General features: G+C 42.1%; 1 protein-coding gene and 1 pseudogene across 6 annotated transcripts in view; both read right to left on the reverse strand.

Annotated features, from left to right (window-relative positions):
* Positions 1–7,293: 7,293 nt before the first annotated feature.
* On the reverse strand, positions 7,294–35,696 carry LOC114447081 (bifunctional heparan sulfate N-deacetylase/N-sulfotransferase 2-like; annotated as a pseudogene).
* Positions 35,697–58,670: 22,974 nt separating this feature from the next.
* zswim8 (zinc finger, SWIM-type containing 8) overlaps positions 58,671–72,089 on the reverse strand; it is a 20,947-nt gene continuing 7,528 nt past the window's right edge. For 3 of the 6 annotated variants that reach the window (XM_028424205.1, XM_028424209.1, XM_028424210.1), the window contains 13 exons: positions 71,852–72,035; positions 71,263–71,370; positions 70,463–70,587; positions 68,926–69,247; positions 68,640–68,795; positions 68,338–68,560; positions 67,777–68,066; positions 67,479–67,702; positions 66,829–67,326; positions 66,212–66,638; positions 66,015–66,134; positions 61,898–62,076; positions 58,671–60,382 (listed from right to left, as the gene is read on the reverse strand). In XM_028424205.1, coding sequence (XP_028280006.1) covers positions 60,179–60,382; positions 61,898–62,076; positions 66,015–66,134; positions 66,212–66,638; positions 66,829–67,326; positions 67,479–67,702; positions 67,777–68,066; positions 68,338–68,560; positions 68,640–68,795; positions 68,926–69,247; positions 70,463–70,587; positions 71,263–71,370; positions 71,852–72,035 — 3,060 coding nt within the window. In that variant the 3' untranslated portion in view covers positions 58,671–60,178. The remainder of the gene's footprint in view (positions 60,383–61,897; positions 62,077–66,014; positions 66,135–66,211; positions 66,639–66,828; positions 67,327–67,478; positions 67,703–67,776; positions 68,067–68,337; positions 68,561–68,639; positions 68,796–68,925; positions 69,248–70,462; positions 70,588–71,262; positions 71,371–71,851; positions 72,036–72,089) is intronic. The other 3 variants (XM_028424208.1, XM_028424207.1, XM_028424206.1) reach the window with 3 other exon arrangements.

Here is a 72,089-nt window from a genome sequence, read left to right on the forward strand (position 1 = left end):
AAAAGCATGTGTTATTATTAAATGTCAGGCTGGATGTTATATTATATAAATACCAGAAACTTCTACACACTATAACTTTTCTGGTCTGCTTGTAGTCAGTGTCCTGCATGTCCTGCATGGACTACTACTACTTATGGACCGACGATATATATAGATATCTATTACAATATAATCACTGTTTCATCTTGCTGTCATGTTTGCTCTGTACTGTATCATGTTTGTATCATGTTTGCTCCTCTCTCTCTCCTCTCTCTCTCTCTCCTCCTCTCCTTCATCCTCTCTCTCTCTCATCCTCTCCTTCATCCTCTCTCTCTCTTTCTCCTCTCCTTCATCCTCTCTCTCTCTCTCTCCTCTCCTTCATCCTCTCTCTCTCTCTCTCTCTCTCTCTCTCTCCTTCATCCTCTCTCTCACTCTCCCTCTCCTTCATCCTCTCTCTCTCCTCTCTCTCTCTCTCCCTCTCCTTCATCTTTCTCCTCCTCTCTCCTCTCTCCTTCATCCTCCTCTCTCCTCCTCCTCTCTCCTTCATTCTCCCTCTCCTCTCATCCTCTCTCTCTCCTCTCTCCCTCATCCTTCATCTCTCTCTCTCTCTCTCTCTCCTTCATCCTCTCTCTCTCTCTCTCCTCTCCCTTCATCCTCTCTCTCTCTCGTCCTTCATCCTCTCAACCTCTCTCTCATCTCTCCTTCAATCCTCTCTCTCTCTTCATCTCCTCCTCCTTCATCCTCTCTCTCTCTCTCTCTCCTTCATCCTCTCTCCCTCTCTCCCTCTCCTCTCCTTCATCCCTCCTCCTCCTCTCTCCTCTCCTCTTCTCTCTCTCTCCCTCTCCTTCATCCTCTCTCTCTCCTCTCTCTCTCTCTCCTTCATCCTCTCCTCTCTCTCTCCTCTCCTCCCTTCATCCTCTCTCTCTCTCTCTCTCTCCCTCCTTCATCCTCTCTCTCTCTCTCTCCTTCATCCTCTCTCTCTCTCTCTCCTTCATCCTCTCCCTCTCCTTCATCCTCTCTCTCTCTCTCTCCTTCATCCTCTCTCTCTCTCTCTCTCTCTCTCTCATCCTCTCTCTCTTTCTCTTTCTCCTTCATCCTCTCTCTCTATCTCCTTCATCCTCTCTCTCTCTCTTTCTCTCTCTCTCCTTCATCCTCTCTGGCTAGCAGCAGGACTGGTTCCCCCTTAAGTTGACGGGTCCTGCTCAAGGTTTCTTCCTCTTAAAGGGAGTTTTTCCTTGCCACAGTGCTCTTAGGGGGGTTCCTGTGAAGTGCTTTGAGACAATGTCTGATTGTAATATGCGCTATATAAATAAAACTGAATTGAATTGAATTGAATTGATGAAATGTATCTGTAGTCTGTTATAGATCACTGCCACAGCTGATCCTAAATAGGCTATAATGATCCAGGCCCATGGTAACTGCCTGTTTGTGTTACCAGCTTGTGAGGATGAAGCCAGGTGCATTTGTTAGATTTACAGCAACCTCTGGTTGTTCTCATTGGTCATTTGATCTGAGTCTAATTACTTTGGAATTTGGCAAATCCATCACTTATGAGCCACATCATCTATTACCTTATCACTGAGTAGCACAAGGCAGAACCCGTAGTAAGGGAATGACACACAGACCCCCTGGGTCAGGAGCTGAGCTGAAGCATTCTTTACTGTTCAACCAAGTAAAACTTTGAACAATAATATTATTCAAACAGACGAGTTTCTGAGACAAGGCCGTGACATGTTTCTACTGTAAAGTATTAAGTAAGTATAAGTACTTGGATGGGTCTGCTTCTGCAAACAGCCTGGAATGCTGATGTTGTGGGTGATTTAAAGAGAAAAACAGAGAGAGCAGAAGCAAGGACACTACTCTGGGCCTTAAGATGTATATCTGATTCATAAAATAGCCCATAGAATGTTTAACAGGTCAAAGACTGACATCACGCCATAATGTACGTAGCAGTATGAAAGATCTGACACATGGACATTTTGATAAATGACCATTTCACTACAGACACACAGCCTACCACCCAGACACCAAAGAAGTCAGATCAACTCTTATATAATGATGTCTGACCAACACCATAAATACCATAAATGAGTAGATTATTGCATACATCCTCAGCAACCACATGTTGCCAAGATTATGTCGCACTAGATAAAATCACCCACTCTGAGCTCTAACATGTTCAGAGTGGGTGAGGTCATCTGCCCCACAGAGACCCACCGTAAAGTCAGTCAACATCAACATGAGACTGTTAAAATACAATGTTGCATACATGTTAAAAGTCCGTTTTTTTGTTAAAAGATTGCATTTTTTTGCTTCATAAGGAGACCGTATAAGGAGATTTCAAATACACAGTTTCTCTCTGTACGAGATGCTGATGTGATTCTAATTCATGGCTCTTTGAACAAAACAGCTATTTGTGAATTTACTGCAATGAAACACACATTCCCATCATTTGAACAGGTTATTTTTTCCTTTGGAGTTTTAAAGCTTTACGAAGCACATTCAATTTAATAAAGAAATTTAACATTTTAGCAGAGATTTTATAGCAATTTTCAGAGATTAACAAATTTGAACTTGCGGTTTCTCAAGGTGCATAACAGACCTCCCCCTGAACACCATTTCTAACATCACATCCTTTCACACACCATTTTCATAGAAGCATAAATGAAGCCTAAGCTCTTGAGAAAGAACACATGATCTGGAGAATCCCCCAGCTTACCTTTGACAATAATCCTTTCTGCTAAACCTTTCTCCCTGCCCTCTCCTTTTTGTAGATTTTGGGTGATGGGTGCAGCTCCTTAGAAAGCCTTCATCCTCCTCCTCATATCTACAGGTGACCGCTCCTGCTCTCGCTGTCTTTGACTCCACTCCATTCACTGAGCTGTCCCTGTCTCCACAGCCTCCTTTTGTCTCAGCAGCCAACTGTGCACAAGATGGAGGAGACCTTGTGATAATCCTCTCTCACATCTGATTATGTGAGGATGCAATCTTCAAATCCCTGCTGTGTAAGGGAGAGTCGAGCTGTTTAGTGGTTGGCTTATCCAGTTGTAGTGGGAGACAGATGAAGAGGAGGGAGAACAGGGAGATAATGAGATACTGTAGTCAGGCAGGCAGCATCATCCCCCTCCACCTGGGAAGAAGGAAGCAGAGCCGATGAGTGAATGAGTGTACACTCGAGAGAAAATCTATTTTTCCTTTCTCACATCTCCGTCCTCCCTTCGGCTTCTCTTCTTCACTCATGCACACTCCAGGGTTTTAATCCCACACATTTTTTTGCACCCTGCCGCTCTTCCACCCACACCACCATCACACTCTCTATCGCTATCCTTGTTGCTATGGAAACTGCAATACTCAGTGGTGTACATGCATGCATGTGTGTTTTTTTCCAGGCAGGACTGAAACAACAACTAGCCTAGACAAATATGCCAGGGGACTGGTCTTCTTAGTGACTCAGCTTCAGACAGTTCTCACAAATCCCTGATTTTCAATTTACTGTCATAGCATACATGTCATGATCACATGACTAATATATGAAGGGACTGTAATACCTGTAATGTCTTCTGTGTGATTGTGATGATGCAGTAAGGTGTTATTTGAATAGAATAGGTAATAAAAAGATCAAATATATTACATACTAAAACACTATATGGGACGTGCACGTATAAAGGCACCGAATGCTGTATGTCAATATATGTAACACAGACAAGATCTCAACCGAATGTGCTTAATAATTAGTATCAGACAGATTCAGTAGCAGCATAGGTCTGACTGATATATATTGCCTTTGGTAAGATGGACATGCGACCAAGTTAAGCTTGTGTTTGTAAAGGACATGTAGTCCATGCATCAAACATGAAATCATTGCATAGGAAAAGTACAATGGTGGAGGTGTGGTGCGCCGTATCATCGCCATCTGTTGGCCATCTATGTTTATGTTCTGGCTCGTTCTGGCTCTGCCTCTCTTTTCCTTTTCAGGTGCCTGGTGAGGTGGCAGTGCTGGCTGGGCAGAGCACCGGGGAACTGGGCACACCTGTTTCCACCCCCTGATCACCTGCTGCCTCACCACTCCACTCCTGCCTGGTCCCGTCCAGCTCAGCCTGTGCCTCTCAGAGCGCTGCTCCTCAGTTTTTCCCTTGTTCTCCTCTTTTACTTGGTTGTAATAAACTGTTACCTGCTGAGCCTGCGTTTGGATCTCCTCATTCTCAAAAGCTAACAGAGCTGTCTGCGATGTGTCACGGATCAAACTGTATTCATTTAACACTACTATGTATTAAACGTCTAAATGTTGATTTCACTACATCTTTGACAACATGTGGTAAATATGTGCACATATCAATAATGGACTTGGCCATCAGCCATTTACCAATAAACTGGCTGGCAGATAAAGACAAACCAAAGGTTTCTGTTGACTGCTGATCATTCGTCAACAATTGCTGAGAGGACTTTTAGCCCATTCTGAAATGATTCAACGATTTCCTCACACAAACTGCTTGTTTCATGTGCCTGCTCAAAATTGGAATAAAGTCAGAACTTTCAAGAACATGAAGCAAGTCAACCGGACTTGTAGAGTTTTCTCTAAGATGTTTTGCTGCTCCTCCAAGCAGCTTCATCCGTTCTGGTGGGGAAACATGGTTGCAGTCACCAATGACTTCCTCACGGCATCAGACTGGACTGGTCTCTGTACTTGTTCTACTTTCAGTGCTGCCTTTGACACAGTAGATCACAGCATTTTACTGCACAGATTAGAACATGAGATTAGGATTACAGGGACAGCAAGGCTAGTTTAAATCATACTTATGAGAAAGACTTGACTTTGTTCATGCTCCCTTTAGGGAATATCATTCAGAAGCACAGCATGAAGTGTCATTGTCATGCTGATAGTACCAGCTGTATATATTCCTGATCAGGATTGAGAGAGGACTCAAGTGCAGGCAGAGGATACAAGTGAGAAAACCCCCAAAATACAAAACTAAATCATAAAAAACCAACTAAGAAATGACCCAAAGAAACCCCAAACCCAGGACAAGGGCCGAGTCACAGCCGTTTGTCAAAGTGAATTTTATTTTATTTTATATCGTTATTGTGTGACAGTAAGCCTGTGTGGTCCAAAAGAACAGTAAATGGACCGATAATAATAACTTAGATCTACGTAGGTCGGTCACATGATCCACGACGTGCCCTGTAGCTGAGTGCTGCCAAGCTGGGAGACGGTCGGCCACTGCTGGTGGCGACACCGAGGGAGGAAACTGCTGGATGGTTTTCAGGATGACGAAGTGAAGTGAGCCAGTGTGACGTCAGACTGCACACACCTCTAACAAGTTAACCAGACAACCGACAGCACTGCTCACAGCTGTAGCAATCAGCGACCTGTCAGCCAATCAGAAAAAAGAACTTCTTGTTGCCAGGTGAGGTCTGAGGTTCAGCTGCAGCACACCGTGCAGCAGATGTTATGGCCTATAGGGCAGGCCAGGAGTGACAGGGAGCGGGTTTCCTTCTGTATCGATCCTCCCTTTGTGTGTCAGTCACTTCATTCAGCACAGATGTATGGCAGCTGATGCTCTAACTGGAATACAGTGAAACAGAAGTGTGCTTTTTGTGGTTAGGCAGACAGAGGTAGAAAGTAACAGTAAACCTGGTTTGTTAGAATAATCTTGATGACAGAACTGTTTCATTTTCGGTTTGTTTTGTATTTGTCATCATTGCCTAAAGTTATTATTGATTCTCTCAGTAATAGTTGTTGAGTTAACCCTTTACTTCTGTCGGTGAAATAGGTGTTGAAATCCACCAGAATGTAGGAAATGGCTTCTACTTTATTTTCTGGGGGAGGACCCCCCGACCCCGCCCCCTCAGGGGTACCCCCTCCCAATATTTTGACACCTTATAAATTCAATTTAACACATTACCTTCATACGTCCTAAATGTACAGCTTGAATTATGGCTTTGTGGATATGGGCTGTACCTCCACCCCTCCTTTATTAATAGGGGTTGGTTCCATTCAACCAGTTTTGTACGGTGTGTTTCTGTATGCTGTTTCAAACTCATGCTCCATGTGCCCTGTTTTCACTTTGAGCACCTGCCCGTCCAAAGGTCTCTGCACGTCCCTGCCAGTCATCCTCTGCACACTGTCATCAGCGCTCACAGGAGCCTGAACAGTCACAGGCTGCTCCTCCCCAAGAGCAGGACCAACAGACTCAGACTCCTTTGTCCCCTGATCCATCAACTTTACAACTAAAGAGGAGGAAGGAGGAGCCTGCCTGATACAACACATGTGTAATAATGTATATGTGCAATAATCCATCTGTACCATCTAAGCTGCTGTGCAATGTTTGTACAGAATCCCTCTGATCTTTTATTATATTCTATTTATACTGGGATCTCTTAGTGCTAATCCTGCTCTTACTTACTGTCGTATTGCTGTTGGTACCCGAATTTCCCTGAGGGATGCATTTTCTTGTGTGGCTGTGTCTGACGGCTTTATTTCCCTCTGTCAATCAGTTAATATTTAGAGGTTATAATCAATTGAACTAGATATCTATTCATTGTGAATGGGAGTAGCCATATTGTATAATGTTACTAGAAAGCAGCTGCTGCAACTGCTGTGGTCGCTGGACCAGTCTCTTGCTCATTAAACGGGGGTGGGTCAATTAGAAACGACTAGTTCCAAGGAAAATCAAACTAATGTTTACTACAAGTTGTATTAAAAAAATTCAGTTGCATCGATGCAGAAATATTACAGAGCCCATGTCTGGTGCTCATGGGCTCTGTAATATTTCTGCATCGATGCCGGTCAAATGATGGTGGAGGAAACTACTGGTACTTTGACACCTGATGATAATGTTCTGAAATGTACATACATTCTGTTTAGAGTTACCTATGTACCATTTCATTCATTCACTGCTCAAGTTTTCAATAAAAAAGGGAAAACTGGGGCGCTCCCGTTTTTGCAGCATAGAAAGGTCTTTAGCTTCAGGATTTTATCGTGACCTGATCCAAAGAGCCATCACAATGAATGACCCACCAAAATCCCTACCATTTGATGTATACATTGTACATGTGTTGGACACACTGTGGCCCTAAAGTAATGTACAGTGTTTTTATGACCATGTTTATTAACCACCAGCAACTTAAGGACAGGATCAGCAGTGTAAACTTGCTGATGTGTTCCTCCCTACAGGCAAGCATGTTTATCCTGTTTGGTGGATCAAGCTCATCACCTATACAGAAAAGAAAAACAATGCTCATACTTTATAACTGCTGTACGTTTAGACAGCACTGAAAGACCTGAAACACTGAGTCAAAACCAAACGGGAGGACTCCAACCTCTATGTGTTTATTACAGATAATACAGTGTTGGTCTTTCTGACATTTATACAAAACAAACTGAAACTAACAAGACAGCAGCTTCTGATTGGTCCACACTGGCTCTGATATCTGCATCCTGTAACAGCTTTGACTTCTGTAGAGGCAGGTGAGTCTGGAAATCTGTGGTGGTTTTGGGAAGATATTAACGCTCTCTATGGCCGATGTTCCAACCACCCTCTCACAGTCAAACACTAGGTTTTAAACAGCTGACACAGACGGCATCATGTCAGGTGTGCACCTCTGGCCTTTTTACACTGTGTATTCTCAGTGTTAAAAATGCGTCCCCACAGTAGGAGTTGGTTGTGTTCATGTTCGTAGCCCTGATGTCATCCCTGCTTCAAGTATAATTATAAACCAGGACACATCAACTCAATGTGTCCCAGATGTTTGAAGGGTTTGTCTCCATCCGTTCATTCAGCATCATAAAAGAGCTTCTGACTACAACACTCCTTAAGTTTCTCATTACAAAACTCAAAGGTCAAATACTGGTAGGCCAACAGTTAAGGGTTAAAAAATATTTGTACTTTCATCTTCTCAGCTTGGTACAATGCCTCCATACTAAAGTACCTATAAGTCTCAGCAGCTCAGAAATCACACTGATTCTTGTATCAAATAGCTTAAAAACCATTTGTAGAGCACACACTGTGTGACTAAAACCAGGGGGAGAAGATCATTCAAAGACCATCTTCACAAAGAAGAACTGCTCATGGTCGGGATGTCAGTGTGGGCACAGCCTGGAAAACCCAACCATGTGCCGGACATTAACGTGTGGTACTTACACTGACCTGTAACTCAACTGTAAAATGATCATCAGAAAGTGAAAATGAAGGACAGGATAAAAGGACAAAGTAGACATAACCATAAAACCTGTTCATGGACTCTGTGTTTACTGGATATTCTGTTTCTCACCTTAGCATACACACTGCTTTAAAATGGACTACTTTACAATCTTCTTCTTGAGATGTGTTTGTGCATGTTAGTCCTGTATACAACTATACAACCCACATCCCGTCTCACAATGTGAAGTTATCCATCACATTAAGGCTGGTTTCATGTTCTTCATGCACACAGCTGCTACTTACACAGTCCTTGTGTAAAGTGTGGGGCTGAAGGCTGCCCGAGGCCTGGAGAAACAACAGGTCACGAGGAGGGAGTCCAACATGTTAACCTCTCAAAGAGGCCTCTTGTTGTCCAGCACTCCAGGAGCCACTAAAAAGTCCGTCTGAAACAGTCCATTCTGATCCAGATCCATATGTTGGCCCCATCTTCTCTGTGGTTTGTCTGTGTGTGAGAGCTTGCCACCTCAGCTCCAGCTTGTGCTTTGGAGTTCTTGACGGAGCCAGGATGGCAGCGGTTGACCTAACCGATTTAGCAAATGCTGAAGCTCCACGTTATGCTCCCGGTAATACTCTGCCAGAAAGGCACGTGACTGCAAGCACACATAAATGCACACACCCACACACACACACACAGAAAGGTTGGAAACAGTCAGAGGAAGCACAATTATACTGTAGAAAAACATTTAACAACAGTGCTGGTCCATCAAGTGTTGCCTAGTCCCCCCAACAGCCTCGATATAAAAACGACTACTACTCTGAGAGCTGCTTAAGTTCAGATTTAAGTAGTGTGGTAATGTGGTCAAAATCAATTTGCGTGTGTCCAGGGTAATTAAATGATGTGTTCGATGAGTCAACATACATATTCCACAAGCCAGACAATAGCTGTCTCATTTCAGGTGCTGGGCACTGTCTAAAGAAGAGTGGCCTTCATGGTCCACAATGGAGTGTTATTAAACAAGACCATTGAGCCTGTAGATGAGATCCCATCTGCATCACCAGGATTCATGAAGTCCTACTCCTGTAGCTGAGCAACCTTGACAGCTACCGTGGATGTGTACATTTGGCTGTAGTCCTCAGTTCCATTTGGTTTTTTTGATTATTTATCCAGATCCTAAAGCCACAGCAATTAGCAGTCTTCTTGGGAAGTCTTGAATGGAATAACCAGAGGCACCACAATGATCAGAATGATTCACTTCACCTGTCAATGGTCATAATAATACGGCTGATCAGTGTAGTGAAAAATAATTTCAGTTACTGAAGGAATATGTTGTATGAACAGGAGCTGTACCTGTATAATAGCTCTATAATATAGAGCTGTATAACACTGCTTTCTCAACTTAAAGAAAGAAGTCTGTTCAGTCTGCTTTGCTTCTCAGTCATGCTGCTGACACAGATCCCGGCAGCTTTTTATTGAATCCAGTATGAAGCTAGTCTACCCTGGGCCTGGACAGATCATGTGATGCAGCATACAATGGAACATTTGTTTCTTTTAAGCTAACATATCCAATGTGCAATGAATGGTGTGATGGGCTGTGAAGGGCTGTGAAGACACCCTGTGCTACCTAGGGCAAGGTTAAGAAAAGCTATTAAGATCCAATATTCATTCATAAAATCTTTTTTAAATATAAGTCTGCATCCTCTGTGTTAGTCTCACCAGACCAGGCAGGTAAACCAAAACACTTAATTTAAATAATGTAAACTTTGTGTTGTATTAATGTGTGGAGCTTTCATTATGAAACTTTTGTGAAACTCTCTCATAAATAAACAGAACTGGTGTTGAATTAATGTTAAATTGACTAGAAACCTTGAAGCCCTAGCTACTAGGGAAACATAGCTGCATTACTCGGCCACAGTTGAAGGGGCCTTTGTAATGGGACGGCCTTGTTGAGACTCTATATCTATAAATGCGTTCTTCAAAGGATGCAGCACCTGAAGTGAGACACTGGTAGTGACTGCGTGAGGCAGGGAGTATGGTGCATACATACCTCAAAACTCATTTCCGGGTATTTTCTTCCTTTACTCTTCCCCAGACACTTGACTCGACCTCCTTCCACTCGCTGGCACCAGAAACCTTTGCTATCATCATACCTGCGACACAGCATGTTACTCAACAGGATACAGTGCAACTAAACACTATTTAACATTTAACTGCACTAATTATAAATAGAGCACATATAAACGGTGAGGTCGTTTGAATGTGATATGTTACAAACATTAGAGCCTGGGTGTAGTTGAAGGGAGTGACACCCAGGAATCTCTGGATTCCGTCCATCACCAGAGCTGGGTTGGAACGCAGCAAGGCCCCATCCACGATGTGCACCTGAACACACAGAGTGTATTATCAATCACTGGCAACAACACCAGAAAGAAAAACAGACCTACAGCTACATTCTAATAAATAACAAAATCTAACATTCCAACTTTTGTTAAATGTATCATGATACATTTTTGGTCCCCTCTTGCAGATACTAGTTTAGCAGTATAGGCTCAGCCTCGTCCAAACCTCACTACTTCAGGCAGCAGAGTTTTTTCCCACAAAAGAATATTTTTTGTTCTTAAAGACAGTCAAAGAGCAGACAATCATTAAGCTGGGACTTCTCTCCTCCCCTGCGGGAATTAAGATGAAGAATTACTTTATTAATCCCCGTAGGGAAATTAGGTTGTAGTACCAGCAACATACATCAAAGAACAATCAAGGACGAGGTTGCAGGTTGCTGAAACTGTTAGTTTGTCCACAGTGTTGTGGAGGGGACGGGAGGGATTTTCCATGCTGGAATCCGGCCGTGTAGGTGATGAAGAGGGAGACAGCACAGTTCCCTGAGGAGCTCCAGTGCTTGTCAGGGTGACAGACACACAGCTCTGCAGTCTCACAAACTGTGGTCAACCTGTCAGGTGAGACAAGGGGAGCATCCACCTGCATCTTCTCCAACTTAGCCCTCAATGTCTCAGCTGGATGGTGTTGGCCACTGCGCAGGCACTGAGGGAAAGGCCTTGAACACAGCCAGATGTCATGCCACCTGACCATAAGAGGAGTAGTGGCTCTGTTGTAGTCGTGCATGTAAAAACTGTGCCCTGGCAAGATGGGTGTGAACGTAGGCATTGGGTGGGATAATACACACACACACAGCAAGGTGTGGGTATTCTAAACACTGAGCTGAAAATGAAAAGATGCTTGATAACTATAAAAGAACGAGTTTTGACTTCTTCAGTTTTGCGACCAATCGCTAACTCAGGCCTTTTTGCTGTGTTATTTTTGATCTGCAATAAAGACTCTATACTTCGGCATTTGCCTGTCTACAGTCTTTTTGACTTTTTTATGAAGATTTTTAGAGAACAACCAAGTTCAAGGTCAGAGCCAAGCCTAAAGTTTTAACTCCAAAGGTCTCTCAGGCCACATCCACACAGAGACAAAGTGCGTTAAAACACCTGGAGGATATGCCCGCGCTCGTCCTCGGTGGACAGGGCCTCTGAGAAGAAGTAGGAGGACCGCTGGAATCAAACTTGTTGATAAGCTGGTTCAACTCATTAGCTCAGTCGACATTCACTTCAGCTCCACGTCTTTCTTTCCTCTGGAAGCCAGTGATCGCTCTCATCCCACACCACACGTCCCTGGTCTGGTTTCTCTCCAGTCTCTCCTCCAGCGGTTTATACAGAACTGACCAGTCGATGGTTTCCAGGGCATCACACAGTGAGAGACAGTCCATGGCACCATCAGACCACTTCTTAACAGTCTTCACAGTGACAGGTTGCTGCTGAAACACAGGTGTGTATGATGGGGAGACCAGGACAAGGTTTTGGTCAGACTTGCCCAGAGGACGAAGAGCAGTGGGAGTGTTTGCATTGGTGACATTTGTATACAATAAATCCAAATTCTCATTGTCGTTTGTTGTGCACTGGACATGCTGCTGAAATAAACAGGAAGTGGAGGAGAGACAGGCTTGACTAAAATCCCATGTGATGAAGATGAAGGCACTGGGATGTTTAGTCTGCAGGTCTGTGGTGACCGAGTAGATGACGTCACAGGCTACGTCTGCTTTACTGGTTAGAGGAACACAGACGGTGATGGCGATAACATTGGTAAACTCCTGTGGCAAGTAATATGGATGAAGTCTGATAGCAATAAGCTCCAGGTTAAGACTGCACACACGCTCCTTGATGTGTGCTTTGGTTTGCACCACCTGTTGTTTACGAGCACGGCGAGCCCTGACCACGAAGGATGGAGGTCTTAGAGCCAGCATCTGATTGAGTGTGTAAACAATACCAGGGGTTTTCTCGGATTGGCTGCTGGGGGCCATGAGTAACCCAAGCACCAAGCACGCAAGGAGAAAAAAGTACCTAAACCTCTGAATCATGTTTGAATACTTAGCTGGGTGAGCCAGCAAAAGTAAACGTTTTGTCAAAACAAGCCAATAGTAACAGTGACATGAGCAGATAAGTGACTGTGTTACCTGGGTGGGTTGGTAGAACTGTAACCAGCGCTCCAGGTGGGTGGCATAGGCCCCCAGGATTAAGGCAGCGTCTCTGCAGGGCCAGCAGGTCCCTGGGGGCTGAGGGGCCTGCCATCACAACTGCATGGAAAGTGTTGTTGAGGGCTGCAGGGTCCTGGTGGGCCCTCTGGTGCTGTAGTCATTAGCACAGCCAACAAAAGACCACTTTGAGGAACCTGGGTAGTCTGACACAGTAGTGGACATGTGTGGAATATTACAATCGGACGATTCTCACCTGATACCAGGAGTATGCCCTGTCAGAAGGATTGATAAGGACTGCCAGGATTTTGGCTCTGGGCAGAAGGGCAGAAGCTCTTTTAGGAGCCACCTCTGTGTCAAAGTAGTTGGCACTCTTTTCAAACATAAAGTCAGTGCTGACATTGAGGGAAATGGGAAGAAGTCCATGTACCTGAGGAGCACAAAATGCTAGAATTCACATCCATGGATAATTGGTATTCAGATAGTGACACAACACTTAAAGTGTATATACTATATAGGAACCGTTATTCAATTCTGTTGACATTTTTTCACAAGTAACGTTCACTGAAGGACAAATTGCACTGCAGTCATTCTGTGCGTGTACAGTATGTGAAGTCTTTACCAGTCAATCCCATTGTCATAGTTTGCTCCACTGAAGAACTGGATCTCCTCAAAAGTAGTGGGACTGGGGAAGGAGCTGGTGATTGCTGGGTGAAGGTTCAGGAATGAATGAAGTGCTGTGGTGCCTTTGAGTAAAGACATTTATGCAAATTAACACATTAAGGGTCTTGATATAAGGCAGTGTTTGCCAACCACTGATGTGCTATCAAAGATTATCAGGTGTGCTGTGGGAAATTATCCAATTTCACTTAATTGGTCTGAAATTATTCATATAATTTGTCTTAGTTCGTCTATGCCAGCAAAGTACAGTGATGGCAGAACTATACCCCCTAAAGTTAGACAAGAACCCAAAACATATGGCTATTTCGTTAATGACATAAAATACCAAGAGAAAGATGAGCCCTGGGAGTTTTAAATGTAAAATATTTGTTGTGGTTCAATAAAAGGTTGGGAAACACTGGTATACGGAAGAGAATAAAGATGAAAATGGAAACAGAACAGTACCTGTCTTCTGGGGTCCAATGATAAGGAACTTGGGGAGCCTGTCACAGGTCTTCTCTTTAGACCAGATGTCTTTGTGTCTTTTATCGTGACAAGGATTCTGGAAAACACAGTTTTTCCTCATTATTTAACATCAAAAAGTGAATACTGTTACTGCTTCAGTGCTAGCGTTCCTGCACCCAGGACTTGTCCTGTTATAAGTCACTCATAAACTAGTTCTGTAAACAAGATCTGTAGTTATTTCTATGCCACTGCTACTTGTTTTAAGCTACAGAACAAAACAACCTCTGCACTCCCTGGTTGCTCACACACTGCTCACATTGTCGGTAAAAGGCTGAATGATATATAATTAATTAAGTAAATTAAAGTGAAAAAGTTGGTCAAAACATAATGTTTGCACTAAGAAAAATCCAGCACGTCCAGCACGCCGATGTTTAGAGGTCAGGGTCAGTCGATGGCCGATATCAGGATGTTTCCCCCCTTTGTTTGAGAGGCCTCGACCAGCAGTGGGGGAAATTGGAGTTTTGACATACTTACTATTAGAGGTCGGCCTATATATGGGCTGTGAGGAAAACCTTAGACAAAAGAAGGGGTATCCACCCCTCGTCCCTTGCTTTGATCTTGACTGCAGGCAGTTGGTTAGAACCAAGGTAAGGAGAAAACATCACAGCCCAGGATGCATTTGTGCAATGCATGATAACATTTTTTACAAAACAACATAACAAAATATCTACCTATCTGTAGTCTATTCTATGTTTTAGAGGAATTTCTATGATTGATTATTATGATTGGGGGGGGTATTGCAGTTTATTAGTTTGATTGCCTTAGCTAGGCAATCAAACTCTTGTTCTTCACCCTCTTCTTCTTCTTCTTCTTTCTTATTCTTCCGTAAGTTTTTTGGCGCAGTGTATCTTCAGCATACATTGACCGATTTCAGCCATTCAACTATCAAAATGTTCATCTCACAGAGGACATTCTGGGTTTTTTTTTTTAAATTATAATTTTTCAAATATTAAGCTATTTCGGTGTCATTTTAACATGGGAGTCTATGAGAGAGCCCTTCAATAAGGGTCATCTGCCAAATGTAGCTCCTCCTACAAATTTCAAGCTGCAGACTCCAGTTAGAAATATGTATTTCTGGAACATTCTGCAAAGTTAGTAATTGATAACATACAAAAGAAATGCACCCACCTGCCAGAGTGGATCCCTCTCCTCAGGGAAGATCTGGAAGTATCGCTCAGCAAGTTGAATAGGAGGCAATGTCTGGAGCCTCAGGTTAGTCCAGCATTGGACAAACTTCACCAAAGACTCAAAGGTGTACAGACCCAGACGATCATTACCATAGTTGGAGAGGTGGGTCATGAAGATGCTGATCTGGATTTGGAAGGCAATATTTGGAAGACAACATTTAGAAGGCGTAATTTACAGGTAAGTTTACATTTACATGCAGTTATCATCACAAGTCAAGTCTGTGTCACGGGACAGGCTGTGGGCATCAAGTGAAGAGAGAGGCCGGTAAATGGATGATAAAACGCAATTTAAAAAGAGGAAATTCTCTATTTATACTGTGTATTTAACTCGTACAATCTAGCTGACAGCAAGCAAATTTTCCTACTTTAGTTTAATGTAAATGTAATGTAATTTAAAGGTGGTCTCATCAGTCTCAGGTTCACAGCTTTGGTAGGTGCATTGAGGTTGTTTTTCTTACAGGGTTCAGAGAACAGTGAGGAAGAGTTCTCCTCCTTTGATGCTCTTTGTCCAGCTCTTTAGATCCTCCTGGGTAATTCGTTATAGAATATAGTATGGGTGAACAAACCACAAGTCTGCCTGGGCAACACCTACAACACACAAAGGGATCATTGATTGTACAGTATTCGTATGCGTTCCAAAAGCTTTTCATGAAGAATCTCGTTTTAACTGACAAATGGCAACAAATTGTTGTTTATTTTAAAAATTATAAACCAAATATTGGTGTCAACAGAGAGCCAATAAAAACATTAGGGATATTAGTAAGTAAATTTAAACTAAGCATACAGCTGTATTTTATACTCTGACTACAGGACTGAAGACATCACAGGATCCACATTTGACAGCCTGCAGTCAAGATCAGAGCAAGGGACTTAGCAAGGGGTGGATACCCTCCTTTTGTCCAAGGCTTTTCAAGGATTGTTGCATACCTAATACTTAGTCATCTAATAATTACGGAAATGAGCCAATATGACATGTCCTGTGTATGGCAAGTGGACCTCTAGAACATGACCTTAAAAAACAGAAGCTGTTGCTTAGGTTACAAGAACCACCCCAAAATGTTGGACAAATACAGTCAGGCAAGTGGAGGAAATTCAGACCATTGTTTCCCTCCCCAAGAGTGGTCAACCAATTAAGATCACTCCTGCAAAATCAGGAAAGAACCCAGGGTAAAGTAAATCAGAACATTTAGTTGCTGTTATTGTTATTGCTGCTGTTAATTGCACTCCCTCCATTGGTAGGTACTGCAGGGTAGTGTTCAACAAAATAAAACCTTACACCTAATGCCAAAATAGCATGGCATATTTACTGCACAGCAATGGAGAAGAGCTGCCTTTTCATTTTTACTTCCCCAATTATTTTTGTTTTTACAGGAAATAAGTTATTAATAGGAGCATGAATGAAATGCAAGGACTGTAAACTGGCCCTGGATTCCATTGTGGATGAAGCCTCGGCGATATCGAGCTGGCCTGAGATGGGGGTATTCCTCTGTGCTGGTCACTTTGATTTCCCCATACAGTCTTCCAGGCTTCGTAGAGCTGGCTGTGAACTGGATAAACTCCAGAGTGATGCGGAGCTACTGCATAGCCCATATCTGTTGGAATGCCATGCTCCTACAGAGAGGGAGCAGTGAGAAAACAAGACAGGTTACTGCAATTGTGGCATTATGCTAATGCAATGATACAATGATCACACTTGGAACACTGAGTTATGAATAAAAGCAAATGCATGTGCCATTCTATATCCATGGGTGAGAGTCGAACAGCATTTGGGATGTATAACCCCATTCACTTCAATTCAATTCTATTTATATAGCGCATTTTACAATCAGAATTGTCTCAAAGCGCATTCAGAGTGGGGAAAGTCAATCCAGCTGTCAGACTGAATTAAGACCTATTTTCAAATCCGGCTATAGCATGTCCGTGTGCAATCTGGCTCAATCTGGCATCTTTGCTGTGGTCCAGACCGCTAGGTGTCGCATCGTTAAATGCATGCATGCATCGTGTGGTTTCTTCACTTTGGTCTCCTCTGTTGTCCAGAACGCAGTTGATTCCTTTGTAGCCATGTCAAAAAAATAAACTCATAGTTAGGCAAATGTTGACACACGGCCTTGTCGCTTGTGACCTAGATACCTTCCCTGTGAACCCAGTATGATGTTGCTAGCCGCATAAAATAGTAAATGATATCAACATTCAGTGAATCCAGCTCAACCCACCTCCGAGAGGTGGGTTGATCTGGATTGAAACAAGATTTTGTGCTGTTCAGACTGTGAAAATATAAATTGATTACAAGTCTGAATGAGGTCTAAGAGTGGAATGCACTTTTTTGTTACCCCTTTGAGTTTGGTTTTGTTTAATGTTTTTTGTAGTGTTGAAGTGTCCATGGTTAATGACATTATACAGTGCATCCAGAAAGTTCCAGTTGTATTCCAAGTTGTATTAAATGAATCTCTTACCTCAAATTCTACACCCAATACCCCATATGACAATGTGGAAAAAGTTTTTTTTTTAATTTATTAAAAATAGAAAACTAGGAAATCACATTACATAAGTATTCACAGTGAATGAAGCTCAAAACTGAGCTCAGTTGCATTCTTTTTTCGCACTGATCATCCTTGAGATTTTTCTACAGCTTAACTGGAGTCCACCTGCGGTAAATTCAGTTGAATGGACATGATTTGGCACACACCTGTCTATACAAGGTCCCACAGTAACCGTGCATGTCAGAGCACAAACACCAAGCATGAAGTCAAGGGAACTGTCTATAGACCTGCGGGACAGGATTGTCTTGAGGCACGAATCTGGGGAAGGATACAGAAAAAATTCTGCTGCTTTGAAGGCCCCAATGAGCACAGTGACCTCCATTATTCATAAATGGAAGACGTTGGAACCACCAGGACTCCTCCTAGAGCCGGCCGGCCGTCTAAACCAAGCGATCGGGGAGAAGGGCCTTAGTCAGGGAGGTGACCAAGAACCCGATGGTCACTCTGTCAGAGCTCCAGCTTTCTTCTGTGAGAGAGGACAGCCTTCCAAAAGGACAAACCATCCCTGCGCAATCCATCAATCAGCCTGTACGGTAGAGTGGCCAGATGAAAGCCACTCCTTAAAAACAAACATGGCAGACTGTCTGGGAATTTGCCAAAAGGCACCTGAATGACTCTCAGACCATGAGAAACAAAATTCTCTGGTCTGATGAGACAAATAATAACTCTGTGGTGTGAATGCCAGGAGTCATGTTTGGGGGAAACCAGGCCAATACCATCCATACAGTGAAGCATGGTGGTGGCAGCATCATGCTCTGGGGATGTTTTTCAGCAACAGGAACTGGCAGACTAGTCAGGATAGAGGAAAAATGAATTCAGCAATATACAAGATATCCTGGATGAAAACCTGCTCCAGAGCGCTCATGACCTCAGACTGGGGCGAAGGTTAATTTTTCAGCAGGACAACGACCCGAAGCACACAGCCAAGATCTCGAAGGATTGGCTTCAGAACCACCACTGTGAATGTCCTGGAGTGGCCCAGCCAGAGTCCAGACTTGAATCTGACTGAACATCTCTGGAGAGACCTGAAAATGGCTGTGCACAGACGTCTCCCATCCAACCTGATGGAGCTTAAGAATTACTGCAAAGAAGAATGGGCTAAACTGCCTAAAGATAGGTGTGCTAAGCTTGTGGCATCATATTGCTGCCAAAGGTGGCTCAGCAAAGTATTAAAGCAAAGGCTGTGAATATTTATGTAAACGTGATTTCTTAGTTTTCTATTTTAATAAATTAAAAAAATTTACAAAACATTTTTGGTAACATTGTCCTAATGGGGTAATTGTGTGTAGAATTTGAGGTGATACAGTGTGGAATTAAAGCTGCAAGCAGCGATGACGGGCCCTCGCAGTCCTTGCGGTCCGCGGGAGTCACAACCACCACCTCCCTATCGCCCCACGACCTCTCTCCCACCTGTACCGGCACAAGCAGTGGTCTGCCGGGCAGAAGAGTACACCAACCACACATATACAAAAGACAGGCTCCCGGCCAGTAGGTGGCACAGTGACTGTAGCTTATGACCATGTCAAAGTGTGGCAGAGTCAGATGTTTAGCATGAGTGTAAAGTTTCGTCCACATAGGATGAAGTATGAGGGAGATACAGCCCAAAAACATGTATTTCCTGTGCGTTGGCGAAGGTTTAAATTCGTGGCGGTGCCACAGCCAGACCGAAGTGCTGAGTTTTTGATAACTTTTGGTCCCTAATGCCTTAAGAGTAAGCAGACCAATTTCAGCCCGATTGGACAAATCCCCAAAGAGGAGTTTCGTAAAAGTGCGTGAAAAAAAAGAGTGAAAAATGCAAAATGGCGTAGGTTTTCAAAATGGCGGACTTCCTGTGCGTTTAGAGGATAGCACCAAGAGACTGTGGGCGAAGGGCCACCTTTGCGGCGTTGCCCCCACCCACACGGTGTAACATCGAGCTGCGTTTTTGATAACTTTTGCTCAGCCATGTCTTCAGAACCATGTGACAAAATCTCAGGTCCATCAGAGTATTTCCCTAGGAGGAGTTCGTTCAAATACGAGGTGTGGAACATGGATAGTCAGCCTGAACACAATTCATACCACCAGTAGGTGGCGCTATGAGAGTATCAGCTCATTAGTTATATCAATCTGTTCAGAATGACAGGCCCAGCATGCCTGATTATTTTCAATCCACATAGAATGAAGTATGTGGGAGATACAGCACAAATACATCCATTTCCTGTGAGTTGGCAAAGGGTCAACTTCGCGATGGCGCCACAGCCAGACGGTATGACGAAGTGCTGCGTTTTTTGATAACTTTTGGTCCCTAACCCCTTAAGCACAAGCACACCAATTTTCAGCCCTATCAGGCAATTTCCCTAGGAGGAGTTCGCAAAAGTGCGGGGAGTGCAAATTGGAACAGGGCGTGGCTTTTTCAAAATGGTGGACTTCCTGTACGTCGTGGAATTTTGTCCAAGAGGTTTTTTTTCTTGTCACAAGGCAATACATCAGTGTACCGAGTGTGAAGTCTGTAGCTGTTGCGGTGAATATTTCACACTTTAGGGGGCGCTGCAGAGCCATGCGGCCATGCCCGCCACTGGCGACAGTGTCAAGTCACGATTTTCATCAGTGGACAATTTGTGCCAAATCTGGTGAGTTTTTGAGCACGTTCAGGGGGTCAAATTCGCGAGACCGTGGGCAGAACAAGAATGACGTATAATAATAATAAACACTTGCAATTCAATAGGGCTCTTGCACCATCTAATCTAAAAATTTAGCATGAAAGCCTGTTTTATGCATGCGCAATGATTATAAATGAGACCCCAGGACAAACCAGCTCCTAGCAAAGCTCACAACGGGCAACATTCCTACTGATGGACTATGGAATTTCATATTCTTATCAAAAAATGTGAGAAATTAACTGCAAGACAGCAAAAAGTAAGGAGGTTTATGCATGTGTGTACTGTTTGTTAAAGCTTTCATTTTTGCAAGGGCTGGTTCAACAAACTGATCAGTCTGTAATAGTGCAGCTAACCTGAGCAAAGACCTTGTTGAGCCTCATCTGCTCTGACAGGACGCTGACATTGTGAAAGAGGTGAGGCTGCATGTGGGCTCCACATGTGGGGAAACCACCAGAAGTCCATCCTGTACTGCAGCAGCATGTCATCTCCCCGATCCTCTTCATCGGTGCCTGGAAATACACGTAGGATGTGCAAACAAACACACATTTGTTTTGCATTACACTGACAGAACCTAATTCTATTGTCAGATGCTCCCTACCTGTGTGATAGAACTTTCCAGAAAATCCCAAATTGAATGTGAAGTTAGGGACCAGTGCTCTCAGCTTGTTTTGAGTGTTGAGCAATGCCTGTGAAAGTATAACCACTACAGTCAATGCAATGATAAGCCATCAGTGCTTAACCTTCAAACAACAATTAGCTATATGCTAATGCTGACCAGAACATATTAATTGTTCATTAGCATATCACTTTAGACGACAGCCTCCCTGTCAAAACCTAAAGTAAAGTACTAGTAGTAGTAGAGTTGAAAAGTTTGTTTATTCTTCTAAATAATTTTCTATATTTCTGCCCGAACAAAAATTACATTGAATAGCTGTGATGGAGCTATTTTGCAACAAATAATTAAACTGCAGCTAATAAACTTTATTGATGTGACAGTTCACCTGATGGAAACCAAGATTGATCTGTCACTCCATATTAGTATTTATTCATTAACATGAGTGGTTAAAATTGCAACTTATAGTTTGTTACAAGAACTTTGAGTTCATCAGACTTTAGTCTTTTTTGACAATGGGAACAAACTTAACTGACCCCCTACTTAGAACACAAGTCCCACTCATTAAATCTTCAGATGAGCAAACAAATGATTATGTATATAACTTATTTATTTATTCCATTTGTTGCGTTTTGTGTAAAAACATAATGAAAGAATAAGTAGCCATCACAGTGAGTCTTGGTATTAAGACAAATACACTTCAGAAAAACAACATGTATGTTTTTCTGCTGCACCGTTATTTATATTAGCAAAAATTAAGCCAAAAAGGAAGAAATACGTATTCAGTACTAAAAGTTCCCTTACTTCTGGTTCTATTCTGACTGGGGTCTTTCTATGGGGAGTTTGCTTGTTCTACCTGTGCCTGTGTGGGTTTTCTCCGGGTATTTAATTAGGTGAGCTGCAGCAGGTGCTGCTGATCGTCAGTCAGCAGGTGTACAGACCTCTATAAAAGCAGACATTTTGACAGTTTGCTGCTCTGGAGCATTCAGATGAGTGTTAACGGTGTCCAAGAGGGAAAGACATAAACAATGGTGATAGCTATTAAATCATATAGGGTACTTAGCATAGTCCATGTGATTTTTTTTCTTTTTGGCTTTGTTTGTTGCTAAATACACTCAACAAAAATATAAACGCAACACTTTTGTTTTTGCTCCCATGTTTCATGAGATGGACTTGAAGATCTAAACTTCATTCCAGATACACAATATTACCATTCCTCTCAAACATTGTTCACAAATCTGTCTAAATGTGTGATAGTGAGCACTTCTGCTTTGCTGAGATAATCCATCCCACCTCACAGGTGTGCCACATCAAGATGCTGATCTGACATCATGATTAGTGCACAGGTGTACCTCAAACTGCCCACAATAAAAGGCCACCCTGAAATGTGCAGTTTGTTTCTGCTTTATTGGCGGTCTGGGGACTCAGAACCAGTCAGTATCTGGTGTGACCACCATTTGCCTCATGCAGTGCAACACATCTTCTTCGCATAGAGTTTATCAGATTGTCTATTGTGGCCTGTGGAATGTTGGTCCACTCCTCTTCAATGGCTGTGCGAAGTTGCTGGATATTAGTGGGAACTGTTGCACGCTGTCGTATACGCCGGTCAAGCACATCCCAAACATGTTCAATGGGTGACATGTCCGGTGAGTATGCTGGCCATGCAAGAACTGGGACATTTTCAGCTTCCAAGAATTGTGTACAGATCCTTGCAACATGGGGCCGTGCATTATCTTGCTGAAACATGAGGTGATGTTCATGGATGTATGGCACAACAATGGGCCTCAGGATCTCATCACGGTATCTCTGTGCATTCAAAATGCCATCAATAAAATGCACCTGTGTTCTTCGTCCATAACAGATGCCTGCCCATACCATGACCCCACCACCACGGGCCACTCGATCCACAACATTGACATCAGCAAAGCGCTCACCCACACGACGCCACACACGCTGTCTGCCATCTGCCCTGAACAATGTAAACCGAGATTCATCCGTGAAGAGAACACCTCTCCAACGTGCTAGACGCCATCAAATGTGAGCATTTGCCCAATCAAGTCTGTTACGGCGACGATCTGGAGTCAGGTTAAGACCCCGATGAGGACGACGAGCATGCAGTTGAGCTTCCCTGAGACGGTTTCTGACAGTTTGTGCAGAAATTGTTTGGTTATGCAAACCAATTGTTTCAGCAGCTGTCTGAGTGGCTGGTCTCAGACGATCTCGGAGGTGAACCTGCTGGATGTGGAGGTCCTGGGCTGGTGTGGTTACTCGTGGTCTGCGGTTGTGAGGCCGTTTGGATGTACTGCCATATTCTCTGAAACGCCTTTGGAGACGGCTTATGGTGGAGAAATGAACATTCAATGCACGAGCAACAGATCTGGTTGACATTCCTGCTGTCAGCATGCCAATTGCACGCTCCCTCAATGCTTGTGGCATCTGTGGCATTTTGCTGTGAGACAAAACTGCACATTTCAGGGTGGCCTTTTATTGTGGGCAGTTTGAGGTACACCTGTGCACTAATCATGATGTCAGATCAGCATCTTGATGTGGCACACCTGTGAGGTGGGATGGATTATCTCAGCAAAGCAGAAGTGCTCACTATCACACATTTAGACAGATTTGTGAACAATGTTTGAGAGGAATGGTAATATTGTGTATCTGGAATGAAGTTTAGATCTTCAAGTCCATCTCATGAAACATGGGAGCAAAAACAAAAGTGTTGCGTTTATATTTTTGTTGAGTGTAAATAAAGGCCCAGTAAAAAAGGTAGAATCTGTTGTTCATCTGAAGTTGTATTTGCCTTACCAAGAACCAACAGAATAAGATGATTTTTATTATGTTTTTAACAGAAAACAATGTCTAGCAAAGACTACTGCCATATAAACAACTAAACAAATCCTAGCAGTTGATTTTCTTAAGGCTTGAAAAAGAGCTAAAACCAAGAATAGGACCACTTGTGCAAACATTTTTCAAACCCACCTCCACATCAGACACCTTCATACGGGTTCCCTCCTTGCCCACAAATATATCATCCACGTCCACGAGAATGTGACGGTCCAAGGACAAACACAGTCGCTTTCCTGTTAAGTAGGCGATAGCATCTACAAAAACCAGCTTGTGAAGCCAATAGTTAAGATTATTTCCGAAAAGAACTCTTTGAATGCCATCATGTAGCCCCAGGTCTTGTATAACTGTGGCATGGAGGGCCCGGAGCGGGCTGGGTCCAAAATGTGCCAGTACTTCAGCAGACTTCGTGCTGGCCAGAAGTACTGGTTCATACGTAGAGTGGTTAGACTGAAAAATAGTCCAATCATCCCCTGGTAGTGGACCCTGCTCCACATGGTTAGGCTTTGTGATGTATAAAAGAGGAGCACTGGGGTTGATCTGGTAATTCCTGAGTCCCAGGTGTGAGTGTAAAAAGAGAGGGAAACCTTTGAGTTGTGCACTAAGAAGAGAGTTTTCATTAGCTTTGAAGAAGCCAATGACACCTACACCATATTCAGCACAGTACTTGTCCACTAAGTCACGGTTCCATGCATCCAGATTGACATATTTCAGCACATTTTCAAAAATGATCAATGTGTAGCGTCCATGGTTATGGTCTGTCAATGTGGGCATGTCACCTTTTCCAGGAGCAATCTCTGTCCGGTAGTGGAAGCGACTTGACTCTAATATGGCAACAATCTCCTGGCCCAGCTGGGAATAGATACTCTCTACAAACACCAGGACCACAGGCTCTGTCCTGGAAGTGTCCATTGCCTTCACCTGTCGTAGTCGTCCTTGGCGTGGAGGAAGGAAGAGAGGTGCCCTTTGCACACCTGGTCCCCCACCAGCATTCCCAGTGCTCATTCCAAGTGACATCCCCCCTCCACCACCACAGTTACTGAAGGGTAAAGGTGGAGCCTCCTTGATTTTTGGGCTGTTGGAAACATAGTAAGCTAGAAAGGCCATCGACAACAAGCAGAAGATGATAAGTGCCAGGATAAGGCGGTGAAGCTCCAACTGGCGGACACCTCGTATTAACTTCCAAACACCCAAGCCTGCACCAACCATGGTTTTGGGCAGTAGAGTCAGGGCTGGTCAGGAAGCAGCAAAAATAAATAGCGTAGAATAACAGAAAGGTGGGGCGGGGATAAGAGGAGAGGGAAGTGAAGGAGGAAGATTGAGCAGTAGATACTGGCACTAAGCTGTGCTGAAGAATAGCCATTTACACTAGGTCACCATGGCCAACATTATCTACTACCTGTTTCTGTATTCCTACTAAAGCTCTGCAGTGCAAAAAAACACTCAAATGACTAAAAGGAAGATGGAGGAAAATGGAAGGGTAGGTAGTTTTTTTTTGTGAAGGGAACGCTAAATAGCAGCAAAGTGAGTATGGAGAAATGGGAAATTGGTGCCTGCTGCTCGATCAGTTTTTCGATTCAAGCAACAGTGAACGTGCATGTGGATATGTCAACCTGTAGATGTCTGTAGTCCATTAGCAGTGGAGGTACTGCTGCTGTTTATCTGTGCTTTGGGGCTGAACCCCTTCAGGTCATCTAACCTTACCACCCCAGGCATCTGCAGAAATAGATAAGAGAAGATGATGACGACAAACAAAATATACAAGAAAGACAGGCAAGCAACATTGTCATGAATCTCTATAAAAATCTGTCATATCAAAACATGCAAACATGAAATAAGGACAGAAGGCCAAATATACTTCCTATACAGTTTTAGAGTAGATGTACAATGAAGTAAAAAGTTGGATAAAATATTCCTGTGGTGTATGACACCAACAACAAAGACAAACATGTACTCTAGAGATAAATCATGTAAGGTTTCAAGTCACAGACAGAAAGCCATGTTTTCAGATTTATTATTTTGAACACTTCATACAAAAAGGAAATAGCAAGGCATACCGTCTTTCTGGCTTTCCCACTAGCCCTTTAGAGCTAAACATTGCAGGGACCATCTGAGAAAAACAAAACAAAGAGACCAGGCAGAGAATGATTAGGGCAAATAGTGGACAAAAACACAGAGGAGACATCAACAAACAATGTGGCATGTCATTTTTTTATATGTGTATAGAGTGAGTATGCATCAAGTTATCACCTTGTCAATGTTGTAGGCAAATTCAAATATTTCATCACAAAGCCTGAAATTCATTTTAAAAACTTGAAGTGCAAAGATTGTGCCATTACCACAGTCCCAAGTACTGATGGGGGTACCAACTTACTCCTGCAGAACTGGACTGCTTTGTCAACAACATTGCAGACACATTACACTCAGTCTTAAACAGGAGAAGAAGAAGAAAACTACAAATCAGAAGAGGCTAGCTCCGTGGTACAACTCAAATATCCGATCACTGAAACGGATTACCCGAAGGATGGAGAGGAAGTGGCAGTCCTCTAAATCAGATGACTCCCAGAGGGCCTGGAGAGACAGTCTGCTGACGTATAAGAAGGCCCTTCGCAAAGCCAGGACAGCCTACTATTCATCACTAATAGAAGAAAACAAGAACAACCCGCGCTTTCTCTTTAACGCTGTGGCCAGGCTGACAAAGAGCCACAGCTCTGTGGAGCCTCGCATTCCTGCAGTTCTTAGTAGTGAAGACTTCATGAGCTTCTTCACCGATAAAATCACCACTATTAGAGGACAAATCAACCACAATCTCTCTGTGACCGCTGAGGATACACCGCCACTTCTGGAAACGGATCCTGATCTAACTCTGGACTGCTTCGTGCCCATCGGCCTCCCGGAGCTGACCACCAGCATCTGCAAGTCTAAACCTACTACCTGTCTTCTGGATCCGATCCCATCTTGGCTCCTCAAGGATGCTATTCCTCTGATCGGAGAGTCTATATTAGGACAGATCAACTTGCCTCTGGAAACAGGATATGTACCACAGGCTTTTAAAACTGCTGTGATCATTCCGATACTTAAAAAACCTTCACTGGACCCGGACGTCTTAGGAAACTACAGACCGATCTCCAACCTCACCTTTATCTCCAAAATACTCGAAAGAGCTGTTGTAGGTCAGCTAAATGACCACCTGCGTAGGAACAGTCTGCTCGATGCTTTCCAGTCTGGATTCAGAGCCCATCACAGCACAGAAACAGCACTGCTCAAAGTCACTAATGACCTCCTCATGGCATCGGACCGGGGTCTCGTCTCTGTACTCATTCTACTGGATCTCAGTGCTGCCTTCGACACCGTAGATCATCGCATCCTGCTACACAGATTAGAACATGAGATCAGGATTACAGGAACAGCACTGCGCTGGTTTAAATCATATTTATCTGACAGATTTCATTTTGTTCACACTAACGATGTGTCTTCCACAGGTACAAGGGTTAACCACGGTGTTCCACAGGGTTCTGTGCTCGGACCGATCCTGTTCACCCTCTACATGCTCCCTCTAGGAAACATCATCCAGAAGCACGGCATAAAACTTTCATTGTTATGCTGATGATACCCAGCTGTATTTATCCATGAAGCCTGAAGAAACGGAGCCGCTAGTCAGACTACAGGCGTGTCTAAAGGACATAAAGGACTGGATGTCCTCCAACTTTTTACTATTAAACTCAGACAAGACTGAGGTCATTGTTTTTGGACCGAAACATCTCAGAACTAGTTTATCAGATAATACTTTCTCTCTGGATGGAATTACTCTGGCCTCCAGTACGACTGTGAGGAACCTTGGAGTTATCTTTCAAGACAAGATCAAGACATGTCGTTTGTCTCTCATATTAAGCAGGTCTCCAGGACCGCTTTCTTTCACCTGCGTAATATTACTAAGATCAGGAGCATCCTCTCTCAGAGTGATGCTGAAAAGCTCATCCATGCTTTTGTCACTTCAAGACTGGACTACTGCAACTCTTTATTGTCAGGATGTCCACATTACTCCATCAACAGTCTGCAGCTGATCCAGAACGCAGCAGCTAGAGTTCTGACAGGAAGCAGCCAAAGGATCACATCTCTCCTGTCCTAGCGTCTCTTCACTGGCTCCCAGTGGACTCAAGAATACACTTCAAGATCCTTCTTCTAACCTACAAGGCTCTTCATGGACTTGGTCCATTGTATCTGCAGGACCTGATTGTACCATATGTTCCTAATAGGACACTCAGATCTCTGAGTGCAGGTTTACTTGTAGTTCCTAGGATTCATAAAAGTAGAATGGGAGGACGAGCTTTCAGCTATCAGGCACCGCTATTATGGAACCAGTTACCAATCTGGGTCTGAGAGGCAGACACTGTCTCCACCTTTAAGACTAGACTTAAAACTTTTCTGTTTAGTAAGGCGTACAGTTAGCCTTAGACCTAGTGTGTAGCACAGCTATGCTGCTCTAGGCCTACGTTGTCGGGGGGCACAAACACGATCCACTGAGCAGTTTCCCTCTCACCCTCTAACCTCTCCTTTTCTCTCCTTAGTCTGGCTCACACTGGTCTCAAGACCTGCACGCTGACCTGCAGTCCGGCCCGTGAAGTCTCTCTTGCCCTACGTTGTCGGGGGGCACAAACATGATCCTCTGAGCAGTTTCCCCCTCACCCTCTGACCTCTCCTCTACTCTCCTTAGTCTGGATCATACTTATCGTCTCATAATCTGTGTTCACTGTCTTCCTCGTAGTTCTGTACCTCGCTCTCGCTCTCTCTCTGTCTCTTTACAGGTCTCAACACCCATGCTGACCTGCAGTCCGGCCCGTGAACTCTCTCTAGGCCTACGTTGTCGGGGGGCACAAACATGATCCTCTGAGCAGTTTCCCTCTCACCCTCTGACCTCTCCTCTACTCTCCTTAGTCTGGATCATACTGGGTAATATTGTCTCATAATCTGTGTTTACTGTCTTCCTCGTAGTTCTGTGCCTCGCTCTCTCTCTTTGCAGGTCTCAGACCTGCATACTGACCTGCAGTCTGGCCCCTGATCTCTCCTGTGCTCATCGACTTCATCAGCCCCTGCTGCTCATCCTTGCTTTGATTACTATCAAATTACTATTCCTACTTATGGACTAACGATATATATAGATATCATTACAATATAATCACTGTTTCATCTTGCTGTCATGTTTGCTCTGTACTGTATCATGTTTGTATCATGTTTGCTCCTCTCTCTCTCTCTCTCTCCTTCATCCTCTCTGTCCTGTCTCCCTCTTCTTCTCCTCTCTCTCTCTCCTTCATCCTCTCTGTCCTGTCTCCCTCTTCTTCTCCTCTCTCTCCCCTTCATCCTCTCTGTCCTGTCTCCCTCTTCTTCTCCTCCTCTGCCCAGTCGACTAGCAGCAGGACTGGTTCCCCCTTAAGCTGACGGGTCCTGCTCAAGGTTTCTTCCTCTTAAAGGGAGTTTTTCCTTGCCACAGTGCTCTTAGGGGGGTTCGGGTTCTGGGTCTCACGCTCTAAATTGCAAAGTGCTTTGAGACCATTTCTGATTGTAAAATGCATAATAAATAAAACTGAATTGAATTGAATTGAATTACATTACTACCACCAGAGACCAGAAAAAAACAACTCTATTTTATAGTATTGGTTTGAAAACAAGTTCTAACATGTGACAAAAAGGTTCCTGCACAAACTATTCATTATAGCCCATCTGTCATGTCTTAACATGTACACACCTTCTGACTTCCACATACCTTCACCCTCCAGGTACGCTTTCCTCTGAATACCTAAAATGCCCTGAAATGATTTTCTGACACTTACAGCAGCAAATTCTCTGTTACTGCTGACTGGACAATCAAGTTTTTTTTTCTTTGGTTTTTTCAAAACCAGCTTGTAAGATTGTCAAAATGCAAAAAAGAAACAGAAGCATAAGAACCGATTTTTAGTAGGCAATTTATATTTATTTCATCGAAATGAAAAAGAAGTAGTCCTGATCAACTTTGACTTGTAAAGGCTATGATTCAGGTCTCTAAGACCGCCTTTCTCTGAGCAGCTAACTAAAGAGATCCGCTCCTCTGATGCATCTGTAGCTGACGTTATTCTTTTAAACGCAGCACTAAAGCGTCTTCTACGCAAAGAGGTTGAGACGGACCGTGGACTGAAAACATTGAAAAGTACACTCGTAGTCCGTCAGCACATTTCACTGAGATCTAATCGGATTCTTTGCACTTCAACGCGACGGTATTGATCCGCGTTATAAAGATCATACTTGGATGTGGGAATAAGGCCGCATGGATGAGAAATGATCCAGGCTGCGTGGATGCGTAGAACGCGCTTGGAGACGGGGAAGTGCACAGCACGTCCTCATTGTCTGATGTGTGCCTCAAAAAATTATAGATAGGCTATTCTGTTCTGATTTACTATATATGTGACTATCAGATTATTTTATTTTTCCGCTGGACATTTTTTTTTAATTCGACCAAATGTTTATGCACTGGCCCTATATAAATAATATGTACACATAATGTACACATAAGTGGGGTCAAGCTGTTATTTTATTTTTATATTGTGCATTGTCTGAATGTGCTAAATAAATATTGTCATAATTTTGTAATTGCTTTATTCTTTGAAACTTTAATATTAAGTTGTGCATTTGCAATGCTTGGATTTTAGTGAGGTAAGTACACAGTTATAGCCATAAGCATTGGTACTAATAATTGGCATAATAGGTTTTTTCGGTGTTTGGGTTTTCGGCCTTGGATTGCTCATTTTTGGTTTTCAGTTTCGGCCAAGAATTCGCATTTCGGTGCATCCTATAAACCAGCCAACCGGTCTACGCTGCCGGGGGACACAAACATGATCTACTAAGCAGTTCCCCCACAACCATCTCTATTGCTCCAGCTATGATCCATTATTTTACGTCATTGTGTGTACAGCCTCTCTTGTAGTTTTGTGTCCCTCCCTCTCTTCCTCTATCTTTCTGCAGGTCTCTGAACTGCTGAACTGCATCCGGCCCTCTGACAAATCCAGTGTCTACTGTCAACATGTGCCGTGTTCTATGTAGTGCTTGTATAATTAAGTTGAACAACAGCTAAAAAGCATACAGAGGTTTTCAGCATTCCAATTATAACAACCTGTCATGTTTGTCCTCTGTGATGTGTGATGTTTATTGCATGTATGTTTCTCTCTCATTCTCTCTGTCCTGTCTACCTCTTCTTCTCCTCCTCCACCTGGCCGACCACCAGCAGGAAGGTTCTCCTTATGAGTCGGGTTCTGTTCAAGGTTTCTTCTGTTAAAAGTGAGATTTTCTTGCCACTGTCTGCTTGCATGGGGGTTCAGGCTCTGGGTTCTTGTAAAGCACCTAGAGATCATTTTGATTGTAAGAAGCATTATATACATAAACTTGAATTGAAATTGAATGTACATGCCTTCAAAGTCATGTAGCTTTGGCAACACTGTATGTCAGTGATGTGGTGTCACCTAGGGATCTCATACGCTGCCTAAGGTTCACTGAGAATATGTCTAAATCCCATGTTATCAACAACCGACAATGGCTGGTCATCAACAGCAATGTGTTTTTAACTGCTCGGTTGTCTCGGGACATCTTCTCTCTCTTCTCCATTGTTTGCTGCAAGGTTTAGGTTTAATCAGATTACACATGCTCAAAGTACTCCCTTTGTAAAAAAGTACTCCCACTTTGAAATACTCAGAGGTGGGTAGAGTAGCCAAAATTTGTACTCAAGTAAGAGTGTTACTTCAAAATAATATTACTCAGGTAGGAGTAAAAAGTAGTCACCCAAAAAATGACTCAAGTAACAGTAAAAAAGCATTTGCTGAAAAGACTAGTTAAGTACTGGGTACTTTTGATCACAATGCCCAATTTATTTTGTAGAAACTATCTAACCAGACTGAACAAAAATATAAAAGAATTCCATTTAAAAAAAAACAAATCAAAATAAATTAAGGAACAAGAAGTGTTGGTAGCATTGTCTTCCCAGATTAATTATAAGTAAACATAAAGACTACAGAGACTAGTAATTTATTTGCTGATTATTACATCTTTTTGACCTGATTATTTTACACTGATAATAATTGCACAGGTTAATTACACGGGTCTGTCAGCTCTGACAGCGTTATGCATCACGTGCATCTGCGCAATATCATAGCACTTGATTTCCGAAAAACATACCCTCATCTAGTGACATCAGCACAAAACCTGTTGAGGAATATTTAGACGATTGTTTTTGTCATGGTAGAATAATTTACTGACACTTTCACTTTGCTCTGCACAGGTCCTGCGCACAGAACGAGACTGAACGTAGGAGCTCAGCTTCGCAGCGTGTTTGGATGTTTTACAGCGTGGTCTGGGTATATCTAAAGGATGCTGCCATTGTTGCGAGCGGCTGTGGGCATGTCTGCATGTAAATGTGTGGGGACGTGTCTGTGTGTGTGTCTGCAGCACGTCTGTGTGGGGACATGTCTGTGTGGGGACATGTCTGTGTGGGGACATGTCTGTGTGTATGTGTGCCCGTCTTTAGTTGTCTGCAGAGCCCCATCAAACAGCGCATATACTCATTTCAAGTTGCAGAGACAGCGTGCACGTTTAATTTTAATTCAGCTGCTGTAGCCTGCAATTCACGGCAGGTAAAGTGCATTATAAACTGCCTGAAACATGTCAAGCAATCTTTTTTTTTAATGCATATAATGAACAGACTGTTTTTAAATTTCAAGCTGGCAGCACGCTGCGTTATTAAACTGGTATAAGACAGTCCCGATGTGTTTTTGTTTGATTTTGTAATTTTATCATGTTAACAGTGCAGCCTTGTGCAGTATTTATGTTAAAAGTTACACATGGTAATAAAAACACTTGTCCGGTAAACTGAAAACCTGCCGGTCACGTTTTCCGCTGCCAAGTTTTTCCTAATGGAAACAATTAAACTTAAAAATGTAGGCTCAGACGGCACCAAACTTTTGGCTTGTGCCTACACTGTTCAGAAACTAAACACTAGGGCTGAACGATTTTAAGAATAAATTGAATTGCGATTTTTTCTGGCAAATATTGCGATTTCGATTTCATCCACGATTTTTTTCAAATCATGTCAAACATGTTTCTGTGTAAATGACTTCAGGTAGCTACTCTGTCACTTCTCAAAAACTATCAGTAGATCTAAAAGTAAACTCTGATAACGTGCACTCAGTATTAGTTTTAATAAACATGAAAATTTAAATAACAATTACAGAACAAAATAAAGTTTTATTTCAAATAGGTTAAAAGAAGACTAATGTAGTTCTGTAAAGTATTATTCAACAGTCATTTAAACAGACTGAAGTGTGCCTCCTAAGGTTAAACAGCAAATACAGTATGGAGACTTAAGTAACTCTTAAAGTTCAATGTGATTTAGAACAAATGATCAAACTTTAATGGGAATCATATCTAAGGACAAACGGAGCTGCTGCTGTCACCTCTGTCCACCGTTTACTAGAGTCCACATATAGAGCCTCTTCATCAAATGCCTGCGTTATTGTTTGGTGACGTCATTAGCTGTTGCCTCTGTCTGCATCTGATGTACACACACACGCGACAGACACACACACACACGCGACACACACACACACACAGGTGTAGAAGAGCTGCTGACGGCACAACAGCAGCGAACCTGAATATAAGGAGCTGGTAATGTTCAGAGAGGTGGGCGCGTACGTGCTCGTAGCATTTACACGCGGCCCTTCCACTGCGACTCACGTCGTGCACACACACAGACACACACACAGGCTAAGAAGACGCGCCGCTGCTGCCGGCAGAAACAGCACCGTACATAAAGGTGGAGTTCGTTTTAGGGACCAGTTCCTCCGTTTTCTTTTCGTTTTCAGCCGTAGCATTTGACAAAACAAAACCTGATTCAGTTAGGAGCAGTGCAAAAAAATCGCGGCTTTGACGATCTCAAAATCGCGTCATCTGAGATCGCGATTTTCGGTCTAAAACGATAGATCGTTCAGCCCTACTAAACACCATCTCAGCTCGTCCTCTAAAGTGCAGCAGTGTTCTTCTAAGGGACTGTCTTATGCGTGGCCATGCAGAGAAGACAAATAGCATCAGGTTAGGTTCTGATTCTGTTAGACATATTTAGTCCCAAGGTATAGACTTGTTCTATAGAAGAGGTAACCCTAACCAACTTCTGTTATGATCTGGATATGATGTGTAAATAATATAGTAACAAAGTAATGACTACATATATATATGACTATGTATACATTATATGTATATAATAAATCGTCAGCATGTATCGCCATCGGCTGACCCTGACCTCTAAACATCGGCATCGGCTATAGAAAAACCAATATCTGTTGATCTCTACTACCAACATTGCTCCTCCTTGCTCCCCCTTAACTGACAGGTGAATGTCACACTGCCAAAAAGTGGTATCGGGTGCTGTCATATCAGAGCACATTTGTGAATACAAATACAGGAACACGGCATCTGACAGATACCCAATGCTGGTATCTAGGCCTACGATAAGCAATAAATCAATTAACTGCATGATAAATGAAAATGAGCTTTTGCATGCTGCTATCGTAGAGTGTCCTGCCAATCAGCAGCGGAACGCCAAAACCTGCGTGTGTGAGCGCTGCACGCTGCAGTGGGAGGACTGAATGAGGAGTTCTGCACACGTTTCTCGTGAATTATGAAAAGTTCGGGCCGAAGCGATTTTGTTTTTGGCTGTCTGTTGCTCATGACGTGGTAGTTGGATTGACTAAACTCCATTGATGCTAAGATGAGCCATGGTAATAGGCCTACCACTACTCATAATAATAATATCAATGATAATGATAATAATGATAATAATGATTGGGGGGCCTTTCCAGTGTTAAATGTTCTTTAAAAATGAAAGTTCTTTGAGAGGGTGTACTTGCATTATTATGTCAAACTGACATTATCGCTAATTGCAATAATTTTGTCTCGCCCAGCATAATTTATCGTGACAGGCCTACTGGTATCAGTTTCGGTGCCTCCCTACTTTAAACAGATGATATATGTTTGACATTTGTTTTTTATTAACAGGGTTTTATGTCCTGTTTTAAACTATTTTGATACCAACACAACGATATGCATGCAGTTTACAATCTACATTAAGGATACAGGAAAAACCCTGGCCAAATCATGGCATTGCAGTTAAATATGATATTTACAACACGGGATGCCTGATACATTCAGTAATCATACAAAAGCTGTACATAACGTGAGGTCTGGCACACAAAACACCGACGTTCCATGCACAGTTCGCACTACGTGGTTTCAGTGGCTGCATGGATTCCAGACAACAGCTCGGATCCTAAGTTCTGCAGCAGGCGGTGACCCGGACAGAGCAGCTCATCAACACAGCTCCCTTCTGAACAACGTCCGCTGCCACAGAACCCAATATACTCTTGAAAATGTGGCTTCAAAACAAAGGAAACACAGGCAGCGACAGTAAACTATAGTGGCCATATCCATGCATACTCACAGGAACAATAGCATATCAAATGTAAACAAACAGGAACAGAAGAAAACTTTGAACCTGCAGCTGAGGTCCAGCTAGCATGCTAGAAGCTAAATGCACTGTAGTGTGTGTCAACAGCTAACGTTAGCACAGCTACAGCTTTCGGTGCTGTTGGACGCTACTCTTACATGTACCAATGACCCAACGTTGCCTGCTTCTTATTGTTCCATCTGTGGTGCTGGCATGTCTATATCAAGCGGTAAGAATGGGTCACAACACAAACCCCAGTTCTGTTTCCAGAGATAAACTATGACCAACAGCTAGCCGCTGGAGCTACGGCAGCTATTCACGCGCGTCCGCAGACGAACGGCCGTGCACTGTGAGACATGGTTCTAAAACATGAAGCCACCGGTGGTTCTGGACTTACCAGTATTTGTTCACCGAAGACAGAAACGCGATCCAAACAGAGGAGAATGTAAAGTGAACTTTGGCTCGTCTGTACCCACTCAGTCGGCCATCTTGGTACTGTTGGAGCCCTGGACTGTACCAACTCAGGCTGGAGGGGGGGCTGTAAGGCGTGTGTTTGTTTCCACGGAGCAAAGTCCGCATGAAGACATTTCTGTGCTGATGAGTAGGAAGAGTAGGAAGGGATGACCCCAATATCACTGTGGCCATTTCTTCCAACCTCTGTGCTATAAACCTTTATTAATTAGTTTGATGCAAAGTTACACTCAGTTCAAACATTCAAAGTTCAAACATTAAAAGTTCAATCATTCAAAGTTACATTCAGTTCAAACATTCAAACTTCAAACATTCAAAGTTCAATCATTCAAAGTTACATTCAGTTCAAACATTCAAAGTTCAATCATTCAAAGTTACATTCAGTTCAAACATTCAATGTTCAAACATTCAAAGTTCAATCATTCAAAGTTCAAACATTCAAAGTTCAAACATTCAAAGTTACATTCAGTTCAAACATTCAAAGTTCAAACATTCAAAGTTCAATCATTCAAAGTTACACTCAGTTCAAACATTCAAAGTTACATTCAGTTCAAACATTCAAAGTTACATTCAGTTCAAAGTTACACTCAGTTCAAACATTCAAAGTTACACTCAGTTCAAACATTCAAAGTTCAAACATTCAAAGTTACATTCAGTTCAAACATTCAAGTTACACTCAGTCAAACATTCAAAGTTACATTCAGTTCAAAGTTACACTCAGTTCAAACATTCAAAGTTACACTCAGTTCAAACATTCAAAGTTACACTCAGTTCAAACATTCAAAGTTAAACTCAGTTCAAACATTCAAAGTTACACTCAGTTCAAAGTTACACTCAGTTCAAACATTCAAAGTTACATTCAGTTCAAAGTTACACTCAGTTCAAACATTCAAAGTTACACTCAGTTCAAACATTCAAAGTTACACTCAGTTCAAACATTCAAAGTTAAACTCAGTTCAAACATTCAAAGTTACACTCAGTTCAAAGTTACACTCAGTTCAATCATTCAAAGTTACATTCAGTTCAAACATTCAAAGTTCAAACATTCAAAGTTCAATCATTCAAAGTTACACTCAGTTCAAACATTCAAAGTTACATTCAGTTCAAACATTCAAAGTTACATTCAGTTCAAAGTTACACTCAGTTCAAACATTCAAAGTTCAAACATTCAAAGTTACACTCAGTTCAAACATTCAAAGTTCAAACATTCAAAGTTACATTCAGTTCAAACATTCAAAGTTACACTCAGTTCAAACATTCAAAGTTACATTCAGTTCAAAGTTACACTCAGTTCAAACATTCAAAGTTACACTCAGTTCAAACATTCAAAGTTACACTCAGTTCAAACATTCAAAGTTAAACTCAGTTCAAACATTCAAAGTTACACTCAGTTCAAAGTTACACTCAGTTCAATCATTCAAAGTTACATTCAGTTCAAACATTCAAAGTTACACTCAGTTCAAACATTCAAAGTTACACTCAGTTCAAACATTCAAAGTTAAACTCAGTTCAAACATTCAAAGTTACACTCAGTTCAAAGTTACACTCAGTTCAATCATTCAAAGTTACATTCAGTTCAAACATTCAAAGTTACACTCAGTTCAATCATTCAAAGTTAAACTCAGTTCAAACATTCAAAGTTACACTGAGTTCAATCATTCAAAGTTAAATTCAGTTCAAACATTCAAAGTTACACTCAGTTCAATAATTCAAAGTTACGTTCAGTTCAAACATTCAAAGTTACACTCAGTTCAAACATTAAAAGTTACATTCAGTTCAAACATTCAAAGTTACATTCAGTTCAAAGTTACACTCAGTTCAAACATTCAAAGTTCAATCATTCAAAGTTCAAACATTCAAAGTTACACTCAGTTCAAACATTCAAAGTTCAAACATTCAAAGTTACACTCAGTTCAAACATTCAAAGTTCAAACATTCAAAGTTACATTCAGTTCAAAGTTACACTCAGTTCAAACATTCAAAGTTACACTCAGTTCAAACATTCAAAGTTAAACTCAGTTCAAACATTCAAAGTTACACTCAGTTCAAAGTTACACTCAGTTCAATCATTCAAAGTTACATTCAGTTCAAACATTCAAAGTTACACTCAGTTCAATCATTCAAAGTTAAACTCAGTTCAAACATTCAAAGTTACATTCAGTTCAAACATTCAAAGTTACACTCAGTTCAATCATTCAAAGTTACACTCAGTTCAATCATTCAAAGTTACATTCAGTTCAAACATTCAAAGTTACATTCAGTTCAAACATTCAAAGTTACATTCAGTTCAAAGTTACACTCAGTTCAAACATTCAAAGTTACACTCAGTTCAAACATTCAATGTTACACTCAGTTCAAACATTCAAAGTTACACTCAGTTCAAAGTTACACTCAGTTCAATCATTCAAAGTTACATTCAGTTCAAACATTCAAAGTTACACTCAGTTCAAACATTCAAAGTTACACTCAGTTCAAACATTCAAAGTTACATTCAGTTCAAAGTTACACTCAGTTCAAACATTCAAAGTTACATTCAGTTCAATCATTCAAAGTTACATTCAGTTCAAACATTAAAAGTTACACTCAGTTCAAACATTCAAAGTTACACTCAGTTCAAACATTCAAAGTTCAAACATTCAAAGTTACACTCAGTTCAAACATTCAAAGTTCAAACATTTAAAGTTACACTCAGTTCAAACATTCAAAGTTACACTCAGTTCAAACATTCAAAGTTACATTCAGTTCAAAGTTACACTCAGTTCAAACATTCAAAGTTACACTCAGTTCAACATTCAAAGTTAAACTCAGTTCAAACATTCAAAGTTACACTCAGTTCAAAGTTACACTCAGTTCAATCATTCAAAGTTAAACTCAGTTCAAACATTCAAAGTTACACTCAGTTCAATCATTCAAAGTTACACTCAGTTCAAACATTCAAAGTTACATTCAGTTCAAACATTCAAAGTTACATTCAGTTCAAAGTTACACTCAGTTCAAACATTCAAAGTTACATTCAGTTCAAATTTACACTCAGTTCAAACATTCAAAGTTACATTCAGTTCAAACATTCAAAGTTACACTCAGTTCAATCATTCAAAGTTACATTCAGTTCAATCATTCAAAGTTACATTCAGTTCAAACATTCAAAGTTACATTCAGTTCAATCATTCAAAGTTACACTCAGTTCAAACATTCAAAGTTACACTCAGTTCAAAGTTACACTCAGTTCAAACATTCAAAGTTACATTCAGTTCAAGCATTCAAAGTTACATTCAGTTCAATCATTCAAAGTTACACTCAGTTCAATCATTCAAAGTTACATTCAGTTCAAACATTCAAAGTTACACTCAGTTCAATCATTCAAAGTTACACTCAGTTCAAACATTCAAAGTTACACTCAGTTCAAACATTCAAAGTTACACTCAGTTCAAACATTCAAAGTTACATTCAGTTCAAAGTTACACTCAGTTCAAACATTCAAAGTTACATTCAGTTCAATCATTCAAAGTTACATTCAGTTCAACATTAAAAGTTACACTCAGTTCAAACATTCAAAGTTACACTCAGTTCAAACATTCAAAGTTCAAACATTCAAAGTTACACTCAGTTCAAACATTCAAAGTTCAAACATTCAAAGTTACACTCAGTTCAAACATTTAAAGTTCAAACATTTAAAGTTACACTCAGTTCAAACATTCAAAGTTACACTCAGTTCAAACATTCAAAGTTACATTCAGTTCAAAGTTACACTCAGTTCAAACATTCAAAGTTACACTCAGTTCAAACATTCAAAGTTAAACTCAGTTCAAACATTCAAAGTTACACTCAGTTCAAAGTTACACTCAGTTCAATCATTCAAAGTTAAACTCAGTTCAAACATTCAAAGTTACACTCAGTTCAATCATTCAAAGTTACACTCAGTTCAAACATTCAAAGTTACATTCAGTTCAAACATTCAAAGTTACATTCAGTTCAAAGTTACACTCAGTTCAAACATTCAAAGTTACATTCAGTTCAAATTTACACTCAGTTCAAACATTCAAAGTTACATTCAGTTCAAACATTCAAAGTTACATTCAGTTCAATCATTCAAAGTTACACTCAGTTCAAACATTCAAAGTTACACTCAGTTCAAAGTTACACTCAGTTCAAACATTCAAAGTTACATTCAGTTCAAGCATTCAAAGTTACATTCAGTTCAACCATTCAAAGTTACATTCAGTTCAAACATTCAAAGTTACACTCAGTTCAATCATTCAAAGGTACATTCAGTTCAATCATTCAAAGTTACATTCAGTTCAATCATTCAAAGTTACACTCAGTTCAAACATTCAAAGTTACACTCAGTTCAAACATTAAAAGTTACACTCAGTTCAATCATTCAAAGGTACATTCAGTTCAATCATTCAAAGTTACATTCAGTTCAATCATTCAAAGTTACATTCAGTTCAAACATTCAAAGTTACACTCAGTTCAAACATTAAAAGTTACACTCAGTTCAATCATTCAAAGGTACATTCAGTTCAATCATTCAAAGTTACATTCAGTTCAATCATTCAAAGTTACACTCAGTTCAAACATTCAAAGTTACATTCAGTTCAAACATTCAAAGTTACACTCAGTTCAAAGTTACACTCAGTTCAAACATTCAAAGTTACATTCAGTTCAAACATTCAAAGTTACATTCAGTTCAAACATTCAAAGTTACACTCAGTTCAAACATTCAAAGTTACACTCAGTTCAAACATTCAAAGTTACATTCAGTTCAATCATTCAAAGTTACATTCAGTTCAATCATTCAAAGTTACACTCAGTTCAATCATTCAAAGTTACATTCAGTTCAGACATTCAGTTACATTCAGTTCAAACATTCAAAGTTACACTCAGTTCAAACATTCAAAGTTACACTCAGTTCAAACATTCAAAGTTACATTCAGTTCAAATTTACACTCAGTTCAAACATTCAAAGTTACATTCAGTTCAAACATTCAAAGTTACATTCAGTTCAAACATTCAAAGTTACACTCAGTTCAATCATTCAAAGTTACATTCAGTTCAAACATTCAAAGTTACATTCAGTTCAAACATTCAAAGTTACATTCAGTTCAATCATTCAAAGGTACATTCAGTTCAATCATTCAAAGTTACATTCAGTTCAAACATTCAAAGTTACACTCAGTTCAAACATTCAAAGTTACATTCAGTTCAAAGTTACACTCAGTTCAAACATTCAAAGTTACATTCAGTTCAATCATTCAAAGTTACATTCAGTTCAAACATTAAAAGTTACACTCAGTTCAAACATTCAAAGTTACACTCAGTTCAAACATTCAAAGTTCAAACATTCAAAGTTACACTCAGTTCAAACATTCAAAGTTCAAACATTCAAAGTTACACTCAGTTCAAACATTCAAAGTTCAAACATTTAAAGTTACACTCAGTTCAAACATTCAAAGTTACACTCAGTTCAAACATTCAAAGTTACATTCAGTTCAAAGTTACACTCAGTTCAAACATTCAAAGTTACACTCAGTTCAAACATTCAAAGTTAAACTCAGTTCAAACATTCAAAGTTACACTCAGTTCAAAGTTACACTCAGTTCAATCATTCAAAGTTAAACTCAGTTCAAACATTCAAAGTTACACTCAGTTCAATCATTCAAAGTTACACTCAGTTCAAACATTCAAAGTTACATTCAGTTCAAACATTCAAAGTTACATTCAGTTCAAAGTTACACTCAGTTCAAACATTCAAAGTTACATTCAGTTCAAATTTACACTCAGTTCAAACATTCAAAGTTACATTCAGTTCAAACATTCAAAGTTACACTCAGTTCAATCATTCAAAGTTACATTCAGTTCAATCATTCAAAGTTACATTCAGTTCAAACATTCAAAGTTACATTCAGTTCAATCATTCAAAGTTACACTCAGTTCAAACATTCAAAGTTACACTCAGTTCAAAGTTACACTCAGTTCAAACATTCAAAGTTACATTCAGTTCAAGCATTCAAAGTTACATTCAGTTCAATCATTCAAAGTTACACTCAGTTCAATCATTCAAAGTTACATTCAGTTCAAACATTCAAAGTTACACTCAGTTCAATCATTCAAAGTTACACTCAGTTCAAACATTCAAAGTTACACTCAGTTCAAACATTCAAAGTTACACTCAGTTCAAACATTCAAAGTTACATTCAGTTCAAAGTTACACTCAGTTCAAACATTCAAAGTTACATTCAGTTCAATCATTCAAAGTTACATTCAGTTCAAACATTAAAAGTTACACTCAGTTCAAACATTCAAAGTTACACTCAGTTCAAACATTCAAAGTTCAAACATTCAAAGTTACACTCAGTTCAAACATTCAAAGTTCAAACATTCAAAGTTACACTCAGTTCAAACATTTAAAGTTCAAACATTTAAGTTACACTCAGTTCAAACATTCAAAGTTACACTCAGTTCAAACATTCAAAGTTACATTCAGTTCAAAGTTACACTCAGTTCAAACATTCAAAGTTACACTCAGTTCAAACATTCAAAGTTAAACTCAGTTCAAACATTCAAAGTTACACTCAGTTCAAAGTTACACTCAGTTCAATCATTCAAAGTTAAACTCAGTTCAAACATTCAAAGTTACACTCAGTTCAATCATTCAAAGTTACACTCAGTTCAAACATTCAAAGTTACATTCAGTTCAAACATTCAAAGTTACATTCAGTTCAAAGTTACACTCAGTTCAAACATTCAAAGTTACATTCAGTTCAAATTTACACTCAGTTCAAACATTCAAAGTTACATTCAGTTCAAACATTCAAAGTTACATTCAGTTCAATCATTCAAAGTTACACTCAGTTCAAACATTCAAAGTTACACTCAGTTCAAAGTTACACTCAGTTCAAACATTCAAAGTTACATTCAGTTCAAGCATTCAAAGTTACATTCAGTTCAACCATTCAAAGTTACATTCAGTTCAAACATTCAAAGTTACACTCAGTTCAATCATTCAAAGGTACATTCAGTTCAATCATTCAAAGTTACATTCAGTTCAATCATTCAAAGTTACACTCAGTTCAAACATTCAAAGTTACACTCAGTTCAAACATTAAAAGTTACACTCAGTTCAATCATTCAAAGGTACATTCAGTTCAATCATTCAAAGTTACATTCAGTTCAATCATTCAAAGTTACATTCAGTTCAAACATTCAAAGTTACACTCAGTTCAAACATTAAAAGTTACACTCAGTTCAATCATTCAAAGGTACATTCAGTTCAATCATTCAAAGTTACATTCAGTTCAATCATTCAAAGTTACACTCAGTTCAAACATTCAAAGTTACATTCAGTTCAAACATTCAAAGTTACACTCAGTTCAAAGTTACACTCAGTTCAAACATTCAAAGTTACATTCAGTTCAAACATTCAAAGTTACATTCAGTTCAAACATTCAAAGTTACACTCAGTTCAAACATTCAAAGTTACACTCAGTTCAAACATTCAAAGTTACATTCAGTTCAATCATTCAAAGTTACATTCAGTTCAATCATTCAAAGTTACACTCAGTTCAATCATTCAAAGTTACATTCAGTTCAGACATTCAGTTACATTCAGTTCAAACATTCAAAGTTACACTCAGTTCAAACATTCAAAGTTACACTCAGTTCAAACATTCAAAGTTACATTCAGTTCAAATTTACACTCAGTTCAAACATTCAAAGTTACATTCAGTTCAAACATTCAAAGTTACATTCAGTTCAAACATTCAAAGTTACACTCAGTTCAATCATTCAAAGTTACACTCAGTTCAATCATTCAAAGTTACATTCAGTTCAATCATTCAAAGTTACACTCAGTTCAATCATTCAAAGTTACACTCAGTTCAAACATTCAAAGTTACATTCAGTTCAATCATTCAAAGTTACACTCAGTTCAAACATTCAAAGTTACACTCAGTTCAAACATTCAAAGTTACATTCAGTTCAATCATTCAAAGTTACATTCAGTTCAATCATTCAAAGTTACACTCAGTTCAATCATTCAAAGTTACATTCAGTTCAAACATTCAAAGTTACATTCAGTTCAATCATTCAAAGTTACACTCAGTTCAATCATTCAAAGTTACATTCAGTTCAAACATTCAAAGTTACACTCAGTTCAATCATTCAAAGTTACACTCAGTTCAAACATTCAAAGTTACATTCAGTTCAATCATTCAAAGTTACACTCAGTTCAAACATTCAAAGTTACACTCAGTTCAAACATTCAAAGTTACATTCAGTTCAAACATTCAAAGTTACACTCAGTTCAATCATTCAAAGTTAAACTCAGTTCAAACATTCAAAGTTACACTCAGTTCAATCATTCAAAGTTACATTCAGTTCAAACATTCAAAGTTACACTCAGTTCAATCATTCAAAGTTACACTCAGTTCAATCATTCAAAGTTACATTCAGTTCAAACATTCAAAGTTACACTCAGTTCAAACATTCAAAGTTACATTCAGTTCAAAGTTACACTCAGTTCAAACATTCAAAGTTACATTCAGTTCAGATTTACACTCAGTTCAAACATTCAAAGTTACATTCAGTTCAAACATTCAAAGTTACATTCAGTTCAACCATTCAAAGTTACATTCAGTTCAATCATTCAAAGTTACACTCAGTTCAAACATTCAAAGTTACATTCAGTTCAAACATTCAAAGTTACACTCAGTTCAATCATTCAAAGTTACATTCAGTTCAATCATTCAAAGTTACACTCAGTTCAAACATTCAAAGTTACACTCAGTTCAATCATTCAAAGTTACATTCAGTTCAATCATTCAAAGTTACACTCAGTTCAAACATTCAAAGTTACATTCAGTTCAATCATTCAAAGTTACATTCATTTCAAACATTCAAAGTTACACTCAGTTCAATCATTCAAAGTTACATTCAGTTCAAACATTCAAAGTTACATTCAGTTCAATCATTCAAAGTTACATTCAGTTCAAACATTCAAAGTTACATTCAGTTCAACCATTCAAAGTTACATTCAGTTCAAACATTCAAAGTTACACTCAGTTCAAACATTAAAAGTTACACTCAGTTCAATCATTCAAAGGTACATTCAGTTCAATCATTCAAAGTTACATTCAGTTCAAACATTCAAAGTTACATTCAGTTCAATCATTCAAAGTTACATTCAGTTCAAACATTCAAAGTTACACTCAGTTCAATCATTCAAAGTTACATTCAGTTCAAACATTCAAAGTTACACTCAGTTCAAACATTCAAAGTTACATTCAGTTCAAACATGCAAAGCTACATTCAGTTCAGACATTCAGTTACATTCAGTTCAAACATTCAAAGTTACACTCAGTTCAAACATTCAAAGTTACATTCAGTTCAAACATTCAAAGTTACATTCAGTTCAATCATTCAAAGTTACATTCAGTTCAAACATTCAAAGTTACACTCAGTTCAATCATTCAAAGTTACATTCAGTTCAAACATTCAAAGTTACACTCAGTTCAAACATTCAAAGTTACATTCAGTTCAAACATGCAAAGTTACATTCAGTTCAGACATTCAGTTACATTCAGTTCAAACATTCAAAGTTACACTCAGTTCAAACATTCAAAGTTACGTTCAGTTCAAACATTCAAAGTTACGTTCAGTTCAAACATTCAAAGTTACATTCAGTTCAAACATTCAAAGTTACATTCAGTTCAATCATTCAAAGTTACATTCAGTTCAAACATTCAAAGTTACATTCAGTTCAAAGTTACACTCAGTTCAAACATTCAAAGTTACACTCAGTTCAAACATTCAAAGTTACACTCAGTTCAAACATTCAAAGTTACATTCAGTTCAAACATTCAAAGTTACATTCAGTTCAATCATTCAAAGTTACACTCAGTTCAAACATTCAAAGTTACATTCAGTTCAGACATTCAGTTACATTCAGTTCAAAGTTACACTCAGTTCAATCATTTAAAGTTACACTCAGTTCAAACATTCAAAGTTACGTTCAGTTCAAACATTCAAAGTTACATTCAGTTCAAACATTCAAAGTTACATTCAGTTCAATCATTCAAAGTTACATTCAGTTCAAACATTCAAAGTTACATTCAGTTCAAAGTTACACTCAGTTCAAACATTCAAAGTTACACTCAGTTCAATCATTCAAAGTTACATTCAGTTCAAACATTCAAAGTTACATTCAGTTCAATCATTCAAAGTTACATTCAGTTCAGACATTCAAAGTTACACTCAGTTCAAACATTCAAAGTTACACTCAGTTCAAACATTCAAAGTTACACTCAGTTCAAACATTCAAAGTTACATTCAGTTCAAACATTCAAAGTTACACTCAGTTCAAACATTCAAAGTTACATTCAGTTCAAACATTCAAAGTTACACTCAGTTCAAACATTCAAAGTTACATTCAGTTCAAACATTCAAAGTTACACTCAGTTCAAACATTCAAAGTTACGTTCAGTTCAAACATTCAAAGTTACATTCAGTTCAAACATTCAAAGTTCAAACATTCAAAGTTCAAACATTCAAAGTTACACTCAGTAAGATGTGTAGTTAATTTACATTTTCAGTACAGACATCTTTGAAATGGACCCAGAAGCAGCTGTGGACAGGTCTGTGTGTCATGAGGCAGGCTGTGGGCATCAAGTGAACAGAGAGGCTGCTGATAACAAACAGGCATTCAGCATGTTTACTGTGTCAGTGTTCCTGCTGTAGATTCATGTGATGATTCATGTTCATCAGACATAAAGTGCATACAAATTTACTTAAATACAGTAACAAAGTACAAATACTGAAATTAATTTGTAAGATTTTTATTGCAACTTTAGATGACTTTTTTATTGTAAACATTATAGCCACGATGCTAATAAATAACATACAAAAGGAAGACAAACTGGGCCTTATTAGCTTCCGGCGCGGCCTCGCGGTAGCAGCCAGCCAGAGAAGCTCCGCACACCGCGGGTGTATTAAGTTGTTTTTCGTAATTTATTCCGACTCTACACACTCTACTTCGTACTAAATCGAAGTATAAGCGGTCAGGCACTGCAATAATGCGTCTTTTTCGGACTTTCTTCGTGGTCTTCATCGCTTTTGGAGCACTTTTATCATGCCGCGTCTCGGCCGTGACGGAAACACGCCAGGGCTCCATTGTTTACACCAGGGATCAGCTGATGAGTCTCCAGCACAGCGGAATGTATGGCCAGCGACACGAAATCCCCAACGAACTAAGAAGGAAACAACGCGGAAGCAGAGGGGGCAAAAGAAGACAGCTGAGGAAAAGAAGATACAAGCCGTATCTTCCTTCTATCGTCATGGGTAATGTTAGATCACTGGGTAATAAGATGGAAGAGTTAACATCTCTCACAAAGAGCGAGTGTGTGTTTCGTGAGGCGTCTGTAATGTGCTTTACAGAGACGTGGCTGCACGCAAACATACCGGACTCTACCGTGAGTTTAGCCGGCTTTCAGTTGGTACGGGCGGACAGGAACTGCACCGAGAGCGGCAGGAAGAAAGGAGGGGGACTGGCGCTCTACGTGAACAACCGGTGGTGCAGCCCGGGACACGTTACGGTAAAGGACTGTGTGTGCAGCCCGGACATTGAACTGCTAGCGGTGAGTCTACGTCCGTATTATTTGCCCAGAGAGTTCTCTCACACCATTGTACTCGTTGTTTACATTGCTCCCTCGGCTGAGGCGTCGCGGGCTACTGACGTCATCAGCTCTGTGACCGCAGGCTTCAGACCCAGCACCCTAATGCCTTCATAGCGATTTCTGGCGAATTTAACCATGTTAATCTGAAATCAACTCTGCCCACTTTCAAGCAGTTTGTGGACTGTAAAACAAGAGAAAATAAAACTCTAGATTTACTGTATGCTAATGTTAAAGAGGCATACAGCTCCATAGCTCTCCCTCCCTTGGGCAGATCAGACCATAGCCTAGTCCACCTCAAACCCCAGTATATACCAGCAGTACAGCGGCAGCCGGTGACCACCAAAACTGTACGGAGGTGGACACCGGAAGCCCTGGAGACCCTGCAGGGATGTTTTGAGGTGACTGACTGGGATGTGTTCTGTGACACCCACGGTGAGGATGTAGACACACTCACAGACTGTATCACAGAATATGTTAATTTTTGCACAGATTCTCTAATCCCCACCAGGTCAATACGCTGCTTTCCAAACAATAAACCATGGGTGACAAAGGACATCAAGGCATCACTCAACAGAAAGAAGACAGCCTTCTTGAGTGGAGACAGAGAGGAGATGAGGAGGGCCCAGGCAGAGGTGAGGGAGAAGATTGGAGAGGGCAAGGAGAGCTACAGGAGGAAGCTGGAGAGCCAACTTGCCCGGAACAACTTGAGGGAGGTATGGAGTGGTATGCGAACCATCACCGGCCACAATAGGATCTCCGACCAGCTGATGGATGGAGATCTGCAGGAGGCCAACCAGCTGAACCTGTTTTTCAACAGGTTTGATAGTCCACTCCCTTACCACCCTCCCCCTCCCTGTGATGCACCATTAACACCTGTCGATAACAACAATGTACCTCCTCCTCCTCCCCCTCCCCCTAACCACACTAACCAGTCTCACCTCCCCATCAATAACATCACCCTGCCCCCCTTACCCCACCTCCCATTAACAACCCCCCACCCTCCCCCATCAGATCTCTCTCTCTGCTCTTCTGTGTCCACAGTTACCATCACCACAGAAGATGTGAGGAGGGAGTTCAGTCGCCTACGACCGGGAAAAGCTGCAGGACCGGACGGACTCAGCCCCAGAGTACTCAGGGACTGCGCCACACAGCTGTGTGGGGTCTTCCAGCACATCTTCTCCCTGAGTCTGAGCCTGATGACTGTCCCTGCCCTGTGGAAGACAACATGCCTTGTTCCTGTGCCCAAGACCAAACATCCAAGCACACACAGCGACTACAGACCAGTTGCTCTGACTTCACATGTGATGAAGTCTCTGGAGAGGCTGGTCCTGAAACACCTGCGTGCTGTTGTGGAACCATCGCTGGACCCCCTGCAGTTTGCTTACCAGCCCCGTATTGGAGTGGAGGACGCCATCATCTACCTGCTGCACAGAGCACACACCTATTTGGAGGAGGCAGGTAACACTGTTAGAATCATGTTCTTTGATTTTTCCAGTGCGTTTAACACCGTGCAGCCTGCCCTTTTGAATAGGAAGCTCCTGGACATGCAGGTAGAGACCCCACTGGTCACCTGGATCACTAACTATCTTACAGGTCGACCACAATTTGTGAGGCTGAGGAACACCGTCTCGGACACGATAGTGAGCAGCACGGGGGCACCCCAGGGCACGGTACTGTCTCCATTCCTGTTCACACTCTATACATCGGACTTCAGACAATGCTCACAGTCCTGCCACCTGCAGAAGTTCTCGGATGACTCTGCCATTGTGGGCTGTACCAGCAGAGGTCGGGAGGCGGAGTATATGAGTGTGGTGGACAGCTTTGTGGAGTGGTGCGGACAGAACCACCTGCAGCTGAATGTCACAAAGACAAGAGAGCTGGTGGTGGACTTCAGGAAGCACCAGACACTCCCTAACCCGGTCAGCATCAAGGGTACCAACGTGGACATTGTGGACAGCTACAAATACCTGGGTGTCCACATTGACCACAAACTGGACTGGTCCACAAATGCAGAGGCAATATACAGGAAGGGACAGAGTCGCCTGTATCTACTGAGGAGACTCAGGTCCTTTAACGTCTGCCAGACCATGCTGCAGATGTTTTACCACTCGGTGGTCTCCAGCGTCATCTTCTACGCTGTAGTGTGCTGGGGCAGCAGGATGAAGACGGCCGACACCAACAGACTCAACAAGCTCATTAGGAAGGCTGGCTCGGTACTGGGAGTGGAGCTGGAGTCTGTGGTGGAGGTGACGGAGAGGAGGATACTGAGGAAACTCCTCAGTATTCGTAACAACACGTCTCACCCCCTGCACGACACACTGCTGTCCTACAGGAGCACATTCAGCAGTAGACTGAGACTACCGAGGAGCAGCACAGAACGCCACAGGAGGTCCTTCCTGCCAGTGGCCATCAGACTGTATAACTCCTCCCCTTTCTGTAGGGAGAAGTGCTAGATAATCATGTCAGGCATCACTGTCATTCCCTCCACTTGTCTATATTATGTTTACTTAGCACCTTACATCTCCATATTTGTATCCATGTATCATATATTGTGCTCATACTGCGTACTGTACTCTTATTTTGGATTATAGTGACACTTATACTCTTATACTCTGTACTTAACTGCATTTAATGTAACTTGATACCTCTGGCACAAGAATTTCCTTCGGGATTAATAAAGTTTTATCTTATCTTATCTTATCTTATCTTATCTCAACACCTCTTGCAGAGATGGAGCAAGCTGCTGCTAAGGTCAAGTCTGGAAGGGCCAGGGAACAGCACAGACAAAGAGAGTCTTTACAGTGCACATGGAACAAGAGCGTGCAGACCACGTCAGAAAATTAGCAGACCAATTCCCCGGCCTTACTCCAAAGAAGCAGCATTTGAATTTGCAGAAAAAAAACAAATCCTTGTCCCTGATAACTGGAGAGAATGGTTTTGCAGGTCGGGTGTACAAGAGTTGAGATTGTATAACTCAGCAGGTCAACTTAGACTGCTCACAATCCAGCGTCGAACTGCGACATTTAAGGAGTGAGGTGAGCTGACGAGACGCAGGTCCACCAGCCAGCAGGAAGCCGAGCCCAGCCACCCTAAAAACAAAGGAACCTCCCGAAGGAGGAGGAGGAAAAAACAGAGCAGCCACAGGTTCCCCAGACATAACAGTCCTCTACCAGCTGTCACATGACCGGCAGGTCAGGCTGTGTTAACCCTTTGGAAGAAGCAGTTCTCCCTCTTGTTCACAGTTCAGGCTGTGTTAACCCTTTAGAAGAAGCAGTTCTTCTCCTTCACAGTTCAGGCTGTGTTAACCCTTTAGAAGAAGCAGTTCTCCCTCTTGTTCACAGCTCAGGCCGTGTTAACCCTTTAGAAGAAGCAGTTCTCCTTCTTGTTCACAGCTCAGGCTGTGTTAACCCTTTAGAAGAAGCAGTTCTCCCTCTTGTTCACAGGTCAGGCTGTGTTAACCCTTTAGAAGAAGCAGTTCTCCTTCTTGTTCACAGTTCAGGCTGTGTTAACCCTTTAGAAGAAGCAGTTCTCCGTCTTGTTCACAGGTCAGGCTGTGTTAACCCTTTAGAAGAAGCAGTTCTCCTTCTTGTTCACAGTTCAGGCTGTGTTAACCCTTTAGCAGAAGCAGTTCTCCTTCTTGTTCACAGTTCAGGCCGTGTTAACCCTTTAGAAGAAGCAGTTCTCCTTCTTGTTCACAGGTCAGGCCGTGTTAACCCTTTAGAAGAAGCAGTTCTCCCTCTTGTTCACAGCTCAGGCTGTGTTAACCCTTTAGAAGAAGCAGTTCTCCCTCTTCTTCACAGGTCAGGCTGTGTTAACCCTTTAGAAGAAGCAGTTCTTCTCCTTCACAGTTCAGGCTGTGTTAACCCTTTAGAAGAAGCAGTTCTCCCTCTTGTTCACAGGTCAGGCTGCGTTAACCCTTTAGAAGAAGCAGTTCTTCTCCTTCACAGTTCAGGCTGTGTTAACCCTTTAGAAGAAGCAGTTCTCCCTCTTGTTCACAGTTCAGGCTGTGTTAACCCTTTAAAAGAAGCAGTTCTCCCTCTTGTTCACAGCTCAGGCTGTGTTAACCCTTTAGAAGAAGCAGTTCTCCCTCTTGTTCACAGTTCAGGCTGTGTTAACCCTTTAGAAGAAGCAGTTCTCCCTCTTGTTCACAGCTCAGGCTGTGTTAACCCTTTAAAAGAAGCAGTTCTCCTTCTTGTTCACAGTTCAGGCTGTGTTAACCCTTTAGAAGAAGCAGTTCTCCCTCTTGTTCACAGCTCAGGCCGTGTTAACACTTTAGAAGAAGCAGTTCTCCTTCTTGTTCACAGGTCAGGCTGTGTTAACCCTTTAGAAGAAGCAGTTCTCCCTCTTGTTCACAGTTCAGGCTGTGTTAACCCTTTAGAAGAAGCAGTTCTTCTCTTTCACAGTTCAGGCTGTGTTAACCCTTTAGAAGAAGCAATTCTCCCTCTTGTTCACAGTTCAGGCTGTGTTAACCCTTTAGAAGAAGCAGTTCTTCTCCTTCACAGTTCAGGCTGTGTTAACCCTTTAGAAGAAGCAGTTCTCCCTCTTGTTCACAGCTCAGGCTGTGTTAACTCTTTAAAAGAAGCAGTTCTCCTTCTTGTTCACAGTTCAGGCTGTGTTAACCCTTTAGAAGAAGCAGTTCTCCCTCTTGTTCACAGCTCAGGCTGTGTTAACCCTTTAGAAGAAGCAGTTCTCCCTCTTGTTCACAGGTCAGGCTGTGTTAACCCTTTAGAAGAAGCAGTTCTTCTCCTTCACAGTTCAGGCTGTGTTAACCCTTTAGAAGAAGCAGTTCTCCCTCTTGTTCACAGTTCAGGCTGTGTTAACCCTTTAGAAGAAGCAGTTCTTCTCCTTCACAGTTCAGGCTGTGTTAACCCTTTAGAAGAAGCAGTTCTCCCTCTTGTTCACAGTTCAGGCTGTGTTAACCCTTTAGAAGAAGCAGTTCTTCTCCTTCACAGTTCAGGCTGTGTTAACCCTTTAGAAGAAGCAGTTCTCCCTCTTGTTCACAGCTCAGGCTGTGTTAACCCTTTAAAAGAAGCAGTTCTCCTTCTTGTTCACAGTTCAGGCTGTGTTAACCCTTTAGAAGAAGCAGTTCTCCCTCTTGTTCACAGCTCAGGCCGTGTTAACACTTTAGAAGAAGCAGTTCTCCTTCTTGTTCACAGGTCAGGCTGTGTTAACCCTTTAGAAGAAGCAGTTCTTCTCCTTCACAGTTCAGGCTGTGTTAACCCTTTAGAAGAAGCAGTTCTCCTTCTTGTTCACAGCTCAGGCTGTGTTAACCCTTTAGAAGAAGCAGTTCTCCTTCTTGTTCACAGGTCAGGCTGTGTTAACCCTTTAGAAGAAGCAGTTCTCCTTCTTGTTCACAGCTCAGGCTGTGTTAACCCTTTAGAAGAAGCCGTTCTTCTTGTTCACAGGTCAGGCTGTGTTAACCCTTTGGAAGAAGCAGTTCTCCTTCTTGTTAACAGTTCAGGCTGTGTTAACCCTTTAGAAGAAGCAGTTCTCCTTCCTGTTCACAGTTCAGGCTGTGTTAACCCTTTAGAAGAAGCAGTTCTCCTTCCTGTTCACAGTTCAGGCTGTGTTAACCCTTTAGAAGAAGCAGTTCTCCCTCTTGTTCACAGCTCAGGCTGTGTTAACCCTTTAGAAGAAGCAGTTCTCCTTCTTGTTCACAGTTCAGGCTGTGTTAACCCTTTAGAAGAAGCAGTTCTCCCTCTTGTTCACAGGTCAGGCTGTGTTAACCCTTTAGAAGAAGCAGTTCTCCTTCTTGTTCACAGTTCAGGCTGTGTTAACCCTTTAGAAGAAGCAGTTCTCCTTCTTGTTCACAGTTCAGGCTGTGTTAACCCTTTAGAAGAAGCAGTTCTCCCTCTTGTTCACAGCTCAGGCTGTGTTAACCCTTTAGAAGAAGCAGTTCTCCTTCTTGTTCACAGCTCAGGCTGTGTTAACCCTTTAGAAGAAGCAGTTCTCCTTCTTGTTCACAGCTCAGTCTGTGTTAACCCTTTAGAAGAAGCAGTTCTCCTTCTTGTTCACAGTTCAGGCTGTGTTAACCCTTTAGAAGAAGCAGTTCTCCTTCTTGTTCACAGGTCAGGCTGTGTTAACCCTTTAGAAGAAGCAGTTCTCCTTCTCCTTCACAGTTCAGGCTGTGTTAACCCTTTAGAAGAAGCAGTTCTCCTTCTCCTTCACAGTTCAGGCTGTGTTAACCCTTTAGAAGAAGCAGTTCTTCTCCTTGTTCACAGCTCAGGCTGTGTTAACCCTTTAGAAGAAGCAGTTCTCCTTGTTCACAGGTCAGGCTGTGTTAACCCTTTAGAAAAAGCAGTTCTCCTTCTTGTTCACAGTTCAGGCTGTGTTAACCCTTTAGAAGAAGCAGTTCTCCTTCTTGTTCACAGTTCAGGCTGTGTTAACCCTTTAGAAGAAGCAGTTCTTCTCCTTCACAGTTCAGGCTGTGTTAACCCTTTAGAAGAAGCAGTTCTCCCTCTTGTTCACAGCTCAGGCTGTGTTAACCATTTAAAAGAAGCAGTTCTCCTTCTTGTTCACAGTTCAGGCTGTGTTAACCCTTTAGAAGAAGCAGTTCTCCTTCTTGTTCACAGCTCAGGCTGTGTTAACCCTTTAGAAGAAGCAGTTCTCCTTCTTGTTCACAGTTCAGGCTGTGTTAACCCTTTAGAAGAAGCAGTTCTCCTTCTTGTTCACAGCTCAGGCTGTGTTAACCCTTTAGAAGAAGCAGTTCTCCTTGTTCACAGGTCAGGCTGTGTTAACCCTTTAGAAGAAGCAGTTCTCCTTCTTGTTCACAGTTCAGGCTGTGTTAACCCTTTAGAAGAAGCAGTTCTTCTCCTTCACAGGTCAGGCTGTGTTAACCCTTTAGAAGAAGCAGTTCTTCTCCTTCACAGTTCAGGCTGTGTTAACCCTTTAGAAGAAGCAGTTCTCCTTCTTGTTCACAGCTCAGGCTGTGTTAACCCTTTAGAAGAAGCAGTTTTCCTTCTTGTTCACAGTTCAGGCTGTGTTAACCCTTTAGAAGAAGCAGTTCTTCTCCTTCACAGTTCAGGCTGTGTTAACCCTTTAGAAGAAGCAGTTCTCCTTCTTGTTCACAGGTCAGGCTGTGTTAACCCTTTGGAAGAAGCAGTTCTCCTTCTTGTTCACAGTTCAGGCTGTGTTAACCCTTTAGAAGAAGCAGTTCTCCTTCTTGTTCACAGTTCAGGCTGTGTTAACCCTTTAGAAGAAGCAGTTCTCCTTCTTGTTCACAGGTCAGGCTGTGTTAACCCTTTGGAAGAAGCAGTTCTCCTTCTTGTTCACAGTTCAGGCTGTGTTAACCCTTTAGAAGAAGCAGTTCTCCTTCTTGTTCACAGTTCAGGCTGTGTTAACCCTTTAGAAGAAGCAGTTCTCCTTCTTGTTCACAGGTCAGGCTGTGTTAACCCTTTAGAAGAAGCAGTTCTCCTTCTCCTTCACAGTTCAGGCTGTGTTAACCCTTTAGAAGAAGCAGTTCTCCTTCTCGTTCACAGTTCAGGCTGTGTTAACCCTTTAGAAGAAGCAGTTCTTCTCCTTGTTCACAGCTCAGGCTGTGTTAACCGTTTAGAAGAAGCAGTTCTCCTTGTTCACAGGTCAGGCTGTGTTAACCCTTTAGAAAAAGCAGTTCTCCTTCTTGTTCACAGTTCAGGCTGTGTTAACCCTTTAGAAGAAGCAGTTCTCCTTCTTGTTCACAGTTCAGGCTGTGTTAACCCTTTAGAAGAAGCAGTTCTCCTTCTTGTTCACAGCTCAGGCTGTGTTAACCCTTTAGAAGAAGCAGTTCTCCTTCTTGTTCACAGTTCAGGCTGTGTTAACCCTTTAGAAGAAGCAGTTCTTCTCCTTCACAGTTCAGGCTGTGTTAACCCTTTAGAAGAAGCAGTTCTCCTTCTTGTTCACAGCTCAGGCTGTGTTAACCCTTTAGAAGAAGCAGTTCTCCTTGTTCACAGGTCAGGCTGTGTTAACCCTTTAGAAGAAGCAGTTCTCCTTCTTGTTCACAGTTCAGGCTGTGTTAACCCTTTAGAAGAAGCAGTTCTTCTCCTTCACAGGTCAGGCTGTGTTAACCCTTTAGAAGAAGCAGTTCTCCTTCCTGTTCACAGTTCAGGCTGTGTTAACCCTTTAGAAGAAGCAGTTCTCCTTCTTGTTCACAGGTCAGGCTGTGTTAACCCTTTAGAAGAAGCAGTTCTCCCTCTTGTTCACAGCTCAGGCTGTGTTAACCCTTTGGAAGAAGCAGTTCTCCTTCTTGTTCACAGTTCAGGCTGTGTTAACCCTTTAGAAGAAGCAGTTCTCTTTCTTGTTCACAGGTCAGGCTGTGTGGCGAGCAGTAAGTTTGTTTTTGGATCGGTCTCTCGTTCATTGTCACGTGACAGCTACCTTGTCACTGTGGCGCTGTTAAACAACACTGGCCGAGAGGATGCAGGACAGAAGTCACTGTATTGTGGTGTGTATTTGCTCACCTAGGGTTTCACGTGGTTTGAATTGCTTGTGGCATTTTGTTTATCATACTTTGTCAGCTGAAGCAAACCATGCTGTCTTCAGTATTTAGTGTTTGAGAACCGCAGCCTTTTTTTACAACGGCAACAAGAGGTATACAGCGCCACCTGCTGTAAAAATGAACGAAAGGACTCACAAAAAGATTCATTCAATTTAGTGTTGGAGAGTAAAAGATCTGAGTCAGTAAAACAAGTCGAACTTCCCAACAATACTCTCTTTATATCAGAAAATGTGCACTGCTGTATCTAGCTCATACACTTGCACCTCACTGTGGCTGAAACAGGTGAGTACATAAAAGAATGTCTTCTAACACATACTCAGACGGGCAGACCAGGATGACTGGATGACCAATTCAATGAGAGGAGTCATGCAAAAAGTTTGAAACTGGACTTTTGTGAGCAGGAGGAGCTAAGCTTGTACTCATCACTGCCTTCTCCATCCTTCATGGATTCCATTTGTGCTTGCTCACAATACTGTTCTGTGGCCTGTATTCTGCACAATGTGCTCTGCATTATGTGCCCACAGGTTTCGGAAGAGAATTAACGCCATAAACAGGATAGTTACTGAAGCGAGATACAGTACATCCACCACATCAGGTCACAACCACAACGCATGCAAGGGGTGGTCTGTGTACTTCAGGTGCTCCCCACAGGTGTTCCCCCTGGCTGGAAAAAAGATTGTGAACACCACAGCACAGTATCAAACTTTTTATTTTACAATTAAGATTGACTACTGCCACCACGTTTGTTAACACATTGAGATCAGGCACTCAGAGGTCAGGAAATGCCAGCAGGGATGGTTATTGTGGAGAATAAATGATACTTCTTGTACTCGATGAACATTGAAGAAGACCCAAAGAATGCCGACCCTCATCAGCCACAGCCCCAGCAACCTGCCCAAGCACAGCACTGCAAGTAAGAAACAACATGCACAAAAAAACAAACAAAAAAACATTGTAATCGTAATAACAAATACACACGATAACATCAGGTTTGGTATAAAGGTTCAAATACCTCTGTGATCTGTGCATTGCCTGTTTTACATCACCAGAAAATCCAGCTAATAGAAAAGGACCCTTCATTTTGCCTTGCAACTTCTGGACCCCTAAGTAGCCACCGGTAGGAGAGTTGTGCAGCTGGATCAGAACTTCAGGGTCTAGCACTTGGGGAGGAACAAAAATACCTGGGCTGTAGCATCAGAACTGGCAAAAGCTATCTGCACTAAATGAGAACCACTCATTTTGATTTGCGACCACACAGAGGCATTTGGGTTTCGTCATGGTGAGTTTTCAGCCGGGTTCAGTCTCTTTTCTTTTAAATCACCTGCCATCGCAGGTTTTGTAGGGTCTGGATAGGCCAATATACGAAAAGATACCAACTTAGCCTTCAGATCATCAGTAGCACTTTGACAAGCTTCAGTCCACTTAAAATGCCTACTCTTCTTTTTAACTTGCTGGTAACGGGAGGCCAGACCAACAGAACTTCCAACCTCTGACTTTAAGGGGCTGGCCAGTTTTCCACTACCTGGACCTTGATTGGATCTGAACACCCTCTGCTGAAATATTATGGCCAAGGTACTGCATCTCTTTGTAGAACAAATTGCAGATTGGCCTGCTTCAGCATAAACAACACCCCAACAAGAACCACAAGATGCTCGGAAAATGTATGACAAAACATTATCATCAAGGTAAATCATACAGGTTGTCGACTGTAAATGAGACAATACCAAACCCATATTACACATTCCAAAATTCAATTCAATTCAATTTATCCCCCAACTGTTTAACTGGAGATTCTAAAGACCAGGAGAGTCCTGGATTGGTGCTACTATATCTGTATACAATGCACCATACCTTCTTTCAAGACCAATTCCTCACCTGTAACATTAATCACCTGACCAGAGAGAACGCCTTCCTTGGAGAACGAAAGGAGTATAAAAACAGGAGTATAATAACAAAACAAAAAAACAACACACACAAAAAACAGTTCCTACAGTCAAAGGTGGTGGCAGTATAGTGCTTTGTTGATGATTCAGGGTGTCTGGAACTGGGAATATTGTCATGAGGAATCATGAAGAAAGAAGACGATTTAAAGGACAACCAAAACTGGGTGATGGTCAGGGATGGTCAGGACCACAAGCCAGTAATAAAAATGGGTTGGGGGTGCCGCCAGTGAGAAGGATCACGTCACTGCAAATAAGATAACTAACTTAAGCTGGAGGGGTGCCCCTCCCTTCCCCCCAATGATAAACTGTAAGCAAATAAATTCATAGCAGAGTGAGTCAGAGCTCATAGCACTGACGTGGAGTCTGGTTCAAAACACTTCCCTGTTTTAACTTGTACATTTGAAATGAAAGTCTGGTTGATTTGTGTTATAAATCCCCCTCCTACCCTGTGCTATAACCAAAGCCCGAATAAAACTATTCATGGTATAACTCCATGTCTCATCCTTCTGCTCCCAAGTACTAAAACAGAAACAGGAATTATTATTGAAATCACTTTGTTAGCTTTTACCAGCATGCTGTAACTGTCCATGTTTTGTCCAGTATATGCTGTATATTTGTCTCTCTGTCTTGCTTTAACCCTCTCTGACCCGTCTTCCTCCCCCCTCCACTTTCACCAAAATGGTCTCAGAGAGGGTCCCCTCAGACTGTGTAAGGTTTCTTACAATTAAGATGGCCCTACCTGCTTACACAGGGGCCCGACCCTGACCTTTGTAAGACCTAGTGAGAGTTTTATCGTAAGACACCTACGGGCTGGAACATGACACACAGTGTGTTGCATGCTGCTGGGAAAAAGGACAACTTGACTTGGACTGATCAAGAACCAATATGCAGATACACTGAATCTTGGCCTGACGACTACACATGAATTACAGTGAGTCCGTAGTTTGAATGATCTTTATTAAGTAAACTCTACACATTTGGTATTGCTTTTTTTATTCTTTTCATTCTAAATTAGAACTTTTTGCAATCAGAACATATAGAACTTTTCAATCAAGCTACACTTTAGAGAAATACAAAAATATCATAGTACATTCTCTACTAAATCACCTTCACCTGTGGGGTCCAGAACCAATCAGACATGCAGGTTCAGAACCACAGGAGCTGCCTGGACAGAGAGCATCACATGTCTTAAAGTAACAGCACCATGGTCTATGAGCTAACCACACAGCAGATTTTCTGTCTGTGCCCACAGCTCAGTAAAGCAGGGCTTTGTACTGTGTTACAGGTGTGGGCTTTGGGGGAACAACCAGCCTGTTACTGCATATGAAAAACCTTAAGGACTGAACATGCTGAATTAGGCACAGTCGCTGTGGGCCTTGCATCAGATGGACTTAACCACTGTGTATGCCGAGAGTGATTCTCATATCTTATATGTCTGTTTTGTTCAAGTTTATTTCAAGCATGAGTTAAATGCTTTCATTTACCACAAACGAATGGGCAATGCATCTATACATTTAAACCTGTCAGTGGAAGCTTTTGTTGTGCTAAGAGAGAATTTACAGACTGTGGTTGGCAAATTTGTTTTCCTGTGTTAAATGTTGTGAAAGGGAAATAATAATATAATTTAATAAAACTAAAAGCCAGACTGTGTTGCTCAAAGTGGGGGGGGAGCAGAAATAAAAAGCAATTTCTCTTTTTGGCAGGGTGGGAGTGTTGGGGGGTGAAACCCAGATACAGTGTTGCAACCGACAATGACTGGGAGTCCTGCTTGGTGCAGCAGTTGTTTGTGGCCTTCGTTTTTGGTCTGCAGCTGTGTTCACATCACCCCTCAGGCAGGCTGAAATGTAAATATGGATCCCAGACAACAGCACCTTCAAACATACTCTCGCCATTCCTCTCAGCAAAGTCTAAACAAAGTATCAAAAAAGATTTAACAAAATACTGAAATATCCAATAACAGCTCATCTTAAACGTTCGCTCCTTGCAGGTCTTCCTTTTGTCCCACACTGCTACCATTCAGATCCACAGTAACAAGTGTTTGGTGAAGGAGGTGTCACAGGACCTCACATTCTGAACAGGAATGTTGCAGTATAGAAGACACTGACACTGTGGTTTCGTTCAAAATGACCAAACACTGGAAATGAAGTGAGGGATAATAAAGAAAGGCAGAAGTCCACAGTAAATCCACAGTTACACAAATATGAACCATAATAAAACCATAGTGTGGACTCAGTTAGGAAGGAGGGACCAGGCTCCTCCACTGTGCTCTGATTGGATGAACAAACATAAAGTAAAGTCTGAGGGTTCAGGGTACTGGAGTTGATTGTACTGCCTTTATGCATTTTGTGTGGCAGGGAGCGAGGTCCCTGACAGAACCAGAAATATGGCTCTATGTAGTGGCAGAAGCGATGCTGTGGACTCCTCAGGCCTAGCACTCTCTCTCCGTGTGCTCAGGGGGAGAAAGTTGCCATCTCCAGAGATATGCGCTGCCACAGCTCCTTGGTCTGTTTTCCTCTTTTCAAGTTCTGTAGCACGTCATTAAACTGCATCATGCCCACAGGCGTCAGGCAGAAAGCACCTCGAGCACTGCGGATGATGTTGACAAAGTCATCGTAGTCAGCGGGTGTCAGGTGGATGAGCCGATGGTGGATGTACTGCAGAGAGTGAAGTAAACGTACACAAAATAACTTCAGGAGACTCATGGCACACACAAAAAAGACAAAAAAAAAACTTTCTTGTCTTCACTTGACAACTGGAATAAGGTTGTACGGAGAAGTCAAGAGCAGCTCAGTCACTTCACCAGCAGCTTTGGAAGCCATTTTTTGTCACAAAGTATGCCGAGTGCCTGCCTGCCTGCCCGTCCATCCATCCAAACATCCATCCATCCATCCACGCATCCATCCATCCAAACATCCATCCATCCATCCATCCATCCATCCATCCATCCATCCATCTATCATCCATCCATCCATCCACGCATCCATCCATCCAAACATCCATCCATCCATCTATCATCCATCCATCCATCTATCCATCTATCATCCATCCATCCAAACATCCACGCATCCATCCATCCATCCAAACATCCATCCATCCATCCATCCATCATCCATCCATCCATCCAAACATCCATCCATCCAAACATACATCCATCCATCCATCCATCCATCCAAACATCCATCCACGCATCCATCCATCCATCCATCATCCATCCATCCATCCATCCATCCATCCATCCATCCATCCATCCATCATCCATCTATCATCCATCCATCCAGCCATCCATCCATCCACGCATCCATCCATCCATCCAAACATCCATCCATCCATCCATCCATCCATCCAAACATCCATCCATCCATCCATCCATCCATCCATCCATACATCCATCCATCCATCCATCCACCCATCATCCATCTATCATCCATCCATCCAGCCATCCATCCATCCACGCATCCATCCATCCATCCATCCATCCACCCATCCATCCATCCATCCATCCATCCAAACATCCATCCATCCATCTATCATCCATCCATCCATCCACGCATCCATCCACGCATCCATCCATCCATCCATCCATCCATCCATCCATCATCCATCCACGCATCCATCCACGCATCCATCCAAACATCCATCCATCCACCCATCCATCCATCCATCCATCATCCATCTATCATCCATCCATCCACCCATCCATCCAGCCATCCATCCATCTTCCATCCATCCATCAATCCATCCATAATCTCAAGCCAGATTAACACCAAAATGTAGCATAAATGTAACATAAGTGTAGCAACAGTGGGTGGGTATGCCGCCAGAGCAACAACCTCATGCTAAAGTTATTCTACATAATAATGCTAAAATAATGTAGGGGAAACTAAAGCAAAGATTTCAGGTGAGGAAAGCCACCAACAACTTAGAATAGAAGCTATACTGAGATTGAGCTAAAATTGCTGTTTATAAAATGTACAACCCAAGTTCCCACGGTACACCTGTCTGAATAGTGAACATCCATAAAAACCTGAAAACCCAGCGTTAACCCTGAGAATACCTTGTTAATTAAAAACAGTTTATTATACAGGCCTCAGGTTTAATATTAATACTTGTAGTATTGTAGGCTTTAGAATGAGGCTACGGGGGTGTGGATGGGAACGTGTTGTACGTACCTGCAAGTAGGCCTGTTGGCAGCGCTGTACAAGCTGGTGGAAGGCAGGAGTTCGTAGGTGTGCATGGATATGGGCGGGGTTCAGCCTTTGCAGAGCCTCCATGATGATCTCCTGCAGGACGAATGGACTGAGGACGCCTTTTGCAGCTCCAACACAGAACTGGTACACATAGTTGACTCCTGATAGGTTGGACAGTTAGGAAAAGAAAGCATTAGATATGCAAGACATGGAAAGACTACTGGACGAAAGAGACTCTCTGCAGTATGAAATGAACACATCAACTATATAAAGACAGTCTGAACTTGAATTAGCACACTCTTTAAAAACCTGAAATCATCACATTTCCTCAAAGTAGACAAAGTGAATCCAAGCAAACACATGAAACAGAATGTCATACTTTGTCATTTATGAATTCAGGAACATTAGACAATATTCCATATCTATGAGTGGCAAAAGTATGTGAAGGATTAGCAGTTTAATTAATGGCCAAATTAGAGTCCACTCATTGAAATGCGTATTTAATCAATGGGAAGCATCAGTGAGTGCCCTGTTTTAAACAACAGTGATGTGTGTGTGAACGTGTATTGCATTATGAAAATTACAACAGAAAACAGTAGTTATTTCTTACAACCTCAGGGAACTTCTAAGCATCTGAAGGCCTCTCTTGCTGTAGGTAATTTTTTAATATTCCCAGAGGGAAATTGCTTAAGGCTGCTGCCAAGCAGTGTCATACAATGACCAGCAAGGAGCGCCACACCAGTGAGTGCACTGGAGGCGGTGCGGTGTGTCTTGCCCAAGGACACACAACAATGACTTAGGGAGGAGTTGGGATCGAACCACCAACCTTCCGGTTATTGGACAATAATAATATACCACTGAGCCACTGCTGCCAGAATATAATGGTGTTATAATTCACATCAGGAGAACACTGAACAACCATTGTGTGCTCAAAGTGAAAAAGGGGCACATGGAGCATGAGTTTGAAACACCATACAGATAAAGGAGGGGTGGAGGTACAGCCCATATCCACAAAGCCATAATTCAAGCTGTACATTTAGGACGTATGAAGGTAATGTGTTAAATTGAATTTATAAGGTGTCAAAATATTGGGAGGGGGCACCCCTGAGGGGGTGGGGTCGGGGGGTCCTCCCCCAGAAAATAAAGTAGAAGCCATTTCCTACATTCTGGTGGATTTCAACACCTATTTCACCGACAGAAGTAAAGGGTTAACTCAACAACTATTACTGAGAGAATCAATAATAACTTTAGGCAATGATGACAAATACAAAACAAACCGAAAATGAAACAGTTCTGTCATCAAGATTATTCTAACAAACCAGGTTTACTGTTACTTTCTACCTCTGTCTGCCAAACCACAAAAAGCACACTTCTGTTTCACTGTATTCCAGTTAGAGCATCAGCTGCCATACATCTGTGCTGAATGAAGTGACTGACACACAAAGGGAGGATCGATACAGAAGGAAACCCGCTCCCTGTCACTCCTGGCCTGCCCTATAGGCCATAACATCTGCTGCGCGGTGTGCTGCAGCTGAACCTCAGACCTCACCTGGCAACAAGAAGTTCTTTTTTCTGATTGGCTGACAGGTCGCTAATTGCTACAGCTGTGAGCAGTGCTGTCGGTTGTCTGGTTAACTAGCGGCTGTAACTTGTTAGAGGTGTGTGCAGTCAGACGACACACTGGATAAACATGACTGTCGGTGTCCCTCGGACTGAGGGCTCCATGCAGGATCTCACCTCGTGGGGTCTCATTGATCCTAAGAAAGGTGAGGAAACAGCCCAGAACTACACAGGAGGAGCTGGTCAATGACCTGAAAAGAGCTGGGACCACCGTTTCCTAGGTTACTGTTGGTAATGCACTAAGATGTCATGGTTGGAAATCATGCATGGCATGGAAGGTTGTCAAGGCCCGTCTTAAGTTTGCCAATGACCGTTTGGATGATCCAGAGGAGTCATAGGAGAAAGTCCTGTGGTCAGATGAGACCAAAATAGAACATTTTGGTCATAATTCCATGAACCGTGTTTGGAGGAAGAACAATGATGAGTACCATCCAAAGAACACCATCCCTACTGTGAAGCATGGGGGTGTTTTTCTGCACATGGGACAGGGCGACTGCACTGTATTAAGGAGAGGATGACCAGGGCCATGTACTGCTAGATTTTGGGGAACAACCTCCTTCCCTCAGTCAGAGCGTTAAAGGTGAGTTGAGGCTGGGTCTTCCAACATGACAATGACCTGAAGCACACAGCCAGGCAGGGCTCTAGACTCTTTTTAGGGCTTAGGGCTCTTTTTGCACTGGTTGCACCGGTGCGCCTAACCTTTTTTTCTTGGGTGCACTGGCACAAAAGGTGCACCGCATCACACATCACACAGCAGTTTGTTTTTTAATCACTGTCCATATATTTTATGGATCAGGCTTTAACTTGACACCTATCCTAATACAGAAGTTCTTTTCATCTTCTCTCATCATCTGCAGCTACATCTACTGTTTACCTGACGGCCTCGCAGGGCTGTAGCCAAAGTTTTAGAAATACATAGGTCTAAAAATTGATGTCTAGGAAATATGAACGGGATAATAATCACATATCATCCTAAACTGACTTTGGACCCTGTTTAATGAACACAGGTAAATAAAAATAAATAAATACATATACTGAGAGTACTCATTCAAATTATGGACAAACTAGCCAACAGGTCTGCATGTCAGAAATCCATGATGAAGATTCAAAGTTACAGCACTCTTCAGTTCCCTGTTTGCTTTCTCTCTGTATTTTCTGGCTGTCACTCCTCACTTATCTATCTGGCAATGGGAATTAAAAATTATTTAAATTATATACACCTTTATTTATTTAATAGTTGTGATTGAGATATATATTTTGTTTTCTTCAACACGTTTCTATTGCAGCTACAGTATCTCTTCTCTCATCTTCCTCACCTCTCTTCCTCAGTTTCTCCTCTGTCTCCTCTCTTTCTAAAGCTGAGCTCCAGCTGACAGACTCTTCGTTCTGTCTGTTACAGATTTAGCTGCTGTATGCAGATATCATACTGACAGACAATGGTCCACTGTAGCAGGATAATAACAATACTGTTTAAATGGGCGTTTGTCATGTAACTATGTTCTATAACTGCTTAAACCAGCTGACTGCTGTCAGTCAGAGTGACTCAGCCTTCATGGATGAACCACGCAGGTCAGATAACACTGTCCTCAGACCTGTTGTTCAGTCTGTTATGATGCTACGAGCACGTCACGCCCCCTCCCTGAACATGACCGGCTCGTTATCATCACTCATTCAGGTCAACAGCAAATTAGCAAAACCCGCATAGTAGCAACAAATCCTGCTGCTCCGCACATGTTCACTTAAACTGCGGTTTCTGCTGTTCAGCAGGAAACGTCTTTAAACCCTGTCTGTCTGTGTGTGTGCGCGCTGCAGTCGGAGGGCCGTATGAGTTCTGCACACACGTTTTAAAAAGTCCGGGCCGAAACGAACTTTGTTCTTTGTTCTCGTCACCTCGGGAACACGAACAGTGGCATATGGAACAAGGCTCTGTAAGAAGCATATCGAGGTTCTGGCGTGGCCTAGCCAGTCTCCAGACCTGAACCCGATAGAAAATCTATTCTCAAAGCTCAAACTCTGTGTTTCTCAGCGACAGCCCAGAAACCTGACTGATCTAGAGAAGATCTGTGTGGAGGACCAAGGGCCAAAATCCCTCCTGCAAAACTGGTTAAAAAAGTACAGGAACCCTTTGACCTCTGTAATTGCAAACAAAGGCTACTGTACCAAAAACTTATTTGCAGCTGTATCATACAAATAAATTGTTTTAAAAAAATCATACATTGTGATTTCTGGATTGTTCTTTTTAGATTATGTCTCTCACAGTGGACATGCACCTACAATGAAAATTTCAGACCCCTCCATGATTTCTAAGTGGAAGAACTTGCAAAATAGCAGGGTGTTCAAATACTAAATGTCCTCACTGTATGACGCAGGGAGCCCTGTGAGCACTGGAAATGTACATATTGATGACAGTTTCTGTAGAGTAGCAGCTGCCTGCCAGCCCCCTCACCTCTGATGTCAGTTCATTAATGTTCAGACTCACCTAGCCTTGCGGCCAGTCCCAGCAGCCATTTGACATCCTCAGTGTAAGGTGGGCTCCTGGAAAAGTTGTTGGGATGGTCATTGTGAGCCCTCCTGCCCAGCATCTCCAATGCTAGCATGCCTTAACACAAAAGAACATGAAATTCAGCAGACCTAGATGCAAAATAAATCATCATCATAGGAAATAAAACTCCTTACCAACTCTGTAAGCAGAATGCAGGTAGTGCAGACCCTGCTGGCTGATCGGCTGGCTGTGTTGCTCATCCTCTGCTGAGAAAGGAGTACTGACCAATGAGGGGGGCTGGGAGGACAGTGAGGGCAGAGATGCTCCCTGGATGGCTTGGATGGTGGGTCCAGAGTGACTACTGCCTACTGTGACATACATTACACTGATTAGCACCATGTATAGGAAGTGTACAGTATGTGTGATAGAAGTGTGGTCCTGACCCGTAACAGTAGTACTGAGAGGCAGGCCAGTTTCAGTGTGGTATGGATGGACGGCAATCTGACTCATGGATGGTACAGGCACACCGGGGAAGGTAACAGCTGTGGCTGCCATAGGTGGCTGGGGACCGGTGCCCACTGTGAACGGGTACTGGGCACCAATAAATGCAGGGTGCATTGCCTAAGGAGATACATACATGCATTGCCTTGAGCCAGCTGTACTTATTCCACTCTCATGAAACAATATTTGTGTAGCAATCAATATTAACTTCAGCACAGCATCAGCTCTGAAGAACTGTAAGGGGTTTTTATTGAAGTTTAACTTAAAAACACATCTGCCAGGTCGTGTGTAGTACATTGACTGCTCTGACCTGTGGATATGCAGCTCCAGATACAGGGAAGACGGTTGGTCGGGGGACGTGTTGAAGAGGGTGTCCAAGGTACTGTGGGGTGCAAACAGTGGGAAGATGGGCCTGGATAGTTGTGTAGGGGTGGAGACCCTGGCTGTGAGGGTGAGCAATAGCCTGTCCGGGTATGGCGTGAGACTGGTAAAGGGTGGAGCCTACAGAGATGACAGGCACAACAGCTGTTGCAGTGACTGAGGCTGTGACAGCTGCCATCCCTGAAGATTCTGTGGTGACTCCGGTATCAAGGACACCACAGCTGGACTCTGGGGGCCTCCTGCCTGAACCACCATTCGCCCCACACCGGCCAGAGGTCTCCCGCTGCTGACCTAAGGCCCCACCAACTGACTGCTCATACAGCCAATACCACTGGTGGGCCACTTCAAAAAGCACTTCAGGGTACACACCCCCACCCTTAGCTGCCTCCTCTACTGCCATGCAGGCCTTCTCCAGCATCACGTTATCCTGCAGGGAGAGAGGGCAGATAACAACACTGAAGTCAACTGAAGAGGAGCTCATTGATTGTTTTCTATGTGTCTATGAACAACAGAAATACAGTTGAAATCGACTCCTAAAGCATGCACATGCATTATTTTTAGGACACCATCCCCAAGTACCTGCTCTTTGCACTGCACCAAGGCCCGCTGGATTTCGTTAGGATTAAGGGCATGAGCATGAGGCAGGCAGCTCAGGGCCAACTCTGCTGCTGCCCGAACCATGTTAGGGTCCCTGGCCCGTGATGCTCTGTCTGCCAGCGATGCTACCTCAGGGGGGGTGAGGTGACCGTCCCAACACTCTACTAAAATGTTTAGGGCAGCACTACCGATCTCCATGGCTTGACCTGAGAGAAGATATAGGCTGAGTTAGAACAGCAACAGAAAATCTGACTATTTTCTCTCACATATTTGCTCTCACCGGTGATCCACGACACATGGGAGGAGTAGGTTCTGGACAGCCAGTTGGGTGAGACAAAGTTGTGTAGGCCAAGAGCATATAGGCCAATCTCAAAGGCACAGAGGTGCAGGTTTCTGTGTGGCCCCTGGTGACCCCCGCTGGCTGACGGCTGGGTGAAAATGGAGGTAGAGGAATTTCCTCCAGCTTTGATCAAGACTGTCTTGGCCAACTCAAAATAAAAATGTGCTGCTGCCTCTGATGGCTGGTTGGGCACGTGGGGAGCATGGCACTCTGGGCGCCGTCCTTTGTACCTAAACAGAGAAATGTGTGACACGATAACAAACATGTGTATATGATGAATAGAGTATTCAGACCCTTTAATTCAGACCTGCCGTAGATGGCCGCTAAATGGATAACACTGGAATTCTTGTCTTTATACATATATTTATTTTGCAAATCGGTTTTTTTGCATTTTGCATTAGAAACACTGAACGTGGCAGTGATGGTTTTAGGTTTACAAAGATTTGTTAACAGCTTCTAAGGAGACTGTTCTTCAACATTTTTTCTGCAGCCAGTGTTTACCTGCTGGTATCAGTGCTCTTGGCCCTGGCCCCACCCCCCGCCCTGCGAGAGCCACTGGAGGAGGAAGAGCCCAGTGAATCAGATGATGAACTACTGATGCTGTCACTGTCCTGACCCCGTCCCCAAGATGCAGCTGCCCATCCTCCCCGGAGTGGCCGGCGGCTGAGGGTAGGGGAACTGTCTGAGGTCGTCTCTGGTGCACTGCTATCAATACTTGCCATGCCTGTCCAAACAACATGCACATTGGGTCATGCTTAGAACAAAGATGTATGCATCCAATATCACCCTAACAACAGGTGTACCAGTGTGTTTCTTCTTTTGGCGGACAGGTGAGCCCCAGCAGCGTTGGCTGTATCCACAGCGCGCCCCCAGTGCCAGCCGGCTGGGCACTGTGGCCTCCAACTTAAATGGACCCATTTCATTATGTTGGTCACTTACTGACTGAGGCCCATCTGAAACTGCAAGAAGATGAAGTCTTACTTTATCATAGGAAGTAGAACTTGATATAGGGCAGCCATATGCTATGACAGGATATCTAGCTTTTATAATTGTAAAGTATTCCGCTGAATATGTGCAATAAAGACTCACCATGCTCCCTGGTCTCAGCAGCACTCTCTCCTGCTGTACTGTTCTGTACTGGGTTCAGTTCAGCCTGAGGAGCCACCTCCTCCCCAGGAAGTACCACAGCAGAGGAAGAGCTAGATGATGACTCTGCCAAGGTATTTACAGAGGAAGATGAAGGGGCATTTTTGGAGACACCACCTGTGGCCACACCCGCCCCACTTTGGCTGGCAGCAGTGTGTTTGGATGGGCTGCGCTGACTGCCAGCAGCTGGCTTGCTTGAGTAGAAGGAGCTCAGAGTTTGGGGCTTATGAGTCTGACTCTCCCTGTCCAACAATTTATCCAGTATCTGAAGATGAGGGCAAAAGAGACAGCATCGTGTGATCACTGTATTATCAGTTGGTTGTCAGAAAAGAGCATGCAGAACAGAATATTTAGATAGCTCTTGTTCAATCAATGAAATCAACTAAATGTATTACGTTCAGAAAAGGCCCATAGAGTTTTGTTTGCTTTTGATTTCCCATATTTATCATGCCTTAATTTGAAGCCAAAGTTGGCAGTAAAAAAAAATTCGACATAGTCATAACAAGTTTAACATAATTTTTCAATGCTAAATATCATCCTCTCAAACTTCACTCCAACAATTTAAAATGTAGCTCAATGACTAGAACATGAAAGAGACCTCTTGAGGGTTCTTTTGAAGAACAACCAGATAAAAACAAAAAAGGCATGTCAGCCATGGCAGGAGGAGCCCAACACACTCCTGGTGCACCTGCCCAACCAAAAAGGGCACGGTGACCAGACTGATGTGTCTGAAGAATCACCAGTCAGCTAATCAGCGAAGAAAGAGACATCAGAACAGCTTCTTAACTGTATTATTTGTTTCTCATTCAGTTTGGTGAAGGACATTTATACATGTAGAAAGTAATGATTGTTTTAGTCTTTAAACAGAATGCAGTTCTTGATGGCTGGTTATGTGGCTGTGATATAGCAAAGTTACGTCCTACAGCCAGGACTTCCTTTTCTGGCTGTTTGGTTCCTTTTCAGTCACTTTTCTTTGATGTGCAGCTGTGTACGCAAGTCGTCTTCTCTCCTTCATGCATGTGGCGAGGACTAAGTCCCCCATCGTAGCTTCTCTTCACTGGTTTTCGACTTTAAAATTCTCTCACTTAAATATAAAGTCTTTAAAGGACTAGATCCATTATATCGTGAAAACTGTCAAAAAACGTGAAGGGTGAGAAAATTGAAAACGCAAGGGCGTAACCCTTAAGTAACGTAACCCTTAGGTTTTTTGTTTTTGGGGTCAAATTAAAATGTGCTCTTTTTTCCATTTTTTTGCAAGAATATATAGTCATTCACAGATTCAATAAAAAAAACATTTTACGAAAATATTTTGTTAGTGCACCAGTTCAGCAATAGCATACTTGCAGGATTAACAATGCAGAGCAAGGCCTTACACCACCACTGCATTCCTGCGTTCATCATCAACATGCTCGTCTCTCATGTGGTTTGTGTGAATATATCAGACTTGAGGAAAGTTCTGACTTGTCAATCTTGCTTTTACCTTCTTGAGCTTGCTTTGGTCATCCTTATAGGTGATCATGAGAGCCAGAGCCAGGTCCCCCTTTACCCGTCTGGTTCCCTCACATAGCAAAGGATGCTCTGCCTCACTGACTGTTGTCTTCATACCTGCAGATGGTGAAGAGAGAAGGATGAATAAAGATGCACCGATCAGTGCACCAGAGACACACTTTTTTTTAACACTATTTCAGAAGGTTGTTGTTGAAGGTTGTCATGGTATATCTTTAAACACAGAGCTGGCTCCTGCCTATGTTGCCTCCTGCTGTAGGGTGTGCTGCTCTGGGTAGAGAGTTTGCAAGATGTGCGGGTACAACGCAAATCCTGCAAGAACCAACGCGATTAAATCTGTTATCCAGATATAAGTCCAATAACTCAGGATTTTTGTTAAAAATATATTAAAATAAAATAAAAATAAAAATAAAATATTGCCTAGGGCACCAAAATGGCTAGAGCTGGCACTGTTTAAACCTGACAGCAGCATCCCTATGCTACCTGGCTGTGAGGAAGCAGAAATGACTGACAGTGACTGTGACCTCATTCTCTCCAAACTTATGTATTTTCTTATCAGGAGTGTTTTATTTGAGAGCTGGCTTTATACAGTGTATATAGTATATAGAGACTAATGTAATACACATCAGAGGTAGTAACAGACACAAAGACACAAATAGACAACCACTTGTCTTGAGCTGTATGTGTGTGTTTACATCTAAAAAGTTCACACGCCATTTTTGTGTAGGAATGGGGCATGAACTTAGAGAGATAATGATTATAGAGAAAATTTACCGAGTGCAGCAACAGCAGCTTCAAACCCCAGCTCCTCATCCCCAGGCATCTCGTTGTTACGGTTGCGGCTGGGTGGTCGGGAACCCGTTGGGGACACAACTGCACAAACAGTATGGAGCAAAGTAAATGAATTGTTAATTATTACCTCTGTTTTATGATATTGGAACTTTTAGAACCAAGATGCCCTGTCCCCATCGATGTTGGCTATTTGATTAATGCAACACTGAGAATGTCCTGTATCACTACAAACACAGCACATGACAGGACTGTGCTCAACCCAAACATGTCTTTGTGCAGGATAATGACGTTATAAAGACATATATCATAACAAAGGTAAATGAGCTTGATCATCATGTAGCACATCAACTGTAAGTCGCACAGAAAGAATTAACTGATTTTTTGACTGCTGGTCAAAATAATCATGGCCTGCACACCCAGTCTTGTCAGAGGGACAATCAAACACAAAGGATCATCAGACTTGTTGGTACAGTAATACAACAGAGTGCTTTTAACATCATTCACACCACCAAGTCATTAACAGAACACTAAATTGTTCTGCTTGATTCACACATCAAACATTGATGCTTACCTGGGGTACACAGCACATCAAAGATGAAGCTGGCCAACATGAGAGGTAGCACAGGTCTGTAGTCACAGAAGTTTCCATCCCTGAGCTGCTCGGCCCGCTCTCTGATGGCTGACATCTCCAACAGTCCCAGAGGAATCTTCTTTAACAGAGCCACTACTTCTGACTCCTGGTAAGCCAGCTTCACCTGTTTAGCCACACATGTAGTCAGTATGTGTGGCACGTTTCTTTCTCCAGATCA

The sequence above is a fragment of the Parambassis ranga genome, chromosome 15, assembly GCF_900634625.1.
Source record: "Parambassis ranga chromosome 15, fParRan2.1, whole genome shotgun sequence".
NCBI lineage: Eukaryota > Metazoa > Chordata > Actinopteri > Ambassidae > Parambassis > Parambassis ranga.